We start from the raw sequence: 60,948 nt of genomic DNA on the forward strand, positions 1-60,948 counted from the left end.
AATAATAAGAATAATAATAATAATATATATGTGAGATAACATTAAGTGGTCTTGCTATGCAAGAACACTTAATAATAATAATATATATGTGAGATAACATTAAGTGGTCTTGCTATGCAAGAACACTTAATAACTAGAAAAGCTACAATTTCTGGGGAAATTGTGTGAAGTGTTCTTGCCTCCATCAGTAGTCTACAACTAGAGTGGGCGGAGTAACTGTTAGTATTTATTTATATAGCACATTTAATTGCAATGTTGTTGCCCAAAGTGCTTCACAGTTACATTAAAACATACAGTTATAAAAAATTAGCAGGTGTAAAAGGCTTTGTCTATGACATCACTTGCTGCTGCAGCCTGGCACAGGTCAGAGTATTTTGGCGGTTGCCATCTTCAAACGGTCGTATTTTAAAAACTATAAATCCTACAGTGAAGAGCTTTATATTGTGAGAATCACAAGACCCAGACCTACATTTTGATGTATAGTATGTCTCTGAGATATTAACAATGAAGGCACAGTCGCAGTTTAGAAATTGCCCTTCAAATGTGAGCTTTGCAGAGTGGAGTTTCAATGAATGTCAATGGAAGGCGTGAGTTGCAAACAAATGGTCATATTGCGAAAACAATCAGGACTATGGCTTAGCCGTGGACATTTCTAGTGGCAGCAGGGATAGCTGAACGTTTTGATATTAGATTTGTGTAGGTGGGCCTGAAAATGAGGGAGTGGTGGCAGTTTAGAAATCATGTCCTGATTTTTCAGCTTTTGCCAGCTCCCACTCTAGCTTTGCCATTCATTCCTATGGGACAAATTTCGCCACAAGAACGACGATATTCCGTGAACCATTCGGCGAAACGTTCCACAAAGTAATAGCAATCCGATCGGGAACAATCTGCACGTTTTGGTATATTTTTGTCTATGTAGTGTAAAAACTGTGGGAGGAGTTAGGGTGGCAAATTTGGCTATAATAAGAATAATAAGAATAACTAGAAAAGCTACAATTTCTGGGGAAATTGTGAAGTGTTCTTGCCTCCACCAGTAGTATACAACTGGAGTGGGCGGAGTAACTGTTATTATTTATTTATATAGCACGTTTAATTGCAACGTTGTTGCAGTTACATTAAAACATACAGTTATAAAAACATTAGCAGGTGCAAATGGCCCTGTCTATGACATCACTTGCTGCTGCAGCCTTGCACAGGTCAGAGTATTTTTGCGGTTGCCATCTTCAAACGGTCGTATTTTAAAAACTATAAATCCTACAGTGAAGAGCTTTATATTGTGAGAATCACAAGACCCAGACCTACATTTTGATGTATAGTATGTCTCTGAGATATTAACAATGAAGGCACAGTCGCAGTTTAGAAATTGCCCTTCAAATGTGAGCTTTGCAGAGTGGAGTTTCAATGAATGTCAATGGAAGGCGTGAGTTGCAAACAAATGGTCATATTGTGAAAACTATCAGGACTATGGCTTAGCCGTGGACATTTCTAGTGGCAGCAGGGATAGCTGAACGTTTTGATATAAGATTTGTGTAGGTGGGCCTGAAAATGAGGGAGTGGTGGCAGTTTAGAAATCATGTCCTGATTTTTCAGCTTTTGCCAGCTCCCACTCTAGCTTTGCCATTCATTCCTATGGGACAAATTTCGCCACAAGAACGACGATATTCCGTGAACCATTCGGCGAAACGTTCCACAAAGTAATAGCAATCCGATCGGGAACAATCTGCACGTTTTGGTATATTTTTGTCTATGTAGTGTAAAAACTGTGGGAGGAGTTAGGGTGGCAAATTTGGCTATAATAAGAATAATAAGAACTAGAAAAGCTACAATTTCTGGGGAAATTGTGTGAAGTGTTCTTGCCTCCATCAGTAGTCTACAACTAGAGTGGGCGGAGTAACTGTTAGTATTTATTTATATAGCACATTTAATTGCAATGTTGTTGCCCAAAGTGCTTCACAGTTACATTAAAACATACAGTTATAAAAAATTAGCAGGTGTAAAAGGCTTTGTCTATGACATCACTTGCTGCTGCAGCCTTGCACAGGTCAGAGTATTTTGGCGGTTGCCATCTTCAAACGGTCGTATTTTAAAAACTATAATTCCTACAGTGAAGAGCTTTATATTGTGAGAATCACAAGACCCAGACCTACATTTTGATGTATAGTATGTCTCTGAGATATTAACAATGAAGGCACAGTCGCAGTTTAGAAATTGCCCTTCAAATGTGAGCTTTGCAGAGTGGAGTTTCAATGAATGTCAATGGAAGGCGTGAGTTGCAAACAAATGGTCATATTGTGAAAACTATCAGGACTATGGCTTAGCCGTGGACATTTCTAGTGGCAGCAGGGATAGCTGAACGTTTTGATATAAGATTTGTGTAGGTGGGCCTGAAAATGAGGGAGTGGTGGCAGTTTAGAAATCATGTCCTGATTTTTCAGCTTTTGCCAGCTCCCACTCTAGCTTTGCCATTCATTCCTATGGGACAAATTTCGCCACAAGAACGACGATATTCCGAGAACCATTCGTTGAAACGTTCCACAAAGTAATAGCAATCCGATCGGGAACAATCTGCACGTTTTGGTATATTTTTGTCTATGTAGTGTAAAAACTGTGGGAGGAGTTAGGGTGGCAAATTTGGCTATAATAAGAATAATAAGAATAATAATAATAATATATATGTGAGATAACATTAAGTGGTCTTGCTATGCAAGAACACTTAACTAGAAAAGCTACAATTTCTGGGGAAATTGTGTGAAGTGTTCTTGCCTCCATCAGTAGTCTACAACTAGAGTGGGCGGAGTAACTGTTAGTATTTATTTATATAGCACATTTAATTGCAATGTTGTTGCCCAAAGTGCTTCACAGTTACATTAAAACATACAGTTATAAAAAAATTAGCAGGTGTAAAAGGCTTTGTCTATGACATCACTTGCTGCTGCAGCCTTGCACAGGTCAGAGTATTTTGGCGGTTGCCATCTTCAAACGGTCGTATTTTAAAAACTATAATTCCTACAGTGAAGAGCTTTATATTGTGAGAATCACAAGACCCAGACCTACATTTTGATGTATAGTATGTCTCTGAGATATTAACAATGAAGGCACAGTCGCAGTTTAGAAATTGCCCTTCAAATGTGAGCTTTGCAGAGTGGAGTTTCAATGAATGTCAATGGAAGGCGTGAGTTGCAAACAAATGGTCATATTGTGAAAACTATAAGGACTATGGCTTAGCCGTGGACATTTCTAGTGGCAGCAGGGATAGCTGAACGTTTTGATATAAGATTTGTGTAGGTGGGCCTGAAAATGAGGGAGTGGTGGCAGTTTAGAAATCATGTCCTGATTTTTCAGCTTTTGCCAGCTCCCACTCTAGCTTTGCCATTCATTCCTATGGGACAAATTTCGCCACAAGAACGACGATATTCCGTGAACCATTCGGCGAAACGTTCCACAAAGTAATAGCAATCCGATCGGGAACAATCTGCACGTTTTGGTATACACTGCGTGCAGAATTATTAGGCAAATTAGTATTTTGACCACATCATCCTCTTTATGCATGTTGTCTTACTCCAAGCTGTATAGGCTCGAAAGCCTACTACCAATTAAGCATATTAGGTGATGTGCATCTCTGTAATGAGAAGGGGTGTGGTCTAATGACATCAACACCCTATATCAGGTGTGCATAATTATTAGGCAACCTCCTTTCCTTTGGCAAAATGGGTCAAAAGAAGGACTTGACAGGCTCAGAAAAGTTAAAAATAGTGAGATATCTTGCAGAGGGATGCAGCACTCTTAAAATTGCAAAGCTTCTGAAGCGTGATCATCGAACAATCAAGCGTTTCATTCAAAATAGTCAACAGGGTCGCAAGAAGCGTGTGGAGAAACCAAGGCACAAAATAACTGCCCATGAACTGAGAAAAGTCAAGTGTGCAGCTGCCAAGATGCCACTTGCCACCAGTCTGGCCATATTTCAGAGCTGCAACATCACTGGAGTGCCCGAAAGCACAAGGTGTGCAATACTCAGAGACATGGCCAAGGTAAGAAAGGCTGAAAGACGACCACCACTGAACAAGACACACAAGCTGAAACATCAAGACTGGGCCAAGAAATATCTCAAGACTGATTTTTCTAAGGTTTTATGGACTGATGAAATGAGAGTGAGTCTTGATGGGCCAGATGGATGGATTGGTAAAGGGCAGAGAGCTCCAGTCTGACTCAGACGCCAGCAAGGTGGAGGTGGAGTACTGGTTTGGGCTGGTATCATCAAAGATGAGCTTGTGGGGCCTTTTCGGGTTGAGGATGGAGTCAAGCTCAACTCCCAGTTTCTGGAAGACACCTTCTTCAAGCAGTGGTACAGGAAGAAGTCTGCATCCTTCAAGAAAAACATGGTTTTCATGCAGGACAATGCTCCATCACACGCGTCCAAGTACTCCACAGCGTGGCTGGCAAGAAAGGGTATAAAAGAAGAAAATCTAATGACATGGCCTCCTTGTTCACCTAATCTGAACCCCATTGAGAACCTGTGGTCCATCATCAAATGTGAGATTTACAAGGAGGGAAAACAGTACACCTCTCTGAACAGTGTCTGGGAGGCTGTGGTTGCTGCTGCACGCAATGTTGATGGTGAACAGATCAAAACACTGACAGAATCCATGGATGGCAGGCTTTTGAGTGTCCTTGCAAAGAAAGGTGGCTATATTGGTCACTGATTTGTTTTTGTTATGTTTTTGAATGTCAGAAATGTATATTTGTGAATGTTGAGATGTTATATTAGTTTCACTGGTAAAAATAAATAATTGAAATGGGTATATATTAGTTTTTTGTTAAGTTGCCTAATAATTATGCACAGTAATAGTCACCTGCACACACAGATACCCCCCTAAAATAGCTAAAACTAAAAACAAACTAAAAACTACTTCCAAAAATATTCAGCTTTGATATTAATGAGTTTTTTGGGTTCATTGAGAACATGGTTGTTGTTCAATAATAAAATTAATCCTCAAAAATACAACTTGCCTAATAATTCTGCACTCCCTGTATTTTTGTCTATGTAGTGTAAAAACTGTGGGAGGAGTTAGGGTGGCAAATTTGGCTATAATAAGAATAATAAGAATAATAATAATAATATATATGTGAGATAACATTAAGTGGTCTTGCTATGCAAGAACACTTAATAATAATAACTAGAAAAGCTACAATTTCTGGGGAAATTGTGTGAAGTGTTCTTGCCTCCACCAGTAGTATACAACTGGAGTGGGCGGAGTAACTGTTATTTATTTATATAGCACATTTAATTGCAACGTTGTTGCACAGTTACATTAAAACATACAGTTATAAAAACATTAGCAGGTGCAAATGGCCCTGTCTATGACATCACTTGCTGCTGCAGCCTTGCACAGGTCAGAGTATTTTTGCGGTTGCCATGTTCAAACGGTCGTATTTTAAAAACTATAAATCCTACAGTGAAGAGCTTTATATTGTGAGAATCACAAGACCCAGACCTACATTTTGATGTATAGTATGTCTCTGAGATATTAACAAGGAAGGCACAGTCGCAGTTTAGAAATTGCCCTTCAAATGTGAGCTTTGCAGAGTGGCGTTTCAATGAATGTCAATGGAAGGCGTGAGTTGCAAACAAATGGTCATATTGTGAAAACTATCAGGACTATGGCTTAGCCGTGGACATTTCTAGTGGCAGCAGGGATAGCTGAACGTTTTGATATAAGATTTGTGTAGGTGGGCCTGAAAATGAGGGAGTGGTGGCAGTTTAGAAATCATGTCCTGATTTTTCAGCTTTTGACAGCTCCCACTCTAGCTTTGCCATTCATTCCTATGGGACAAATTTCGCCAGAAGAACGACGATATTCCGTGAACCATTCGGCGAAACGTTCCACAAAGTAATAGCAATCCGATCGGGAACAATCTGCACGTTTTGGTATATTTTTGTCTATGTAGTGTAAAAACTGTGGGAGGAGTTAGGGTGGCAAATTTGGCAATAATAAGAATAATAAGAATAATAATAATAATATATATGTGAGATAACATTAAGTGGTCTTGCTATGCAAGAACACTTAATAATATATATGTGAGATAACATTAAGTGGTCTTGCTATGCAAGAACACTTAATAATAATAATATATATGTGAGATAACATTAAGTGGTCTTGCTATGCAAGAACACTTAATAATAATAATATATATGTGAGATAACATTAAGTGGTCTTGCTATGCAAGAACACTTAATTAAGGGTCAATCCAGGATTATATTATTATAACAAATAACCAACACGGACTGTGAAAACAGGACATGCCTCCAACACTCTCCCAGGACACAGATACTGCATTTCAGTCCTGTAGGAAAAACAAGTTTGTCAAGAGTAATTTTAACAACATGAGATGCTTCACGTGATATAGCTTTAATAGTGAAGCCATTTATCAATGTCACAATGACAAAAGTGCACCAAGTAACACAAACATAATAAAGATTGAGAAAAAATAAATCAGACATCTGGTTGTTTGGTACAAACTACATTCCCAGTTAAATTCCAGGGGAATCATACAGTAATTATTGTAGTGTCATCCTTAGTATATATATTAATATATATATATATATATATATATATATATATATATATATATATGTATGTATGTATATATATGCACATATAGAACTATTTTTTTAAATGGTCTATTCAGTCAAATCTAAATGAACATTTGTGCTATATAGTTAAAATATAGATACAGCATAAGAGCGCACACTATCATACTCTGATATGTAATAAACATTATTATAAAAATACAGAATAAAATATAGATATAGCATAAAAGTGCACAATATCATACCAAGAAATATGATAAACATTCTTATAAAAATACAGAATAAAATGGAGAAGTCAATAAAAGCTTCAGTACTTGAAAAGGTAAGATATTCTATGGGAGAAATTGCAAAGAGATGACCATTTGTCAAGCCAATGACCTGAGGCATACTGTTGAGTTATATTGCCATGATAATAGTGTAAAAAGCTCATTTTTATAGGGTCTTATGTGACAAAAATGAAACTGTCATGTATGAAAGGAATAATTTAGACTGACAAACCATCTGTCTTTATAGTACTGTGACTGCTTTTCCTGTCAGGTGTACTAACCAATGATACATGACTGCTGAGATACATCAAATAATAAAAACAATATAAAAGGTATAGAGGGTTGTGCTGCTGCCATTATTTCAATTCCTATATAAATGACAAGAAATAATATTTGAAACTATACTCTTTAAAATGTATTTTTTAAAAGTAATGCAAAAACAAATACCGCATACTGCTATCTAAAGAGTAATTCTTTATTTTCATAAACTCTATGGTAATATTAAGGAAATGTAGTTCTATCTATATTATTACTGTTGACAGCATTGTTTCTATATTTGGTGTAAACAGTCAACTCTGCTTTCATAGATTATAATGTAACAAATATATTTCATTGTTTGTTGTTACATAATGTGCAGTTATGGAACAAAACTCTAAACATTTAGCAATAACCAGGAACTTCCAATTTATATCACTGGATATTGTTTCACCAAAATTGGTCTTTATTGACAAATCCTGATGACTTTAATTATTACTGTAATTACACTGCTTCAACATCACCATCAAATATTTATCTTCCTTGACCATGTCCCTGCTTGGGTTCATTTTTCCTCTTTATTGATATCCTTGGTGACTTTCTCTTATTTACTCCACTATTGACTTTGCTAGTGAATTAACTCTTCTACATACAGCCAGTAATACCCTTTACTTTATCTTTTCCATGGTGTGATTACCCTATCCAAGCCTGGTAAAGCTTCTTCCCAATGTCAAAACTTCCACCCGATATCACTTTTAAATAAAGATGCCGAAATATTTGCAAAAATGTTTGCTAACCACTTGGGCCTCACACTACACCAAATGATATGTAGCGATCAGGTGGGTTTTGTAAAAGGAAGATAGGGCTCTGACAACACCAGAAAGTTACTAAAATCTGCTGTATACTATGAAACAGAGCCATAGAGGAAGACTTCTTTCTCCAGATGCAGAGATGGCCTTTAATTGCCTCAAATGGGAGTTCCTTGATGCAGTCCTGTGTAAATGTGGATTTCCCACCAGTTTTCTCTCAGGGATAAAAGTGTAATATAACAACCCAACAGTTTGAAATCTAAATGCTGGATTTAGCTCAGATTCTTTTGATATCACAAATGGAACTAGACAGGGATGTCCAATGTCCCCACAACTGAATGTGCTGGCACTAAAGCCACTAGCAGCTTCCATAGGGGCAGATGTCTTGATCCACAAGTTGAGGTAGGTGATAGAGAATATATATTGAACTTATTTGCGGACCCCGGAACAGTTGGATCTCTCATTTAATTGTCATACATGACTCACATTATGTGCCCCACACCTAGAATTGCAATGCAAGATCCCTTACAGATGGTATTTAGTGCCATCCAGATTATCTCATATTTTTCCAAATTGATCCAAAACCTGCTGGAGATGTCACTCGAGTGTAGGTACAATGTATCATATTTGGTGGTCTTGCATGGTCCTTCAACCTTATTGGAATACGATTGCTCATATCCTATCCTCACTACTGCGGATTAATTCTCTGCTCAAGCCGGTAATTTACATTTTATTTATGTTGCCACAAGATATGCCTAAATTAGCTCTTAAATAGATGAACCAAGTACTAATAGCTGCTAATAGACAGACTTCAGAAATCTAGTAGAATCCTCACACCACATCCCCACAGGATCTTTTACATCAAGATACCCTAAACAGGACCTATGAAGGCATGACACATACCCACCTACCCTCAAACACATTGACGAGCAAGGCAAAGGGACCTGTGGGACACATTTCTATATGGGAATCCTGTCTTTGTCTAGAGCTTCTTCCTGTATGCTATACATTAATTGTTGTGAAAACTAATAAAAATTGTTAAATCGAAAAAAATTATTAAAGCAGAAGTCTAGGCACCATAACTACTAGGTGGCAATATTGTGGTTATAATGCCAGTAGGCAGGGGGAGGGGACTTGTAGTCCTTGGCCAAACTATTTTCAAGTGGCTGAGCCCCCACTCACCAGAATTTCTAACATGTTAGCTAACCCACACGGCCAATGAATGTTATTAATAAATTGATGAAATTGCTAATGTAATTGGAACTTACACATTAGCAATTCCACACATCAAGGTGTATTCAAGCAGTATGCCAAACTCAAGAAAATGCAAGAACATGTAAGCATGCTTAATCCTAATTGAAAATAATTAATCCACTATTTCTCCTGTTTTGAAAAACAATTTGCAATTGCTATGACTGGTTTAGTGAATAAACCCTTCCCCTAGAGTTTTGCTGACTTGCAATTCACTTGAAATTCAGCCACCTGATATTCTGATCTTTAGTCTGTTCAGTCCAGTAGGAATACAGTAGCTGGAATTAGTTACAGTAATTCATGGACAAGTAAAACTTTCCCTTATACAGACCCATGACTCACAGTCTATGCAAGCCACTGTTTTATCTGACTCAATGAGTCTATGGCAGGCATAGGCAACCTTCGGCACTGCAGATGTTTTGGACTACACCTCCCATGCTGCTTTGCCAGCATTATGGGTGTAAGAGCATTATGGGGGATGTAGTCCCCAACATCTGGAGTGCCGAAGGTTGCCTACCCCTGGTATGGCCTAATACCTGCTTCCTTAAAATTTTACATGAGTAGTGAGTGTTAAGATTAAAAGAAGAATGTTATATTCACTGGACTGGATCCCAAAAGGCTCTTGGTTATAACATCACATTCAGCTATGGGCAGATTGGGAGAAACATTATCTGGGTCGCTGGACTAACCACTAAAATGAAAACAGGCTGCACCACAATCATGTCTCTAGGAGCTTGAGGGCTTACTGGAAGCTATCTCATCTGCATTTACATCACTTTTCTAAACCTGTTTTGGGCATTACGTGTATATATAGATGTCAATAGTTTACTAAAACTATAAAAGTCAAATATCTTGACTCAAGTATGCAGAAAAGTGTAGATATTGCCAAGAAAAACAGTAAATACAACAACCAGGTTTTGACATTAAAATTCATACATTAAAATTCTCTAAGCCTAAACCTCTCAGTAAGAGGTAATAAATAATTAAGCCAAAAGATTGTCTAGTAAAACTTTATGCAAAAAAAACTATGTCAAGGATTTTATCACAGATCTTGTCTCTCCTATTCTTCTTTAGCTCTCGGTTGCATGCGAGTCTGGCTACTGACCTCATAAAATGTATTCCTCGATTTTTATTACATTCTTTAGCAGATATATATATAAATACAGATGACTTGAAGAGTGAGATTGGTGGTGAATTTAGACTCTCACACTAAATGGAAAGACATCACGACATAACAACTGTGTAGATATTTGCATTATCCTAAAAAATTCTGATATGGCCGTGAACGACCCCATCTGTCCGGAAAATGTCACCATCTGCAATGGCACATCCTGCTTGTTGCCCCCCGACAATTACAACTACATACTGAACTTGGTACTAAGTACTGTGATTACGATCCTATTGGCATTGGTTATGTTTTCGTTGGGTTGTAGTGTGGAATTTAAAAAGTTTTGGGGTCACATAAGACGTCCATGGGGCATAACAGTGGGTTTCCTTTGCCAGTTTGGAATAATGCCGATTGTAGGATTTGTACTGGCACTTATTTTTGATGTATTGCCAATTCAGGCTGTAGTAATCCTTATTATGGGATGCTGTCCAGGAGGAACTGGCTCCAATATCTTGTCATTCTGGGTAGACGGAGACATGGATTTAAGGTAAGAGTTTCTTAATGGCATATTCAATTGAAATACAAAGTTTCCTTTTGTTTTAAAGTTATAATGTTTTTTAATAGACAATGTGTAAGTTAAGAATATTTAACAAATAAATATAAAGAACACTGTGAAGAAATTAGCACCTGTTACTGTTAGTCCCTCGTAATAAATTCCAGAAATTTAATTTTTCCTTCAAGACGCAAAGCGGTATATTATCTGTTGAAGGAATATTTATTTATGGTCTACCCAGTACTGTTTTTCAATATTTTTTTAATTCAACAATATTTTTATTTTTTTTTGGATGTGAATATTACGTAACATAGAAGAACATTCACATTTATAGTCTGTACACTTTAAGGATTTGGCTTAGCTCAATTAATATAAACAATATAGAAATAAGGATTAACTGAAAACCTATTTGTGTCACCATAATAATGAGTATTATACTTTTGATGTTGTTTAACATCCATCCTATATATAAAGGAAATAATTGTTTAAAAGAATTGAGAATTATTCAAAATGTAAGGATTGGGATGGTGTTAAAGTGATCTCAGTTGTGGAGGGAAATGTTTACAACTATTCCCAGAGTTTGCAAGGATAGAACATTGCATCATATATATTTTATTTATTTATATATTCCAAGAAAGGAGATATCAAAATCTCAAATGCTGTTTTGTTGAAGATTACAGCATTGAAGGGTTGCTCTAACCATCATAACCACTACAGTGTTGTAGTGGTTATGACGTAAAGAGTACCCTGGCACCATTTTCCAGAAATGGGACAAACTGTTTCCTGCTGGGTTCCCGATCTCCTTTGTTGGCAGGTTTAGGACATCCAGCTTCTGAAAAACAGAACATTGGAAACTCTTCTAATAGTATTGGAAATAATATACCATTTCAAATGGACAAAAAGGGAAACTTTCAGAAGAAAAAATTCAGAAAATTCAGAAGAAAAACAATGTATCTTATTTACACAGCCATATTTATTGTAGTTTAAAGACACATCACTGTTAGTATTATTGTTGGGGAGCTCTGGTATACACTCCAACAAAATGGAGCAGCTAGGAAAAAGAGGGACATTATGAAAGAAAAGGGGGCAGAGGGCTTTGGCCCTACAAAAGGTACTGTCCCTCCTAAATAGGAACCTTGAAATGTATGGTATTGAATCATTTAGTAGGCTTATTAAAATGGCACCGTCTCCGTCTGGGGACTTTGCATAATTTGACAGTGACATCGTCGCTGGAGGTTTGGTTACTTTCCTGAAACCGTCCCTCGTGGTCACTGCCATTTTTTTCGGGTCGGTCCTCTTATGCTCCTAGTGCTTCAGCCAACGTCACTGCTATGCTCTTACACATGCATGACAGTTCAGCATTGAGGTCTATGGAGGTCCCGCGAGACTGCAGGATCATCCATAGACACAGCTTATGTCTAGCAGTCATCACTGGTGACGGCTGGGAGATCAACACTTCTGCTCCATCCAGTGTCTAGAAGTGTCAGGCATAGGAAATTTACTAAGAAAATGTAGTCCCTTTTCTCTCAGTAAAATTGTTGACTGGGTTGGAATTTCTGTGAAATTCTAACACAGTCAGTATGAGTATTTCTTAAAGATTTTACTTTGATGAAATATTAATTTTGCATGGAGGGGGCGTGGCAGTGCTTGCTTTAACTTGAGGCCCCAGATGAAGACAATACATTTTTTTTTTAAAAAATCACAATTTAGTAAATAAATAAATAACCTTATATTTTTGAAGCTCTGAGGCTGGCTCTTGACATTACCAACAGTGCCAAAGCCTTTAAGTAATCAGAAATTACATCAGAATAATAAATGTGACTATAAACACGACATGATGACAATAAAATAAAATGTATGATGTATCATTTATTGATGTAGTGAAATATTGCCCATCCCAAGATGTGTTTATTTACCATACACAACGGTTGCCAAGAGGTAATACTAAAGTTTAATGGGCAAGAAATATCCTCCTTCTGATTTTATAGAGAGAGATGTTTTATTTACTTATCACGTTGTTACTTTTGTACAGTATAGTGAAATCTATGATAATTGTGGAACGAGAACATTGATGGTAAAAGGTGTTTTTAAATCATAACGGAAAGTTGTTCCAGAGAACTGTGCAGGAACAAGCAATTATTCTTTGCAATGCAGGCTACAAGCACAAGAATAAAAATATAGCAAAGCAGACATACAGAATATATGACAATGGTTTTGTTAGCCAGGAAAACTGAATATTAAGTATTCTCAAGGAGTGTGAATATTCAGTCCCCCTACATAGAAAAGAATATATAAGCATTGTCTTGACCTTTTGTATGCTGCACTTATTAAGCTCTGTCAATGTCACTTCAGTAAGTGGGAACATTTTGAAGTTGTAGGTCCAAATATCATTTATCTACGGAAGGAAAACTTTTCAGTACCAAATTCAGCTAAAACCATTCACTTAAATAATTTTGAGACAATTCAAAGACTTTACTTTAGAGATCACATTTGATCTTATACAAATAAAACACTAATAAACTAGAATTTTCCATCAGTACACCTAAATGATGCACACGTTGGGGCCAAAATAACTCTATGGGCAAAAAAAATATATATCAGAGTCCCAGAACCCTTTATTCAATCACATCATCTCTTCCACCTCATGTGGGCCATCCACATTTCAGCATCAGTTCTATCCAACCTGTATGGTAATGATAGGCTCACTGGCCTAAAAGCATTTTCAAGTGAGATCAAGAGAGGCCACACTTATTGTCAATCTGTTCCCAAACTCGTTAATAAATGCTGGAGGACACTGGTGCTTATACAGTGTTTACAACATAAATAATGCATTACATTTTAATGCTTATGTTGCATGGAGTGCCTCTCTAAAACAACACTTCACTGAGGGAGCGTTGTGGTCTGAGCCAGTATCTGGTACTCACCACTTTAAGAGTTTTCTTGAGGTCCCTCCAATGAACAATGAACGCCACACACAACATTCATCCAGCACACACAGAGACACTCCCTCTCACCACACACAACACTCAGCCTCTGCACTCACATACACAACACACAGGAGGGGGCCCCAATCTGGCTCCCTGCCAGGGACCCTGGGCAACGTTTGTCCAGCTCCACAGCTCTGTGGTGAGGGATATTGTTACACAACCAGGCTACTGTTACAGGATTGGTGAAATTCCAATAAGGCACAGTTGCAAAAAAATTCATCTCAACAGTGGGAAATGAAAAGGAAAAAAAGACGTGTACTGAAAAGTAACACATTTTAAAAAAGAACATTTTGTAAAGAACTTGAGTATATATAAAATAAACATGAACATTTTCAATGCTTTTTGTTTTATTTCTATTGCAGCTTAAGCATGACAACCAGTTCCACATTGTTTGCATTGGGTATGATGCCGCTGTGTCTCTTCATTTACACCAAAAGATGGGTAGATTCTAACTCCATAGTAATTCCTTACAACAGCATAGGTAAGTGCAATTAACTGTAGATTTTTTTAATGGTACCTCAATCTATGATGCTGTTTTGTATACATTGGAGCTAACATTTTAAATTAAAGGATCTTATTATTATATTAATTTTAAAACTTGTTTTCCTGACACTATGTAATCCTTAGGTCCCCCCCTCTCTTCCCCTCCCCCCCCCCCCCTTCCCCAGCCTCAGGACCTCCTGCAGCTGGGCTGAAGGGGTTAAAACCCCAGGAAGACAGCCACTGGAGGCTGGATTAACCCTGCAATGTAAACATAGCAGTTTCTCTGAAAATGCTATGTTTACAGCTGCAGGGTTAAAACTAGGGGGACCTGGCACCCAGACCACTTCATTGAGCTGAAGTGGTTTGGGTGACTATAGTGTTCCTTTAAATATATGCTATGAAGAAAGGTCAGACCATGACGAGAAGAGAATGTTTTGTTCACAGTTAACTTTATTAGTTTAACTTTATTATTTTACATCACTTCTCAAAGATGGAGCTATATAATGAGGAAGATAGTATAGTGCTCTGCCAGGAAACTTAGGGGCAGGAGGTATTTCCCCTTCCCTACCCTCTCCCCCCATGTACCTGTCAATAGGTGGTGCTGAGGAACAGAACTTACTGCACAGCCCTCTGTTAAGGGACACTGTAATCTCTAAAATCATTTCATCTTGTTGAATTGGTTATAGTGCCTGGGGTCCACTGGCACTGTCCCTCTTTTCAATGTGAAACTATTTTAGATCACTTTAACACAAAATAAGGGTCCCTGGCCCACAACAATTCAGCCCCTTTTGGAGGTGTAACTAAGGCAGAGATCCCTGTTGGGGACCAGACCATATTGCAGATGGCATGGGCCCAGGGCTCGAGTCCTGCAGGAACGCATGGGAACGGCGTTCCTGCACTTTTTCCAAAGCAGGAACGCCGTTCCCGTTCCCAGTCCTGCAGGACCTGCCCTGCTACCTGCAAACAGGTCCCATCACACGCTGTGTTTCCTCTCCAGCTCTAACTCTCGCGAGACCCGCAGCTGTGAGAGCGTTGCCACGGGTTACCATGGCAACGCTCCGCACAGGCGAGTCTCGCGAGAGTTAGAGCTGGAGAGGAAACACAGCGTGTGATGGGACCTGTGTGCAGCGGCTGGCTCCCCCACCGGACCACCAGGCGATCTCCCTGACAAGGTAAGAAGCAGGGAGGGGGGAATAAACTAAAAAAATACACACATAAAGTTTAAAAAAAAAAATGCTCCCCTCCCTATCATCCTGCACACACACACACATCATCCAGCACACACACACACACACACACACATCATCCAGCACACACACACACAAACACACACATATCATCCAGCACACACACACACACACACACACACATATCATCCAGCACACACACACACACACACACACATCATCCAGCACACACACACATCATCCAGCACACACACACACACACACACATCATCCAGCACACACACACACACACACATCATCCAGCACACACACACACACACACACACATCATCCAGCACACACACACACACACATCATCCAGCACACACACACACACACACACACACACATCATCCAGCACACACACACACACACATCATCCAGCGCGCACACACACACACACACATCATCCAGCGCGCACACACACACACACACATCATCCAGCGCGCACACACACACACATCATCCAGCGCACACACACACATCATCATCCAGCACACACACACACACATCATCCAGCACACACACACACCCACACATCATCCAGCGCACACACATCATCCAGCGCACACACACACACATCATCCAGCACACACACACACATCATCCAGCACACACACACACACACACACACACATCATCCAGCACACACACACACATCATCCAGCACACACACACACTGCATTCATTATACACAATCTGCACTAATTACAAACACACTACATTCATTATACACACTCTGCACTCATTACAAACACACTAGATTCACTATACACACTCTGCATTCCTTATACACACTCTGCACTCACTACAAACACACTACATTCACTATACACACTGCACTCACTACACACACACACACTACATTCACTATACACACTTTGCACTCACTGCAAACACACTACATTCATTATACACACTGCACTTACTACACACACTACATTCATTATACACATTATGCACTCACTACAAACACACTGCACTCACTACAAATACACTACATTCATTATACACACTCTGCACTCACTACAAACACACTACATTCATTATACACAATCTGCACGCACTACAAACACACTGCACTCACTACAAATACACTACATTCATTATACACACTCTGCACTCACTACAAACACACTACATTTATTATACACAATCTGCACGCACTACAAACACACTGCATTCATTATACACAATCTGCACTCACTACAAACACACTGCATTCATTATACACACTGCACTCACTACAAACACACTGCATTCATTATACACACTGCACTCACAACACAAACACTACATTCATTATACACACTCTGCACTCACTACAAACACACTACATTTATTACACACAGCACTCACTACAAACACACTGCATTTATTATTCATACTCTGCATTCACTATAAACACACTACATTAATTATACACACACTGCACTATATGCATAGGAGTGTAAAAAAAATTTTTTAAGGGGGAGGGGCGGGAATCTTGGGTGAGTTCCCACACTTTTTTCCCCAGGACTTGACCCCTGCATGGGCCCTTACAAGTAGTACAAGTACCAGATCTCAATCATCACGCACTGGGAGGAAGTGATGTCCATTTACTTGCCAGTGCTCAAAGGAGGCCATGGCACAGCTTGGATCTGGCACCAGATCCACAGGGTAACCACCCTCCTGGCAAAAAGGGGAATGGCCAAAACATCTTACAGTTGTGTGTTTTTCTGTCTTATATTTGGGTCTGTGTGTCTGACAGTGTATGTATGCTTGTCTGTGCATGGCTTTAAGCATGTGTGTCTATGTTTGCCAGTGTGTGTGTCCGTCTGATAGTGTATATAGGTATCTGTGTGTCTGACATTAAATATCCCTGTGTGTATGTCTGTCTGTCAGTTTGTATCTGGATATGTGTGTTTATTTGCGAGTGTATCTGGAATGTGTATGTGTGTCTGGAGAGTGTGTGTGTGTATGTGTGTGTGGTGGTATCTATGTGTCAGTGTGCATGTGTGTGTGTGTGAGTATGTGTGTATGTGTAGGTTGGTGGGCACCACCACAGCACTTGGATTTGTAAAGAGCCCCAAGTGCTGATCAACATTTCCAGGATGGGGGCGGAGCCTAGCATCCGAGCTGAGCGGTCGTGCAGAGCCTCGGCTCCCGCTTAATCTGGCAATTATCGGGGTAATCCCACGACAAACACGGCACAACCGCACACCGGAGATAAGCCATCGAGACGGGGACGCCCGGGGGAACCGACAGATACCTGAACCAAGCATGTACTACCCCGGGACCCGACAAAACAACATGAGGCCTACCGGAGATCGAGCAGTGGGGAGGCGGCCGCTCCCCACGCTGTCTGACCTGGACTCGGACCTCACCTCCAACCCCCCCCCTATGGACTGATGGGGGTTATCTCGGTCCACATCAAGCGACAGAAGAGACGACCGCAGGCTGTACACACAGCCCGGCGACCCGCAGCACCGTGACAGCCGAGCACGTGGCCTACTTAACATGGCGGCGGCAAACGCACCAGAGGAGATGACAGAATCCCACATGACAGAGCTGGATTACACAGCCAGGCTCGACGCAATCTTTGCAGCCTTCTGGGCAAAGCTGGAGCATCGGGCATGGCAGCCCACTCCAAGCGCACACATGGCTACTGAGAAGCCCGAGCAACCTAGCCGCAGGCGGATTGCCACTCAAGCACACAGCGCCCCAAGATGGCGCCGCAGCAGCAAATGTCCTCGACCTGTACGCACATGCACAGGGGGGAGAAGACCGCCGGAGCGCAGCCGCAGGGCGCCGCGAACCCTCCACATACATTGTAAACTGCCTCATTCTTCTTCCGAGCTGGGAGCTCATCAGGAGGTTGCTCTCCACCACCACCCATATACCCAGGGAGATAGCCGGGACCCGGTGGAACCCTGGGCCCACGGCCCTGTTGATGGGGCCAATGGACATGTGGTGCGGGCCCCCGCCAAAGCCTCGGGCCGAAGACAAAAGGCATTCATAAGACCTAGACCCAGGAAGGAAATCGCAGCACAGCGGGCCAAGTGTCCGGGGGGCCTGAACAGGCAAACGGGAGCAGCAGGACGTTATCCTCACCCAGCACGAGCACTAGGAAATCTTCCCGCTCATCTTGGGGCTACAGAGGACCTTCCCCCGCAATCTAAGTGTGACTGCTCGAGGTGGGAATGTGTGGTACCCCTAGCGGGCATAGGATAACCTGGGTGCCAGGACTGTGACATGAGATAGGCCCTTGCCACTCACCGTCACTACCAACCTTCATAGCGAGGACTGTGCCTATTAATCCATGCATAGAGATGTTACTTATGCTGAAAACTGAATAATCTCATTATAGGCCATACAACTGTGCCCTTAGAATTGTATGCATACATGTAAGGCACCATATGTAGGATGTACTATGCAATAACCAGGCAGCATTGAACGTACACGGTATTTTAAATTGTGTAGAGTATTTAAAGATAAGTCACACCATAACTACTAATACCGTGAGCCATACTCCAAATCGCAGTTTTATCATGGTTGATGTATGTTTTGCAGCCTTAGCTGTGAGCCACCAGGCATCACGTGGTATACATGCCGATCCGGTGGTCTTCACCATCATTACGCGGGTCTACGCACCTCTTACCCTAGCTTGACTACTGAACCTACGCATTAGGATAACTAAGCCTGTTTCTCTTTCACAATAAGAGCGTATTGACCGCCCGTACACATAGCCTGATTATTTAATTACTCAGAGAAAACTGAGCAACATACTCCCACCGATATTATCAATATGCATGCCATTCCGATATCTCTTATTTTATAACACATTTGGGCCTGGACAGCTCTCCCTAAGATGATTCTAGTTATATTCCTGTTGTTAAGCTTGGCACAAATACCCAGCATGTTTATACCCGTGTTTTACTCTCGCAAAAAATGAGATTGTTGCTACTCAGAGTCTGCTCTATCAAGCTGTGTATATCATATGTTTTTTCATCTGTCTTCCATCTATCTCCTTTACTTTAACTCTGTCGAAGCCTTCATATAGTTCAAAGCTACCTTCATAAATGCTACTTTATACGTGTTACTAACTATTTGGAAAGCTTGTCTAATATAATATAAAATGAGGCTGTCATTTGTAGGAGATGTACTTTTGTGTTAAACTGATCCCACTATGTACAAATACCGTGCATCCCCTCTTATCTATTCTGTACCCCATTTAACTCCTGCCTCAATAAAAGAAAGATTGACAAAAAAAAAACATTTCCAGGATAGTCCCAATTTTTAGCTTATGCTGCTTCCTCCTGGGTTTTCTCTATTGTCCTGTTTTGGGGAATCCATGTTACCAGTAGGTGTTGCACACAAGAGAATCTTTACACACGTGAGTCACTGAGTCACTGACTCACCTCATCCCTCCCTCCTTTCAAATCTCCCAGTTTCAGGAAGGGTGAACAAAGGTCTTTCAAATCATGAAACATGAAATAAAAACACACAGAAGGTTTTACATGATAGGATAAAGCATTAAGCGCTGTGAGAATAGTTAAATACACATAAAAGAATATGCTTAATTATATGAGGGAAGAACGCCAAATACAATTTCTGCTTCTTTAAATAATACATATGACAATACAAAACATTAGCACATCCAATAACCCAGCTAAACCATGAAGAAGCAGGTGCTTTGTAACTTGTTACATATTTACCAGACCTTATTAAGACACTGTATTTTCTTTGCCTCTTTAGAAACTCATTGACTTAAAATATACTATGTAAAGCTGGGCTCTGTTGAAAATATGCAGTGTAATCACATAGCTCAGTGGTATTATTCAGGTAGTGATTTTTCTGAGGGCAGTGTGCAATTGACTTTTTTTAAATGGTCGTAACAAATCAAGTCTTGGTGATAAATAGAATAGATAAAGGCATGTATTATTACAGCTGATTAATGTCATTTGGAGGTTATTGGATGTGGTAAATCAAGTGAAGTAGGAATAAGTAGTTTCCTCAAGCATACTGATTAGTTTGCTTCGAAGAAGCATAAACTATGTGAGTGAAACTTTATGAATACACCATTTTCTCACATTGTAGTTTAACATAGAAACTGAGGATTATTTTGGGGCAAGAAAGGTGACATATATGAAGTGGTGAATATCTAATTATATATCTGTTTCTATTTTCTTCTGGGCAAATCAATTTATGGAGACCTGAGCAACTAGCTCTCCAGCTAATATAGATTATACAATTCCCATGATGCTTTGTCACACTACATGCGAGCCGCCAGTCTACAAGAGTTAGGTCCACACCTAATGTAAACTATTACAGGGGTAGGGTATTTTTGTCATCATGTTACCGTATTATGGTTCATTTATAATATACAAGCTGTATAGAAGCTAAATCAGTAATGATACTAATATTTCATTGTCTGAATAAAATATGCAATACTGAATTTAAAACTAAAATATGGAAAGAGCAGAGACATTGTTGTGAGGCAAAGAGAGGATTAAGTCCAAGAGTAAATGTTGTGGCTTATTCCACCCTCTATTTCTGTGCTATTCAATACTCTGCTTCTTAAATGTTAAATCATTACATGAAAACATAATTTGTTATTACATAACTGAGAGGATCAGTAGACAGAGTTACTGCAAAATCTGCATTTGGAGATGTAATTTCTCCCTCTTCATTTATAACATTAAGAGCAAAATAGAACTTCCAGTTACAGATGTGCGGAGATATTCCTTGGGCTCCATCTTGGGTCAGCCCCGCCCAGCAACATTCATGGGAATGAATCACTTTTATGGTATAGTATGCAAAGATTCTGCAGCAGCAATAATAATACAAGAATTTGTGTTATGTTTATGTTTAATCACATTCTATATTTACTGTAATATATATTATTAACTCCTCCCTCCCATTTCTTTAAGGGATTTCTTTGGCCACACTGGTCGTACCTGTTGGAGTTGGCATGTTCGTTAATTATAAGTGGCCCAGACAGGCAAAGATTATACTTAAGGTATTTCAGCATTCAATATATAATGTCCTCTAACAAAAAATCCAAGGAAATACAAGAAGCAGATGTATGTATTAAAATACTAAATATACATTCATATAGAGCAAACAAAAATGTCAAAGTAGTTATATAATTAAGAATTTCCATTTGTATGAAAATATCTCATACCTCCCACCATTTAAAATAGACAAAGAGGGACAATTTAATTTTAGGAGTGGGAGTGGGAGTGGGGGTGTGAAATTTTAGGTGGCCTACTAATAACAATTTAATCACCTAAACTGTAATTTACAACAATGTATATTATTTACACAGACTGATTTCTAAACACATTTATTGTAGTTTAAAGACCCATTAGTGGGAGTATTATTGCTGTGGAGCTCTGTGATACACTCAGACACGCCAACAATGTGGAGCTCATAGAAAATGAGGGACATTAAGATAGAAAAGAGGTACAAATCTTTTTGGGATCAAAGTAGGGATTGTCCCTCTTAAGTAGGGACACTTGGGAGGTATGATATGTATCAATGGCAGCAGGTGAGGTTTCAAGATGGTGGGGCACCAGACTCCACCCCCAGATTTATACTCATGCCTATACGGTACAGAGATACTCATATAATTCAGAGAGTTGAGTAATGTTCATATAATAAGAGACGCTAGGCACAACCTAAAGATATTTATGAAATACATAGAGCTGAGTACAATACAATGATAAACATACAACAAACAGAGCTGAGAAAAATACAAATATAATACACAGAGCTGGACACAACACAATAATATGTATATAATATACAGAGCTGGGTAGACTGCAGAGATACCAATAGAAAAGGTAGAGCTGAGTAAAATACAGAGAAATAACACACAGAAATGGGCACAATAAGGAGATATTCCCAAACATCCCTCACAGCCAGGATCACTGTGATGGATTACAAAGAGCTGCAATACGGAGATCCCCACACAGTACATTTCTCTGTAAAATGGTTTAGTTTTACCTTTCTATTGAATATTGCTGTTGTTATTAAACATGTCAGCTACTCCATTCACCCTGAGCACACAGCGTGGACATGGTTAAAGCATCAAGATACTGATACACTCTGACCATGTCAGCAAATCCTGACTCACTATTAGCTCTCCGCACACAGTTTACACAGGGTTAAAGCAGCAGAATACGGAGAGATTCCTTAGTACATTGCAGCTGACAATATAATTAATCTGCAGTGGTAATATTGAGCCAAGAAGTAGCTGACATGGTTAATAGAATCAACAATCATTACAGATTTATAGATCAAATAGATTGAAATCAGAATCAGATCAGTCCTCAGAGTCAGAGCCCAAGTCCTGCAGTTTTTTTTTTTTTTTTTGTAAATATAATTTTTATTTCAAAATTATGAGCTTCATTCCGAGACGTGCAAGTCTCCACGTGTAGTTGTTAGCAATATTTAAGACTCAACATGAGTCCAACCATAGAAAAACAATAAAGCACAAATATAAACTCGTGGGCGCGCAGGCCCCATGTATTAGTGGACTCGCAGGTCCTCGTCAGTGATCAAGACTGCTGTGTCGTATTTCACATATCCATATTATCAGTAAACAAAAGAAAACAATAACAGATTCTTGTGGGCGCGCAGGCCCTATGAAGCTCAGAGCTCACAGGTGTATTTCAGAATTCTGCAAGCAATATTCGACTGGCCAGATCCGTAGTTATCATGAGTTAGGTCTGGTGGTATGTAGGATCGTAGTGGGCATTGCGGGTTCGGCCCCCGACCAGGTCTTCAGGTGTGTAGGTCGGTGAGGCCGATGGGCATAGTTGTGTGCATTAGTCGTCAGTGCCCAATGCTCGTGTTTATGCAGCCTAAAGTGTCTGCTTGCTCTTGGTTACATGTTTCCGTCTCTCTAGTCGGTCCGAAGTAGGGGAGTCAGGGAAAAAAGGGGGGGCAGGGTCCGGGTAGGGAAGGGGGGATAGGGTTAGTCCACTATCTCTGCTTTCGTTAGTCTTGGGGTATCGGTCGTGTAGTCCATAAGCATGGTCTGAAATTCCGGTTTCGTGGTCAACAGTATCCACTGCGTCCATATGTCTAGGTAAGTCTGCTGCTGTTTTTGCGGGCCAGCCGCGTACATGATAAGTTCCTCAACTGCTCTGAGGTCCTCCATTTGGGCAAACCACTGGGATAAGGGCGGGGCCGTTTTATTCTTCCAAAACTGTGGGATTAATTGTTTTGCTACATTAAGGATTCGGATCGTGAGTGTCTTTTTATATTTGGACGTGGGGGTGGGCGTATGGTGGAGCAGCATAGCTGCCGGTTCAAGGGGTGGGGGGTTATCTGAGAAGCGGGCTATGACTTGGTGGATAGTGCGCCAGAACGGTTGAATCAGTTCGCAGTTCCACCAAATGTGTAAGAGTGTGCCTATCTCCTTCTCACACCTCCAGCATAGGCGGGAGTCTTGAGAGTTTATGTGGTGCGCAGTAGCTGGTGTGTGGTACCATCTCGTGAGCAGTTTATAAGCAGTCTCCTGACTCTTGCTAAATGTTGAGCAGTGGTGAACATTATTGCAGATCTTTTCCCATTCAGGGGCGCTAAACGTCTTTTTTAGGGATTCCTCCCATTTCCCCATAAAGTTAGGTGTCTCTACTGGGGTTTGCATTTGGAGGAGGGAGTAGAGGTATGAAATTCCATGTGATAATGGGTCAGGGGCTGAGCATAGTCTCTCAAAAGCTGTGAGATCTCTGCCCAAAGCCTGTCCCTGCGGGAGGAGTTTTATGTAATTGCGTACTTGTGCATAGCGAAAACGCGTTAGGAAGGACTGAGGGGTCGCCCCACGTAACTCTGTCAGGTCTTTCAGTCCCCGGTTGGAACAGACATGTCTCAGTCGGGGTAGGGGGTCGTCCACTAAAATTTGCAAGGCCTTCGGGTCTAGGCCTGGTTGGAAGTCCGGGTTATGGGTGAGAGGCAGAAGGGGGGAGGGGTGCGTACTAAGAGCATGACGCCCCATACTCCTTCTCCATGCCGTCAGAGTCGCTTTTGTGTAGGGTGTGTAACGGGCTTCCCTCCCAGAACCTCCCGCTGGGAGCCATGGGAGTAGAGCGGCGGGGACTCCCGCTGTGTGTCCCTCAAGGGATTTCCACAGCTTGTGCACCCCTAGCTTGGACCATTCTACTATTCGTTGTAGGTGACATGTTTTGTAGTATAGCAGAAAGTCTGGGAGGGCTAGTCCTCCTTTGTCTTTGGGCCGTGTAAGCAGTGAGTATTTCAGTCTGGGTCTCCTCCCGTTCCACACGTAGGACCCCAGTGCTCCCCGGAGTGTCGTGAAAAAAGAGGTTGGGATCAGGATAGGCAAGGCCTGGAAGAGGTAGAGTAGACGCGGCAAAAAATTCATCTTCACCACCTGCACCCTACCTAACCAGGATATGTGGGGGAAGGCCCATTCCCTCATTTCTTTCCGAAATTGGGTCAGTAATGGGGTGAAGTTTGTCGCGTACAGGGTGGTTGCGCTCACTGTCAGCCAGGTACCCAGGTAGCGTATCTTGTCCGAGGCCCATTGGAATTTGTAGCTCCTGCGCAGTTGGTCTGCGCGAGGTATGGGTACACTAATGTTTAAGACATAGGATTTCGAGAAATTGATTTTCAATCCCGAGAGGAGTCCGAATGTGTGAAAGGCCTGGACTAGGTTGGGCAGGGAGACCTCTGGATGTGTGAGGAAAAACAGTAGGTCATCCGCGTAGGCGGCAATTTTGTGGTGTGTGTCTCCTGTGTGAATGCCGGTAATGTCGGGATGATGTCTGATGGTGTTCAGGAATGGCTCCAACGCTAGGACAAAAAGTAGCGGGGAGAGGGGACATCCCTGACGCGTACCGTTAAATATAGGGAACGGGTCTGTTAGGGCCCCATTGACCAGTACGTGTGCTGTCGGTTTGGAGTACAGGGCTTTAATCCAGCCCAAAAGGTGTGGTCCCATTCCCAGGTGTGTTAATGTCCGGAACATGTATTCCCAGTTGACCCTATCAAAGGCCTTCTCCGCGTCTGTGGAGAGTAGGAGAAGGCCCGTGTTCGTCTCGGTATTCCTATGCATCAGTGTCAGGGCCCTGATAGTGTTGTCCCTAGCCTCTCGACCCAGCACAAACCCAACCTGGTCTGCGTGGACCAGACCGGGAACATGCGTCTGGAGTCTAGTCGCCAGGACTTTTGCCAGGAGTTTTATGTCCGTGTTAATGAGGGATATGGGTCGGTAGCCGCCGCAGTGCTCTCGATCCTTCCCCTCTTTGGGGATGATAGTGATGTGCGCCATTAGAGCCTGTCCGGGGAGTTCGTGTCCCTCTCTGATCGCATTGAACATGTCTGTCAGTGGGGAGTAAAGTATGTCAGCGTATGTCCTGTAATATTTTAGTGGTAGTCCGTCGGGGCCCGGGCTTCTCCCTGATTTGGAGCTTTTAATCGCTAGCGCAAGTTCCTCCGTGGTAATGGGTTCTTCTAGTCGGTTTGATATGTCAGTCGCTAGGGCGGGGAGTGTGTGGGCCGAGAGGTACTCATCTATAGAGTCACGGAGTCTGAGGGTGTGCGTGTCAGTGTGCGGTCGTGGTAGGGAGTATAAGTCTGCGTAATATGATCGAATGATCTCCTGTATCTTGGTGGGGTGTCTGTGGAGGTTCCCGTCCTTGTCTCGAATGCGGTCTATGTATGTGTCCCGTCGTCTTTTGTTGAGCATGCGTGCTAGGAGCTTCCCACTCTTATTACCGTTTACATGGAAGAATGCCTTGTGTCGTAGAACTGCCCTATGATGTTGGGATTGTATGAGTGTGGTCAGTTCCCTCCTTAGACCTAACAGCGTGGCTTGGTGGGTAGGGAGTTGGAGGCGTTTGTTGAGGGTATCTAGGCTGTGTATGTCTGCTAATAGCGAAGTCATGCGTGCCTCCCTCTGTCGTTTCAGGAGAGCGCCCTTTTGTATGAAATGCCCCCTGATAACACTTTTGTGAGCTTCCCATCGTATGGTGGGGGACGTCTGGTCGCCATTGTGTGTAAAGTAGTCCCAGAGTGTGGTGTCTATGTCCGCAGTCAGTTCTGGCATGGCAAGCAGGGCTTCATTCAGCCTCCACTTAGAGACCCTAGGTCTGAAAAGGGGGGACTTCAGGGTGACCGACACCGGTGCATGGTCCGACCACGTTGCGGTGCCTTGATCAGCCTGGAGGGCCAGTGGGAGGTGATATTGTGAAAGGAAGAGATAGTCAATGCGAGTGTAGGAATTGTGCGGGTGAGAGTAGAAGGTATAGTCCCTTTCGTCAGGGTGTAGTGCTCTCCAGCAGTCCACTAGTCTCTCCCTCGTCAGTAAGGCCCTGATTGCCGCGATGTGTTGGGTAGGGACGGGTGAGCGTCCTGAGGAGGAGTCCCATTTGGGGTCTAGAGCCACGTTTAGGTCTCCCCCTAGGACCAATACCCCTTCAGCGAAGCGCCGCAGTGAGCGGAGTGTCCGGGCCAGGAAACGGTATTGTCTGCGGTTTGGGGCATAAACATTAGCGAAGGTGTAAAGCGTGCCCGCTATCTCCCCCTTTAAGAAGGTATATCGACCCTCTGGGTCGGTTTGTACATCTTTTTCTGTGAACGGGATGCGTCTATGAATGAGAATCGCAGTACCTCTGGACTTTCCCCCCTGAAAGTCGCTAAAGTATCCTATGGGGTAGTGGTGGTTCGTTAGTGTGGGACGTGACCCCTCCCTAAAATGCGTTTCTTGTACGAACACAATCGATGCCTTACGGGAGAGAAATTCCCTCACCGCTCCCGACCGTTTCTCGGGTTGATTAAGGCCTCTGGCGTTCAGGGACAGTATCGTGATGGGGGCCGGGGCAATGGACATGACCGGGGCTTTCCTAGCAGTCGTGTATCAGCGTAGGCTTGTCCGTCCGGCGGACAAGCGGGAGGGTGGGGTAGGGAAAAAGGGGGAGCACAGGAAGGCTTGGGTTAGGCGGGGGGGGAGAAAGTCAGGAGTCAGGAGTCACAGTCGGTAAGTCTGAACAAAATCGCTATAACCAGCGGTATCGGAAAAGAGCGAAGGGGGGCTGGAACCCCCCCGTCCGCTAGAGGGCGGAGGGGGACCGCTCACCTGATTCTGGTCGCTCACTCCTGTAGGGCAGTCGAAGGGGGTCCGGGAATCCCAAGTGAGTAGGGTCCAGGGGGTCAAGTGCGCTCTCAAAAAGGTCGTCACAGACCACTGTGACCTCTCGGGGCACCACCCAGTTAGGATCCATCGTCTCCCCGACTTACGGCACCATCTAAATAAAATTCAGCATGAGTGTCAACCTCACCATATAATGCAGTAAAAAACAGTAGCAATAGTATTAGCCATAACATAAAACACATCAACATTTCAAAATTACCCTCCCTCCCCCCCTCCCCCCTGTGTGGTAGAGCCCAGCAGGTCCACTGGCCTACAATTCCGCCTTCCTCCCCCCTCCCAAGTCCCTATCGCCCACCCCCCTCCCGCTCCCAGAGCTAGACATCCCCTCCTTCCCCAGCCTAATGTACCGATCTCAGTTAATCTAGAAGGCCCTTAAATGTTAGAATAGTAGAGAGTGGGGGGTCTTATAACGGGGCTATGAGGTGCGTTGTTCCTAGTGTTTTCCCTCTCGGGCCTAGGCCCTTCGTGGGTCCCTTTCCTCTCTGCGGCAGTGTGGGTATGGCACCCCTATCACCCCCCAGGGCAATCTTAGCTAGGTCTAATATTCCCCCCCCACACCCAAAGTGGAGGTACAGTTCCCATAATACTTGCTGTGACCAAATGACAGTCAAAGTTCACAATAACGGTGAAGCGCCAAGGGTGGTCTGCGGTGGGTGGTATAGTTCATAGTCTGCTAGTGTAGTCAGCATGGCGGTTCCGGAGGGGGGGGGGGTAACCTCCCAGGAATGGAGCGGGTTTCAGATGGGTGTCCCCACTGGTCTGGTCGTTTGAGTACGGGGAGGACGAATTCTCTGAGGGCGAGGGCCCGTATCCTGTGATCTGGGGGCAAAAGCGTAGAAGTTGAGTGGGTTCGGCCATGTCAGGGTTTCTGGCGAAAGGTGCAGCTCTCTTTGCAGCGCCTGGGCGTCTTCTTCCCCCAGGATCGTGAAGGGGCCGTTGGGCGTAGCAACCTGTAGGCCCGTGGGGAAGCACCAGCGGTACCTCATCTGGGCTGCTTGTAGCTGCCTTGTAAGGGGTTTCAAGGCTCGCCTAAATGATAGCGTGGCTGGGGATAGGTCGGGAAACAGGTGGACTTCCGAGTTTTCCAGTATTATTTTATCTGTGCCCCTTGCTTTGCGGAGGATTTCCTCCTTCAGTGGAAAGCTTTCCAAACAGCAAATAATGTCACGGGGTGGCCCGTCCGGGGGGCCCGGAGGCCTCAGGGCGCGGTGTGCTCGTACAAAGCTAATGGGTGTCTGGAGAGGTCGCACCAGCAATTTATTAAATAAGTCCAGCAAGGTGTCTTGGATCGGGCTTTTCTTGTCCAGCGCCTCTGGCACCCCTCTGATTCTAATATTTTGTCTCCTACCCCTGTTGTCCAGGTCCTCAATGTGGAGCGCCATTTGTTGTAGTATCTTGGTATGGGATTGCAGTCTGTCTGTGGTTGCTGCCTGAACCGCAGACATGTGGTCGCTGTCAGCTTCCAACTGAGTCACCTTTTGGTTAAGGCCTTGTATGTCCTCACGCATGGCGTGTAGCTCAGCGGTAATGGACGCGCGGAGTTCCGCGTTTGCAGTTTTCAGATCCGCTTTAGTGGGTAGTTGCTGCAGCATAGACATTATGTCGGGTAGGGAAGCTTGGGAGGTCGGCAGTGAGTGGTCACCCTGCGGGGAACGCGGGTGGGAAAGGCCGGAGGCCGTGGAGTCGTTCGAGGCCTGGTCCAGATCCGCCGGTGCCACGAGGTATGGCTTCACGGAGGGGGTCACAGTGCGTTTCGGGGTGTCCCCGGGTCTTTGGGTGCTCGATGTGCGGTGTGTTTTCCCCATTTTCGGCTATTATTAGTGCGGTCGGTGAGGTTGAAAGCTAGGCCGGCGGGGAGCTCTCAGTTTATGCTGCCATCTTCGCGGACCTCCAAGCCACGCCCCCCCAAGTCCTGCAGTTTAAAGCTTCAAACCTTTTCAACTAACCACAGCATTAGTGTCTCAGGTCTCCGCTGTAGAGTGACTGAGCACTTTAACCCCTTAAGGACCAAACCTCCGGAATAAAAGGGAATCCTGACATGTCACACATGTCATGTTCCTTAAGGGGTTAAAGAAGAAACTCAGTATGTGCAGTAGTAGTTATTAAAACTATTAGTGACAGGCAGCACAACGCACCATGTCAGAACCTTTCCCCTTTGTCACCCTTGGCTTTATATAAGTTAACAATATATTTGAGTAAATCGCCTTGCATAATCAGCCCTCAGGCAGTCACTAGGGCTATTGTGGGAGAGAAAAATATATTATACATTTACACTTGTCTGTGCTGCTTCCAAGATGACTTCTTGCTTCGCTCTCCTGTAGCCACTGTAACCCTACCTTCTGGTACTATCAGCCAATGATGGTCCCTGAATAGAGAGGCCAAAAGCAAACCTAACAGAATGGGCAGCTGGCTCTGCATGCACAAATGGTAACTCAATAGAAATTCTGGAAATTCCTTCTTAATGGACACTTGGCATGTGCAAAACCTTCTGAAACAGGGCAGATTTCAAACCAGCCCCGTTTTTTACATGCCTTGATGCAGGTGCCAAAAAGATTGTGGTGAGATTAAACACAATAAACTCCCCACAGTGCAGTTGGATAAAATACCTTGTGCATTACCTAAATATCTCAAGTTGGACAATTTAAAGTCCTCCTTAGGTACAGAAACTCAAGAAAACATGTTTCAACAACTATCCAAGAGTTCCTAGCTTGTAATGCAAATGAGCACAGATAGGCATTGATTTTTAGACTTCACATTGCATTTCTGCAGATACCCTTTGCAATGCCAATGTTTAAAACACTGTTTTTTAAAGCATACTATGGGTTGTGGAAACATGTTTTCTCGAGTTTCTTTAAATAAGGAGGACTTTTCAAAGTCCCACTTGAGATACGCAGATGATGCACAACCGTAATGTTCCTAACGTTTTTAAATAGGGTACAAGACACAACTGTTATATAGCTGTCAGATTAAGGTTCTGTCCAGTGCAATTTTAGCTTCAGTCATTTCCTTATCAACACACAAGAATCAAATAGCACAACTATGATCAGATTATCTTGAAAACTTTATTATGTATTATTATGTATGGATTTGGGGTGTAATGTGTACTATATGTTTGCCTTGTAGATTGGTTCTATTACAGGAGGAATTCTTATAGTAGCTGTTGCTGTGATCGGTGGAGTTCTTTACAAAGGATCTTGGGCGATCGAACCAAAGCTATGGATAGTTGGAACTATATTTCCAATTGTGGGTTTTACAAATGGTTTTGTGTTGGCTTGGTTATCCAATCTATCATGGAGCAGGTAAGTTAATATATTGATGTGATGCAGAGTGCATAAATAGTAGTAGAACACATATTTTCCCTATGTTTTGATTCCCTGTTGTAATTCACTTTCTATGCCCTTACTCACAAGGTGTATTGCAGTAGGAGTAAGAGAAAAAAACAGGAACAGCAAGACATATTACCAATCCTTTGTGTGACCAGGCTTAATGGAAGACATTTAAAGAGGTGAAAAGGCAGATTAGCATGGTTACAAAACAAGCCATATTCAGGATACCAGAAAGCTTCAGAATGATGAATGTGTCAGAACAGGGTAATGATACAATCTATGTCCTAACCAGACAGAAACACACTTAAAGGAAAACTCCAGGCACCAAAACAACTCAATCTAAATGAAGGAGAGTGACGCCTAAAGGGTCGCTGCTGAATGGTTGAGATTTAGCTTTCTAAAGTTTTATAAGCTCATGATTTAGTTGGGATATAGCTTTTATTCAGCTGTGTCGGAAGGTGGAATGTGTATACAAGGAAGGGATTCGACATAGCTAAACTCAGGCTGGTAGAAACAGCCATTGGAATTCTCATTGCAGCCTGCTTTTTGTGGATTGCAAATTCAGTATTCCTGAGCCCTTTTATCAGCTCTGCTTTTCTATGGTTTTTTGGTTGTTGTTTTTTTGTCCATCTGTGTGATTTATAAATTGGAAATAATTGTCACACTTAGCTGAAAGCAATGTCCCCACAAACAGCTTGCAATAAAATGCCAGCACGCTTAGGCTGCTAGCCAGGACATATGTGATTTTAGACCGGCTGTGTCTGATTTGTCCTTTTTTCACTATATTACTTGGTATCTATACCTCACAGCTTAGTAAACACTTTCCTCTCCTAATTAAAGAAAACACATTAACCCCTTAAGGACACATGACGTGTGTGACACGTCATGATTCCCTTTTATTCCAGAAGTTTGGTCCTTAAGGGGTTAAATATAGCATGATGTGGTTTGTGAGCAGAGAGTAACACCAAATCTATTATAACAACTGGTTACTTTAAATAAGTACAAAATATAGGATCTAGACTCAATGAAAACCATCAAGTCCTTGTAAAAAAAACGCTATTGGGAACTGTAGAGTAAAGAAATGTAATGCACTGTACAAAGGTCTAATGAGCATAAAGGTAGTCCAAGATTAGATCAAGCCTTGTACCATGCCAGCCGCAGCCAGCAGTACCCTTTCAATGTACAAAAAAACATTTTGTAAGCTCTAAAGTCTATGTACACATGGCAGATTGCCTGTCATTACAATTCAGTGTTGCAACAGACAGTGGCCATGCATATTAAAATGCAACACTGGAAAAAGCCAATGAGAAAACAAGAAACAAATAGCATAACATTGTTTTAGCATTCCATAAGTCTCTCATATTAGCAAGGAAACCTGGAAATCAGTGGGAGTTTGTTCATACGGGCATCTGGGGCACCACCCCTCCAGTTTTTATGTGGGGAAAAAATATTTGCAATAGTTTAGAAATACTAACATTCTTATTCTGGGTGAAGGGGTGGTAATCTAAAAAAACTGGGGGGAAAAGGTAGATTAACATACTCCTGCCATAGCCTTCATGTGTTTCAAAATAAAAAAGAATTGATGGCTGTATAGAAGAGTGAATCTTAGAAATAAGTGCACATGAAAAAAGCAAATTTGAAAATTGCCTACAGAGAAAAGCCCACACAGAATAATAGTAATTTTCAAGTTAAAGGGACACTGTAGTCACCCAGACCACTTCAGCTCAATTAAGTGGTCTGGGTGCCAGGTCCCCCAGGTTTTAACCCTTCACATGCAGTTTCAGAGAAACTGCTATGTTTACATTACAGGGTTAAGACAGCCTCTAGTGGCTGTCTTCCTGACAACCGCTAGAGGCGCTTCTGCGATGCTGGAAATGCGATATTCGCATCCAAATGTTTTGCATTTAAGAGCAGCAAAACATTTAATGATGATTATATCATAAATGAAAGTGTAGTTTTGGGTGAAAAACGCAAAAAAAAATAAGGAACAGTAATTTTGGCCAATTGATTACTAAAAAGACTGAACATGCCCCATTTTGAATAACCTGGGTTGTCTATTTTTTCAAATGGTTTGCCATAATGGGGATAATTTTCATTCTTGGGCTGCCATTTGGTCTCAAAGGCAATTTTTTATTTCTTTTTAAATATTTGTATTTTATTAGCATTAATACATATAGCATATAAGCTGAATATCACATATATAAGTAACTCACTTAACTTAGAACAGTGTTTGACAGCTCATCAGATGCCTTACATATGGCAACAGGTAACTATAGATATGGAATGGCTCTGGTGCCAAAGTCCCTTTAAGGCATGTAAGATAACCTACGGATTGTTCCCTCAGGCAGTCTTTCGTTAGGTCTCGAGCTGCCCTCTCTGGGGTCATTGGCCTCGGGTGATGCCTTCTTTTGGACTGTTGTTTCCGCTCCGGTCAGGGTTTGCATGTCTAAAGCCTTGAAGAATGGTATTGTATCTTTGCTGGATGTAAGGGTAAGAGTCTCCTCCCGCAGGGAACTACCAGGTATCCCCCTGCTCCCCAGCAGTATCTAATGGACAGGTCACAGTGCCTCCTAGCGACTGAAGCAAGCTTTCGTTTCTCCAGGAGAACTGAGAATGGGAGATCACTGTATAGTGTTGCAGTGTACCCCTCGAGGTGTACTGTGCCTATGTCTCTGGAACGGTTTAGAATGGCCGACCTTGCCATAACATCTCTGGCGACTGTAATGATGTCTCTGGCGGCCCTGGCTGGTGCTGTAGCCGACTTGCGAACGCAGAATGCTGAGAGGACATGTCTGAGCTCCCTGTGAGGCCCATTGAAGCGACCAGCCTCTGTACAAATGGGAGCAACTCCCTCTCTCCAAACTCTACGGGTATGCCCCTTATACGTATATGTAGCTGGGCATGTCTCAGGGTTTCCCTCTCCTCCACCACCTGTACCCTCCACTGTACCTTCCCTATCTCTGCTTGAGCCTGCCGGAGATCTGCCTTCCACTCCTGCCACAGGTCTGTTAGGAGCCTCTTGATGTAGCCTTTGGTGGACGGTGAGGAGTCATCATCTGATTCGGAGGATTGGTAAACTCTGCCTGGGTGAGGTGAGTCAGGGAGCTCCTCATCCTCATTTGAGTCCTCAGAGGCCTCCGGGATGCACTGAGCCTCAGGCCCCATCTTGGAGAGTGTTGGCTGTGCAGGTCTCTCAAATGAGAGCCTTATAACAGGCAGTTTGTGCGTTTACAGGCGCTGGTGTCGCTTATTTTTTTGCCCCATAGCAGTGGCTGTTAGATGGGTGCTAAGTAGTCCTCAAAAAGCTGAGTTTATTCGGGTTTATGTCTCTTTTTAGCAGGGCTGTATCGGAGCTATAGAGTATTGCATCAGTGCGGTGTCTCAGCCAGCCATGCTCCCCAATCTGGCAAATTTCAATGTGTAAAAACTGAAATTGGCAAGCTCTTTATTTGATCCTGTAGGTTTCTAAAACACCATGAAACCTGTACATGTGGGGCCAGGGACATATTAGCCACGAGGCAAACAAGGCATTTGCCTTGGGCGACATTTTCCAGGGGGCGGCTAACTGACAAGGCGGGCGGGCAGCACTGGCGAGGGAGCACTTTCCCCTGAGCGCTCTGCTCCCATCCCTCGCGCGCCGCAGAGTGATGCCGGGAGCCGGAATATGACGTCACATTCCGGCTCCCGGCATCACTCTGAAGCGCGTGAGGGAGCTGAGCAGAGCGCTCAGGGGAAAGCGCTCCCTCGCCAGCGCCGCCCTACCACCCGACTGACCGACCGCCCAGCAGCCCCACTAGACCCCAGGGAGAGGGAGAACTCCCCCCCCCAGCATTCCCAAAGGTAAGGAGGCGGGGGGGGGGGTTAAATAAATAAAAAGTGTATGTCTGTGTGTGTGTGTCTGTTAGTGAGTGAGTGTGTGTCTGTCTGTTAGTGTAAGTGTATGCGAATGTCAGTGAATGTGTGTGTGTATTTAGAAGGTCGGCTGAGGGGGGGGGAGGGGGCGCGCGCCTGGGTTTTGCCCAGCACAAAATCAGGATACACCACTGTGTGGGGCATTGTTGTATCTTTAAGACTTTACAGCATACAAATATGTGTGTTTTATTGCAGTAAAGGCTAAGAGTACCATCGCATTTACACGGTTTTATGCATATTAAATTATATTTCATATATAAATATAAGATGTGAAATGAAAGCCCTGTTCCTCCTGAATAAAATTATATATAATAAGTGTGGGTACATTTAATATGAAAGAGGTACATTATAGTTGAAGAGATATATAGCTATAGGTTTTGTTTTGGTCAGAACTTGTACAGTTGCTTCCGCCTTATAGGGTTGTAGCCCCCTTCATACACAGGCCACGTTTGTGTTACAATGAATAAGTATACTTATAACATGGCAAAATTATTATTTCATTATACTTGATAATATATGTATGGTACATTAACTTGTGCATGCATCCTTTACTTGAAAATCACTATATGTTAATATTATTCACTGTGGGCATTTTACTTTTTGGGCTTTATTTCCAATGTGGGTATTTTCCAATATGTGCAACGTTCCGTTTGAGCAATTTTTAATGTGGGAAATTTTCAGTGTGAGCAATTTTCTGTGTGGGCATTTTTCTTGTGTGTATTTATGGCAGTGAGGTTATTTCTGTGGGTAATTTTCATGTGTCCTATTTTCATGAGCGCTTTTTTCTGGTCACCTTTGAGAGCAACTAGTCATGTCACAAAAATAGGACAGATCTAAAATCTGTCCCGTTTCAGCAGGTTTTGCACATGCCTTAGAACAGATGGAGGTTACCATGTTTCGAATGCCTGGGAGGGTGGAAACATCTCACTACCGTGCAAAATAATTACAAATTCCAAAACTCCTAAACCTCCTGTTTTGGAGTTTTGGAATTTGTAATTAATTTGTACTTTGAATGTTATTCTCATTTCCATGAGGGAAGGTATACTTTTTATCCTCTCTATTCTCTATCATTGGCTGGTAGCACCAGGGGTGAGGATTCAGTGCCCACAGGAGAGAGAAGCAAGAAGCCACCTTGAATGTAGCAGTGAGATAGCACAGCAGCTGCATTGGGAATCCTCTGAATTTGTGTCCAGGTGCACGTACATCTGGTCTGAGGTCTGTGTGGTAGGAGGCAGGTACGCTAAAGTACCTCGGGGGAGCTAACGGATTGATTAATAGCCAGGAGGGTGTTCCATCGTTCTTTTATAAAAGTTCAGATTTCTTACAGAAATCAGCATTTTTGTAAGCTGGGGGTTAAACGAGGATACTCCTCATCCTCACCCATAAGGTGGTCCTTTAAATAGACTCAAGCTTTAACCATAGCCCTTGTTCTTAACATTAAAAAGAACTCTAATTCTTTTTTTCATATTTGAATATTTTTTCACTTTTTCCAACCCAAGTTACAAAGAAATATGCACAAAAAAAGAGAATAAATAAATAATATACAAAATGTAGAATAGTATATTGCCACATTATACATACATCCTACGATCTATTCTTCCTTATCACCTTCAGTAGCAATTTAATGTCCTTCTTATATATTCAGATCAGCATTAATCCCTTATATTAAATAAACATTTATTTCTTATACATTCTAATACAACTTCTACATATCCCGAATCTTATTGAGTTGAATTTTAATCATTCCTGCCCTAATTATTATTTATTTTGGTTTTAATCAGAAAATGTGCATAGCAAAAAACAGACAGCTTTGATCTAGTGAGTTTATAAATTAATTAACATAATAGAAAAAAAAGACACAAAAGTTACTGTAGTAATGATTTCTTCTATGTATGTACAGTTCCAATTTAACTTATGGTATTTCCAACCAAATGTCTATATTAATCATCTTCCACTACTAGGATCTCTATCGATTTGAAAGCTTATATAATTTTGTTTTATACCACCCACTTTAGTTTATATTAGCTATCTATCTATATATAGATATATATATAGATATATATCTATATATCTATATCTATCATTGATTTCCCATCACTTCCTTCTAAATTCCCCTCGTTTCCACCTTGCCTAGATTTTATCAAAGATATCTTGTTGGATTTTTATCCTGTATGCCATCTCCTCGTAGGTTTTAGTGATAGAGATATTTTCCCTTATGCATATGCCCAACAAGAGCTCTAATTCTAACAAACAATGCAATATAAACAAATAAAAACAATCATTTATCATGATGTTTCCAGAAACCCATAACCCATAGTTCATGGTTCTACTGGTACTATGGTTCTACTATATATAATATAATGTATATATACACACACACATATATATATATATATATATATATATATATATATATATATATATATATACATTAAAACATGTATTTAGTTTTTCATTATTTTTTCATTTGCACCAATTCTTTTTAATTTTATTCACTTTCTTTTGCACAAACTCACTTAAGAAGTTCATTGCCATATTTATATGTCATGTTTACTTCTATTGGAAGATGTATGTAAAATATAATTAGGAATAAAGAATCATTTTTAAAATTCTACATTTTAGAAATGTCAAGCCATAAATAGAACCAATTTTTCAAAGTCAGTGCATTCCCTTTGACAATGATAAATTCAGACAACAATAGACCTAAATTCTGCCAAGTTCCAGTTGAGACAAATGTACTAAGTGTTATAACAATAGTGAACACAGGAGTTGATATTTAGTACATGGTGTAAGAAAAAGCATATAAAGAATATATTTTTTTCATCTTAATAGATGCCGAACAGTGTGCCTGGAAACAGGTATGCAGAATACACAGCTATGTTCAACAATAGTCCAGCTCTCATTTCCACCTGAGCAACTTGCCAAGGTTTTCACTTTCCCGCTGATCTACAGTATTTTCCAGATCCTGTTAGCCCTACTGTTTATGGCAGGTGAGTCAATTTGTAAAAGTGATTTTTACATTTAACTATATAAATAGTGTTATGCAAATAAGTGAAAAGTATACCCTTTGCCTCTAGAAAAATACACAAATAAAACGTCAATAAAATTACTCATGTAATAAATGCAACAGACTAAATAATAAAGTCCAATAATAGTCTGTGCAAGTCCCTTTGTTCCCGATGTTTTCTTTTATGGTGTTACTCCATGATCAAATAAATATGAAAATGAAAAGAAAAAAAGGGGTGAATTAGTGATATACCATTTCACTACAAAAAGGGAATCCTTTGTACAAATAAGAATATTAATAAATTGACTTTATTGGAATCTTAGCTGGAAGCTAAGTATCAATGTAAAAAACTTCACATAAATTAAAATTGGATTTAAAACAAACTCCAAATATCTTTAAATGAATTAATCCTTTTGCATTAATTGTGGCATAGCTCTATCTATTTTCCATGATCTTTAGTCTTATAAGCTGTTAGATTCCCTATGTGATAGGTGATCTCACTTTATAACTCCATCCCGCATTCCAGTGACATAACACAACTATCCAATATGTATACACCTTTAAATCAGAGAATACAGATTTGTAATTGTATCTAGTAAACTACTTCTCTTTCTCATATTAGCATTATTTTTATGATTATTATTTTATTGTTGAGCATTTTTGTATTTTGTGGAACTATATTGTTGTGAATTAATATTAATAATTGGAAGAGAGTTATACCTACTTGTATAGTATTCACTGCAAAACATCGGATTGTGAATACCATTTTTAATACATTTATTTTTTAAATACAATTATTTTTTTAAATACATTTATTTTTATACATTTCTAGTGCACTGGTACTACTCCCTTGGTTAGAAAGCACCAACAATAAAAAGTGTACCGATACATGACTGTATATTGTAGAAATGCCCTGTGAATTATGTCTATATAATGATAGTTGAAAGAAAGACAGTTACGTTTAAATTTGTATCCAGCGGGAGTAACCATGGCGACACATAGTAACAAAAATGTAACATTGTGAGCATGATCGCAAATAAGAATTTGAAAATATGTGTTAGACTATTCACATTGTACTAGTAATGATTGTTATGGAATTCCAGAAGTTTGAAACACCGTTTATGATTAAGTGTTAAATGAAAATCAGAGTCCGCTATAAAAGCGGCAATTACCTGAAAAGTCCGCATCCATTGATAAAGCCGTTGGAACGGAGAAACGCGTTTGGAGGGACACAACTCACATCACAGAAAGCCAGCGCCTGGGGAGCATTCACCTTCACTGTTACCAGCAAACTAACATCTGAACTGCTGATTTCGGGACGCCGAGAACAGCATAAGGTCTGCACCCAGCACTTTCTGTACTAACTAGTAGGCATACCGTAACAAAGCCTTACTATTATTCATTTAAAGATATTTGGAGTTTGATTTAAATCCAATTTTAATTTATGTGAAGTTTTTTACATTGATACTTAGCTTCCAGCTAAGATTCCAATAAAGTCAATTTATTAATATTCTTATTTGTACAAAGGATTCCCTTTTTGTAGTGAAATGGTATATCACTAATTCACCCCTTTTTTTCTTTTCATTTTCATATTTATTTGATCATGGAGTAACACCATAAAAGAAAACATCGGGAACAAAGGGACTTGCACAGACTATTATTGGACTTTATTATTTAGTCTGTTGCATTTATTACATGAGTAATTTTATTGACGTTTTATTTGTGTATTTTTCTAGAGGCAAAGGGTATACTTTTCACTTATTTGCATATCATTTACTCAATAGGTTGTCAGGTTTCCTATTATATATACCCTCCTCCTTAGGAAATTAAGTAGCGCTCCACTTTTTGCACACTATATAAATAGTGTTGTCGCAAACCCGGAATTTTCGCAAACTTCCGCAAATGTTCGCGAACCGGCGAACCGCGCGAACCGCCATTGACTTCAATGGGCAGGCGAATTTTAAAAACAACAGGGACTCTTTCTGGCCACAATAGTGATGGAAAAGTTGTTTCAAGGGGACTAACACCTGGACTGTGGCATGCCAGAGGGGGATCCATGGCAAAACTCCCATGGAAAATTGCACAGTTGATGCAGAGTCTGCTTTTAATCCATAAAGGGCAGACATCACCTAACATTGACACCTGTCCTCAAAGCCCAGCCCTGATACACACTGACACAGAGCAGAATAGAGACTGTTCCCCCTACATAGGGTCACTTGGCAGATATGGATTGACACCTGTCCTCAAAACCCCTGATACACCCTGACACAGAGCAGAATAGAGACTGTTCCTTGTCCACAGAGACCATGATACACACTGACACAGAGCAGAATAGGGACTGTTCCCCCTACATAGGGTCACTTGGCAGATATGGATTGACACCTATCCTAATGATCCCTGATACACACTGACACAGAGCAGAATAGAGACTGTTCCCCCTACATAGGGTCACTTGGCAGATATGGATTGACACCTATCCTAATGATCCCTGATACACACTGACACAGAGCAGAATAGGGACTGTTCCTCCTACATAGGGTCACTTGGCAGATATGGATTGACACCTATCCTAATGATCCCTGATACACACTGACACAGAGCAGAATAGAGACTGTTCCCCCTACATAGGGTCACTTGGCAGATATGGATTGACACCTATCCTAATGATCCCTGATACACACTGACACAGAGCAGAATAGGGACTGTTCCTCCTACATAGGGTCACTTGGCAGATATGGATTGACACCTGTCCTAATGATCCCTGATACACACTGACACAGAGCAAAATAGGGACTGTTCCTCCTACATAGGGTCACTTGGCAGATATGGATTGACACCTATCCTAATGATCCCTGATACACACTGACACAGAGCAGAATAGAGACTGTTCCTCCTACATAGGGTCACTTGGCAGATATGGATTGACACCTGTCCTAATGATCCCTGATACACACTGACACAGAGCAGAATACAGACTGTTCCCCCTACATAGGGTCACTTGGCAGATATGGATTGACACCTATCCTAATGATCCCTGATACACACTGACACAGAGCAGAATAGGGACTGTTCCTCCTACATAGGGTCACTTGGCAGATATGGATTGACACCTGTCCTAATGATCCCTGATACACACTGACACAGAGCAGAATAGGGACTGTTCCTCCTACATAGGGTCACTTGGCAGATATGGATTGACACCTGTCCTAATGATCCCTGATACACACTGACACAGAGCAGAATAGAGACTGTTCCTCCTACATAGGGTCACTTGGCAGATATGGATTGACACCTGTCCTAATGATCCCTGATACACACTGACACAGAGCAGAATAGAGACTGTTCCTCCTACATAGGGTCACTTGGCAGATATGGATTGACACCTGTCCTAATGATCCCTGATACACACTGACACAGAGCAGAATAGAGACTGTTCCCCCTACATAGGGTCACTTGGCAGATATGGATTGACACCTGTCCTCAAAACCCCTGATACACACTGACACAGAGCAGAATAGAGACTGTTCCTTGTCCACAGAGACCATGATACACACTGACACAGAGCAGAATAGGGACTGTTCCCCCTACATAGGGTCACTTGGCAGATATGGATTGACAAATCCCTGACAAACAGCTACCACATGCAAGGAAGGCAGCAGGGGCGCAAATGACCCACTCCCGACGCGGGAAGGTAGTGACGACAAATAACAATACAGGACTCTTTAGAGGCCCTGTAATTGTAATCAGTCCACTTTCACCAGTGGGCCTAAAAATTAGGCATGTACACATGCCTGAAAAATTCGGTATTGTTGCAGCCGCTGCTGTAGCAGCGTCCAGAAAAATTGATGTTTGTTTCACAGGCAGAAAGTGCCCTAAAACATGGCGGCTTGAACCCTAGTTGGTGGCGGATAAGTCACGCAAGTCAAACGTCATTCAGAGCTAAAATACAGCAGCGTGTGGACAATTTTTAGCCCAAGGCAGCTCATCTCATCAGGCCTTTTTTAATCGAATGTATCGCCCAGTGTCAGTCCCTTCGGGATCCATCCCTCATTCATCTTAATAAAGGTGAGGTAATCTAGACTTTTTTGACCTAGGCGACTTCTCTTCTCAGTGACAATACCTCCTGCTGCACTGAAGGTCCTTTCTGACAGGACACTTGAAGCGGGGCAGGCCAGAAGTTCTATCGCAAATTGGGATAGCTCAGGCCACAGGTCAAGCCTGCACACCCAGTAGTCAAGTGGTTCATCGCTCCTCAGAGTGTCGATATCTGCAGTTAAGGCGAGGTAGTCTGCTACCTGTCGATCGAGTCGCTCTCTGAGGGTGGATCCCGAAGGGCTGTGGCGATGCATAGGACTTAAAAAGGTCTGCATGTCCTCCATCAACAACACGTCTTTAAAGCGTCCTGTCCTTGCCGGCGTGGTCGTGGGAGGAGGAGGAGGAGGATGACTTCCACCTCTCCCCCTGTTAGATTCCCGTTGTGCTGTGACATCACCCTTATACGCTGTGTAAAGCATACTTTTTAATTTATTTTGCAAATGCTGCATCCTTTCTGACTTGTTGTAATTGGGTAACATTTCCGCCACTTTCTGCTTATACCGGGGGTCTAGTAGCGTGGACACCCAGTACAGGTCGTTCTCCTTCAGCCTTTTTATACGAGGGTCCCTCAACAGGCAGGACAGCATGAAAGACCCCATTTGCACAAGGTTGGATGCCGAGCTACTCATTTCCCGTTCCTCCTCCTCACTGATGTCATTGAAGGTATGTTCTTCCCCCCCAGCCACGTACAACACCACGGGTACCAGATAGGTGACAACGAGCACCCTGGGATGCCTGTTGTGTTTGGTCTTGCTCCTCCTCCTCCTCCTCAAAGCTACAATCCTCCTCTGACTCCTCTTCCTCACAATCCTCTTCCAGCGTTGCCGCAGGTCCAGCAAGCGATGCTGATAAGGCTGTTTCTGGTGGTGATGGTGACCACAACTCTTCCTCTTCCTCTTCACGCTCATCTACAGCCTGATCCATCACTCTTCGCAGGGCACGCTCCATGAAGAAAACAAATGGTATGATGTCGCTGATGGTGCCTTCGGTGCGACTGACTAGGTTTGTCACCTCCTCAAAAGGACGCATGAGCCTACAGGCATTGCGCATGAGCATCCAGTAACGTGGCAAAAAAATTCCCAGCTCCCCAGAGGCTGTCCTAGCACCCCGGTCATACAAATATTCATTAACAGCTTTTTCTTGTTGGAGCAGGCGGTCGAACATTAGGAGTGTTGAATTCCAACGTGTAGGGCTGTCGCAAATCAAGCGCCTCACTGGCATGTTGTTTCGCCGCTGGATATAGGCAAAGTGAGCCATGGCCGTGTAGGAACGCCTGAAATGGCCACACACCTTCCTGGCCTGCTTCAGGACGTCCTGTAAGCCTGTGTACTTATGCACAAAGCGTTGTACGATCAGATTACACACATGTGCCATGCACGGCACATGTGTCAACTTGCCCAACTTCAATGCCGCTATCAAATTTTTTCCGTTGTCACACACCACTTTGCCGATATCCAGTTGCTGCGGAGTCAGCCACTTTTCCACCTGTGCGTTCAGGGCGGACAGGAGTGCTTGTCCGGTGTGACTCTCTGCTTTCAAGCAAGTCAAACCCAAGACGGCGTGACACTGCCGTATCCGGGATGTGGAATAGTACCTGGGGAGCTGGGGGGGTGCCGTTGATGTGGAGCAAGAAGCAGCGGCACAAGAGGACTCAGCCGAGGAGGTTATGGAAGAGGATGGAGTAGGAGGAGTAGAGGAGGTGGCAGCAGGACTGCCTGCAATTCGTGGCGGTGTCACCAACTCCTCTGCAATGCCACGCATTCCTTGCTTGTCAACCGTCAGCAGGTTTACCCAATGCGCAGTGTAGGTGATATACCTGCCCTGACCATGCTTTGCGGACCAGGTATCAGTGGTCAGATGGACCCTTGCCCCAACACTGTGTGCCAGACATGCCATGACTTCCTTTTGCACATTCGAGTACAAGTTGGGGATTGCCTTTTGTGAAAAGAAATTCCGGCCGGGTACCTTCCACTGCGGTGTCCCAATAGCTACAAATTTTTTGAACGCCTCAGACTCAACCAGATTGCATGGGAAAAGCTGGCGGGCTAATAGTTCGGACAAGCCAGCTGTCAGACGCTGGGCAAGGGGGTGACTTGGTGACATTGGCTTCTTACGCTCAAACATGTCCTTGACAGACACATGACTGTGGGCAGATGAGCGGGAACTGCTCAAGGCGGGAGACGGAGTGGCGGATGGTTGAGAGGGGGCAAGAAGGACAGCAGTGGTTGACGTGGCTGAAGATGCTGGACCAGGAGGAGGATGGCTGCTTGTACTCATGTGTTGATCCCATAGGCGTTTGTGATGTGAGATCATGTGCCTACGCAAAGCAGTTGTACCTAGGTGGGTGTTGGACCTCCCACGACTCAGTTTCCTTTGGCACAGGTTGCAAATGGCATCGCTGTTGTCAGAGGCAGACACACAAAAAAAATGCCACACTGCTGAGCTCTGCAATGACGGCATTCTGGTGGTGGACACAGCATGCGTTGATTGGCGTGCTGTCGGGCTGACCCCGGGTGCCGATGCATGCTGTCTGACTGTGCCACTAGCTCCTTGCGACGACCCCCCCCTGCTTCCAACTGGTCTCCTCCTCCTCCTCTCTGTCTCCCCATCTGAACTTTCGCCCTGTTCTTCTTCTCTTCTAGCGGGCACCCACGTGACATCCATGGACGCATCGTCATCATCAACCACTTCGCTTGTATCTGACAATTCAGAAAAGGAAGCAGCAGCGGGTACAACATCATCATCATCACACCGTACCTCCATGTGTTTAATGCTGCCTGCCTGAGACATATCCCTGTTATCTACATCCTCTAGCAATAATGGTTGCGCATCACTCATTTCTTCAAACGGGTGTGTGAATAACTCCTCTGACATACCAAGTAAAGCGGCTGTGGTGCTAGTTTTGGTGGTGGCGGCAGGTGGGTGAGTGCTATCTTGAGAGGTGCCTGAAGCTAAGCTGGAGGAGGATGGTGCGTCAAGGTTCCGAGCGGAGGCTGTACAAGATTGGGTGTCCTGTGTTAGCCAGTCAACTATGTCCTCAGAACTTTTCAAGTTCAGGGTACGTGGCTTCTGAAAACTGGGCATTATTCTAGGGCAAAAGGGAATCACAGCACCACGACCACGACGGCCCCTGCGGGGTGGCCTGCCTCTGCCTGTCATTTTTTTGGGGATTAGTGGTACTATGCGTGCAAGCTACTGTGAGACCAGATATGATTGGCAATGTGAACTGTAACAGTTCTGCAGAGCACACACTGTAGGCCTGAGCCACCCGCTTGAAGACAAGTAACTGCTATTCAATCTATAACAGTGAAAAACAAATTTTGGTTGTAAAAGCACGCTATAGAGACACAAGATATGAGTGGCAACTGTCAAAGCACACTGGCACAGGTCTGCAGAGCACACGCTGAAGTAGGCCTGAGACACCCGCTTGAAGACAAGTAACTGCTATTCAATCTATAACAGTGAAAAACTAATTTTGTTTTTAAAAGCACGCTATAGAGACACCAGATATGATTGGCAATGTGCACTGGAACAGTGCTGCAGAGCACACGCTGAAGTAGGCCTGAGACACCCGCTTGAAGACAAGTAACTGCTATTCAATCTATAACAGTGAAAAACAAATTTTGGTTGTAAAAGCACGCTATAGAGACACAAGATATGAGTGGCAACTGTCAAAGCACACTGGCACAGGTCTGCAGAGCACACGCTGAAGTAGGCCTGACACCCAGACGCTTGCAGACAACTAACTGCTCTTCTATTACAGTGAAAAAAATTATTTATTTTAAATCTAAAGCTTAAGCTATTGTAAAAACAGATATGAGTGGTGGCACTGGGCAAGAGGGCACAGTATCCACTGTGAAACTCACACAGAAGCTGGCAGGCAGGCAACTGCTCTTCTATTACAGTGGAAACAAAGTTTTGGTTTTAAAAGCACGCTATAGAGACACCAGATATGAGTGGCAACTGTCAAAGTACGCTGGCAGGGTTGTGCAGGGCACACGCTGAAGGAAGGCCTGACAGAGCCGCTTGAAGGACACTGACTGGCTGCTATTAGCTTACACTGGAAACCTTTTTTCTTTGTAAAAGCACGCTAAAGAGACACCAGATATGATTGGCAACTGTCAAAGTACGCTGGCAGGGTTGTGCAGGGCACACGCTGAAGGAAGGCCTGACAGAGCCGCTTGAAGGACACTGACTGGCTGCTATTAGCTTACACTGGAAACCTTTTTTCTTTGTAAAAGCACGCTAAAGAGACAGCAGATATGATTGGCAACTGTCAAAGCACGCTGGAAGGGTTGTGCAGGGCACACGCTGAAGGAAGGCCTGACAGAGCCGCTTGAAGGACACTGACTGGCTGCTATTAGCTTACACTGGAAACCTTTTTTCTTTGTAAAAGCATGCTAAAGAGACACCAGATATGATTGGCAACTGTCAAAGCACGCTGGCAGGGTTGTGCAGGGCACACGCTGAAGGAAGGCCTGACAGAGCCGCTTGAAGGACACTGACTGGCTGCTATTAGCTTACACTGGAAACCTTTTTTCTTTGTAAAAGCACGCTAAAGAGACACCAGATATGATTGGCAACTGTCAAAGCACGCTGGCAGGGTTGTGCAGGGCACACGCTGAAGGAAGGCCTGACAGAGCCGCTTGAAGGACACTGACTGGCTGCTATTAGCTTACACTGGAAACCTTTTTTCTTTGTAAAAGCAGGCTAAAGAGACACCAGATATGATTGGCAACTGTCAAAGCACGCTGGCAGTGTTGTGCAGGGCACACGCTGAAGGAAGGTCTGACAGAGCCGCTTGAAGGACACTGACTGGCTGCTATTAGCTTACACTGGAAACTTTTTTCTTTGTAAAAGCACGCTAAAGAGACAGCAGATATGATTGGCAACTGTCAAAGCACGCTGGCAGGGTTGTGCAGGGCACGCGCTGATGGAAGGCCTTACAGAGCCGCTTGAAGGACACTGACTGGCTGCTATTAGCTTACACTGGAAACCTTTTTTCTTTGTAAAAGCACGCTAAAGAGACACCAGATATGATTGGCAACTGTCAAAGCACGCTGGCAGTGTTGTGCAGGGCACACGCTGAAGGAAGGCCTGACAGAGCCGCTTGAAGGACACTGACTGGCTGCTATTAGCTTACACTGGAAACCTTTTTTCTTTGTAAAAGCACGCTAAAGAGACACCAGATATGATTGGCAACTGTCAAAGCACGCTGGCAGGGTTGTGCAGGGCACACGCTGATGGAAGGCCTGACAGAGCCGCTTGAAGGACACTGACTGGCTGCTATTAGCTTACACTGGAAACCTTTTTTCTTTGTAAAAGCACGCTAAAGAGACACCAGATATGATTGGCAACTGTCAAAGCACGCTGGCAGGGTTGTGCAGGGCACACGCTGAAGGAAGGCCTGACAGAGCCGCTTGAAGGACACTGACTGGCTGCTATTAGCTTACACTGGAAACCTTTTTTCTTTGTAAAAGCAGGCTAAAGAGACACCAGATATGATTGGCAACTGTCAAAGCACGCTGGCAGTGTTGTGCAGGGCACACGCTGAAGGAAGGTCTGACAGAGCCGCTTGAAGGACACTGACTGGCTGCTATTAGCTTACACTGGAAACCTTTTTTCTTTGTAAAAGCATGCTAAAGAGACACCAGATATGATTGGCAACTGTCAAAGCACGCTGGCAGGGTTGTGCAGGGCACACGCTGAAGGAAGGCCTGACAGAGCCGCTTGAAGGACACTGACTGGCTGCTATTAGCTTACACTGGAAACCTTTTTTCTTTGTAAAAGCACGCTAAAGAGACACCAGATATGATTGGCAACTGTCAAAGCACGCTGGCAGTGTTGTGCAGGGCACACGCTGAAGGAAGGCCTGACAGAGCCACTTGAAGGACACTGACTGGCTGCTATTAGCTTACACTGGAAACCTTTTTTCTTTGTAAAAGCACGCTAAAGAGACACCAGATATGATTGGCAACTGTCAAAGTACGCTGGCAGGGTTGTGCAGGGCACACGCTGATGGAAGGCCTGACAGAGCCGCTTGAAGGACACTGACTGGCTGCTATTAGCTTACACTGGAAACCTTTTTTCTTTGTAAAAGCACGCTAAAGAGACACCAGATATGATTGGCAACTGTCAAAGCACGCTGGCAGGGTTGTGCAGGGCACACGCTGAAGGAAGGCCTGACAGAGCCGCTTGAAGGACACTGACTGGCTGCTATTAGCTTACACTGGAAACCTTTTTTCTTTGTAAAAGCACGCTATAGAGACACCAGATATGATTGGCAACTGTCAAAGCACGCTGGCAGGGTTGTGCAGGGCACACGCTGAAGGAAGGCCTGACAGAGCCGCTTGAAGGACACTGACTGGCTGCTATTAGCTTACACTGGAAACCTTTTTTCTTTGTAAAAGCACGCTAAAGAGACACCAGATATGATTGGCAACTGTCAAAGCACGCTGGCAGGGTTGTGCAGGGCACACGCTGAAGGAAGGCCTGACAGAGCCGCTTGAAGGACACTGACTGGCTGCTATTAGCTTACACTGGAAACCTTTTTTCTTTGTAAAAGCACGCTAAAGAGACACCAGATATGATTGGCAACTGTCAAAGCACGCTGGCAGTGTTGTGCAGGGCACACGCTGAAGGAAGGCCTGACAGAGCCACTTGAAGGACACTGACTGGCTGCTATTAGCTTACACTGGAAACCTTTTTTCTTTGTAAAAGCACGCTATAGAGACACCAGATATGATTGGCAACTGTCAAAGTACGCTGGCAGGGTTGTGCAGGGCACACGCTGAAGGAATGTCAGGATCGGGACAGGGATCCAACACGCAAAGTACAAACAGGACAGGGTACGTATACCGGACCTTAGAATGGCCGGACTAACGTACGGAGAGTAAAGAGAATGGTCAGAAACAAGCCGAGGTCGAGGGAACGAGAGGACAGGTGAGCGAGGAACAAGCCGGGTCAAGGATACCAGAGGGAAACAGAGTAAGTCAAACTAGCCGGGTCGGAACCAAAGGAATAACTGAAATCGCCAGAGCACTGTGTGACTAGACAGGCTAGAACCACGACAGGGCAATGAGTGAATGGGAGAAACAGGTTTAAATACCCTGGTTACAGTGAGTATACCCGCCTCCGACGAGTCCTGAGTGGCTTTCAGTCACTTGAGTGACAGATCGGTCCGGACTGACGTCATGGCGTCGGGCAGCGTGCGTGACGTCATAAAATGAGACGGATCCCTCGCAGCCGGCGTGAGAGTCTCTAGGAGAGCCGCGAGGGATGGAGGAAGCCGACCTGCTGGAGGAGTAAACTACTAAGTCTCTACCTCTTTCGGAGGTAGAGGCTTCAGGTACCCTGACAGTACCCCCCCTCTCAGATACGCCCACCGGGCGGAAGGAACCGGGACGAGACGGAAAGCGTGAGTGAAACGCCCTGCGAAGGCGAGGAGCATGAACATCCTCTTGTGGTACCCAACTTCTCTCCTCAGGACCATATCCCTTCCAGTCAACCAAATATTGTACTCTCCCCCGAGAGATACGAGAATCAATGATGGAGTTAACCTCATACTCCTCCTGACCCTCCACCTGAACAGAGCGAGGAGGGGCGATCGTGGAGGAGAATCTGTTACAAACTAGGGGTTTCAACAATGAAACGTGAAAGGAGTTAGGGATGCGTAAGGCAGCTGGGAGAGCTAGACGATACGCCACTGGGTTAATTCGAGTCAAGATCCTGTAAGGGCCAATATATCGAGGAGCGAATTTCATGGAAGGAACTTTAAGCCGAATATTCCTAGTGCTTAACCATACTCTATCGCCTGGAACGAAAATCGGAGCCGCCCTTCTACGTTTATCGGCGTGTTTCTTAACCAGCATAGAATTGTGTAGAAGAATTTGTCGAGTCTGATCCCACAACTTCCTCAAATTGGCAACATGTACATCAACCGACGGTACACCTTGGGAAGGAGAAACCGAGGGAAGAATAGATGGATGAAAGCCATAGTTCATGAAGAAGGGGCTTGAATGAGTAGAGTCACAAACGAGATTGTTGTGCGCAAACTCCGCCCAAGGAATCAAACCGACCCAATCGTCCTGGTGTTCGGAAACAAAACAACGTAGATATTGCTCAATCTTTTGGTTAGTACGTTCAGCAGCTCCGTTAGACTGGGGATGATAGGCAGAAGAGAAATTTAATTTAATACCTAGTTGAGAACAAAAGGATCTCCAAAAACGGGAAACAAATTGGGACCCTATGTCAGATACGATTTGGGAAGGTATCCCATGTAAGCGAAAAATCTCCCTCGCGAATATCTCTGCCAACTCTTGGGAGGATGGAAGTTTAGGCAAGGGAATGAAGTGGGCCATCTTGGTGAATCTGTCAACCCCGGTGAGGATAACAGTCTGTTTTTTAGAGATAGGTAGATCGACAATAAAGTCCATGGCCAAACATGACCATGGTTTCTCTGGTACCTCTAAGGGATGCAGGAATCCACTTGGGAGCGTATGAGGTTGTTTGGTCTTAGTACACACTTCACACGCAGCGATGAAATCTTTAGTATCTTTACGTAAAGCAGGCCACCAGAAGTCTTTAGAAATCAAAGCATACGTCTTGCGGATACCAGGATGTCCCGCCATCTTGCTGTTATGGAAACATTGCAACAGCTCCAGTTGAAGAGTAGGAGGAATGAAATGTCGACCCTCAGGAGTCTGTTTAGGTGCTAGATGTTGCAGCTTAATGATCTCGGCCAGTAACGGGGAATGAATCCTGAGATTCGTATTAGCAACAATCTTGCATTTAGGAACTATAGAAGAAAGAATCGGTTCAGATACAGTGAAAGGTTCATATTGTCGAGACAAAGCATCGGCCTTAGAGTTCTTAGAGCCAGGTCTGTAAGTAAGTACATAATTGAAATGAGTCAGGAATAAGGACCAACGAGCTTGCCTAGAGGACAAACGCTTAGCCTCCCCAATATAGGACAAGTTCTTGTGGTCCGTCAAAATAGTAACCGGATGTAAGGTGCCCTCCAATAGATGTCTCCACTCTTTCAAGGCTTTAATGACTGCTAACAATTCCCTGTCTCCGATGTCATACCTGCTCTCAGGCCCAGAAAGTTTCTTGGAAAAAAAACCACAAGGATGTAACGGTTTATCCACCCCCAACCTTTGTGAGAGAACGGCACCTACTCCTGTCTCAGAGGCATCGACCTCAAGTAGGAACAGCAAGGATGTATCAGGATGGACTAATATTGGAGCAGAAGCAAAAAGTTCTTTGAGATTTTTGAAAGCAACGAGAGCTTCAGTAGACCAAGTCTTAGTATCAGCCCCTTGTTTGGCCATATTGGTAATAGGTGCAATAATAGAAGAGTAACCCTTAATGAAGCGCCTATAATAATTGGAGAACCCAATAAACCTCTGGATAGCCTTGAGTCCCTTAGGCAATGACCAATCTAGAATAGACTGGAGTTTGTCAGGATCCATCTTAAAGCCTTCCCCAGAAATCACGTATCCAAGAAAATCTATCTGGGTCTGGTCAAAGCTGCATTTCTCCAATTTGCAGTATAAGCCGTGTTGTAGAAGTTTGTGTAATACCTTTCTGACTTGTCTATGGTGGGTCTCAATCTCTCTAGAGTGTATGAGAATGTCATCCAGGTATACAATAACACAATCCTGTTGAAATTCCCTAAGAACTTCGTTAATTAGATCCTGGAATACTGCCGGTGCGTTACAAAGGCCAAAAGGCATGACCGTGTACTCATAATGCCCGTAGCGGGTATTAAACGCCGTCTTCCACTCGTGACCTTGTTGAATTCTCACCAAGTTATATGCCCCTCTGAGGTCCAACTTGGTGAAAATCTTAGAACCTTTTAGCCGATCAAAGAGCTCGGTAATCAAGGGGATCGGATAGGCATTCCTAATGGTTATTTTATTCAAACCTCGGTAATCAATACATGGTCTGAGTGAGCCATCCTTCTTTTTAACAAAAAAAAATCCAGCCCCGGCGGGAGAAGAGGATCTCCTAATGAATCCCTTGTCTAAATTCTCCTGAATATATTCCTCTAAAACAGAATTCTCTTTAATGGATAGAGGATATACATTACCCCTGGGGGGCATGGTGCCGGGCAAAAGATTAATTTTACAATCAAAGGTCCTGTGTGGGGGTAGTGTATCAGCGTTCTTCTTATCGAACACTGCTTTCAAGTCTATGTACAGAGGAGGTATCTGTCTCCCTGTAGACTGGGTAGAACTATCTGGTGTGTTAATCATAGCCAATGGAGACACCCTGCGTAAACAACCTGACAACCCTGGCCCCATGAGAGTATTTCCCCTAATTCCCAATCGATAATAGGGTTATGTCTCTTTAACCATGGGTAGCCCAGGACTATGGGAACAGAAGGAGATGAAATGAGCATAAGTGATAAGTTCTCCTCGTGTAAGATACCAATAGTTAAGTTAATGGGTATAGTCTCACGAGAGATAACAGGCTCAAGTAAAGGTCTACCATCTATGGCCTCAACGGCCAAGGGTGTATCCCTTAACTGGGATGGGATAGTGTGTTTAGTAGCAAAGACTTGGTCGATAAAATTCTCAGCAGCTCCGGAATCTATCAAAGCCATGGTCTTTAGTACTCCCTTCTCCCAAGTTAAAGAAGTTGGTAGCAGAAGCCTGTGATCTTTATAATTATGAGTAGAGGACAAAATAGAAACACCCAAGGCCTGTCCTCTAGAGAAACTTAGGTGCGGGCGTTTCCCGAGCGAGTAGGACAATTCAGACGCAAATGACCTCTGGCTCCACAATACATACATAAACCCTCCCTTCTCCTGTACTGCCTCTCCTCTTCAGAGAGGCGAGTATTGCCTATCTGCATAGGTTCAGGATACAGTGAGGTATTGGACTCAGGACTTTGAAATGTAGGGGCTAATTTAAAGGCAGGTCTGAAGTTCCTCTCTCTAGTATTCTGTCTCTCTCTTAAACGCTCATCAATACGAGAAATGAACGAAATTAAGTCCTCTAAATTCTCAGGAAGCTCCCTAGTAGCAACCTCATCAAGGATAATATCTGATAGCCCGTTCAAAAATACATCTATATAAGCCTGCTCATTCCACTTGACTTCTGCCGCCAGAGACCTGAACTCTAGTGCATAATCCACAAGTGTTCGGTTCTCCTGTCTCAGGCGCAACAGTAATCTGGCTGCATTAACCTTCCTACCAGGAGGGTCAAAAGTTCTTCTAAATGCAGCTACAAAGGCATTATAATTATATACCAATGGGTTATCATTCTCCCATAGTGGGTTGGCCCATCTCAGAGCTTTCTCAATGAGTAGGGTGATAATAAATCCAACTTTCGCCCTATCTGTGGGATAGGAGCGAGGTTGTAGTTCGAAGTGGATACTAATCTGGTTCAAAAAACCACGACACTTCTCCGGTGAACCACCATAACGTACAGGTGGGGTAATACGGGAAGAGGCACCTACAGTGGCTACCTCTAGACCAGAACTTACAGGAGAGATGGAAGTAGTACGGATCTCCTCCGGTGGGTTATTGGCACGAGATAATAGCGCCTGTAGTGCTAGTGCCATCTGGTCCATTCTGTGTTCCATGGCGTCAAACCTGGAATCAGAGGGACCAACCTGACTGTTTGTACCTGCAGGATCCATTGGCCCTGTCGTAATGTCAGGATCGGGACAGGGATCCAACACGCAAAGTACAAACAGGACAGGGTACGTATACCGGACCTTAGAATGGCCGGACTAACGTACGGAGAGTAAAGAGAATGGTCAGAAACAAGCCGAGGTCGAGGGAACGAGAGGACAGGTGAGCGAGGAACAAGCCGGGTCAAGGATACCAGAGGGAAACAGAGTAAGTCAAACTAGCCGGGTCGGAACCAAAGGAATAACTGAAATCGCCAGAGCACTGTGTGACTAGACAGGCTAGAACCACGACAGGGCAATGAGTGAATGGGAGAAACAGGTTTAAATACCCTGGTTACAGTGAGTATACCCGCCTCCGACGAGTCCTGAGTGGCTTCCAGTCACTTGAGTGACAGATCGGTCCGGACTGACGTCATGGCGTCGGGCAGCGTGCGTGACGTCATAAAATGAGACGGATCCCTCGCGGCCGGCGTGAGAGTCTCTAGGAGAGCCGCGAGGGATGGAGGAAGCCGACCTGCTGGAGGAGTAAACTACTAAGTCTCTACCTCTTTCGGAGGTAGAGGCTTCAGGTACCCTGACAAGGAAGGCCTGACAGAGCCGCTTGAAGGACACTGACTGGCTGCTATTAGCTTACACTGGAAACCTTTTTTCTTTGTAAAAGCACGCTAAAGAGACACCAGATATGATTGGCAACTGTCAAAGCACGCTGGCAGGGTTGTGCAGGGCACACGCTGAAGGAAGGCCTGACAGAGCCGCTTGAAGGACACTGACTGGCTGCTATTAGCTTACACTGGAAACCTTTTTTCTTTGTAAAAGCACGCTAAAGAGACACCAGATATGATTGGCAACTGTCAAAGCACGCTGGCAGTGTTGTGCAGGGCACACGCTGAAGGAAGGCCTGACAGAGCCGCTTGAAGGACACTGACTGGCTGCTATTAGCTTACACTGGAAACCTTTTTTCTTTGTAAAAGCACGCTATAGAGACACCAGATATGATTGGCAACTGTCAAAGTACGCTGGCAGGGTTGTGCAGGGCACACGCTGAAGTAGGCCTGACACCCAGATGCTTGCAGACAACTAACTGCTCTTCTATTACAGTGAAAAAAAATTATTTATTTTAAATCTAAAGCTTAACCGATTGTTAAAATAGATATGAGTGGTGGCACTGACTGTGCAAATGGGCAAGGCATCCAACCTCACACAGAAGCTGGCAGGCAGGCACTGGGCAAGTGGGCACAGTATATGCTGTGAGCCTGACACACAGGCTGGCAGGCAGGCACCTGCAATTACATTACACAGGAAAAAAAAAAAAAAAAGCAGCCTGATGTTCTAGCCCTAAAAAGGGCTTTTTGGGGTGCTGTCCTTACAGCCGAGATCAGATGAGTCCTTCAGGATTGTAGTGGACACTGAATACCCTAGCCTAGCTATCAATTTCCCTATGTAATCAGCAGCAGCTAAACTTTCCCTCCTCTCACTAAGCATGCATCTTCCGAATGAATCGAAAATGGATGCTGGGAGGGAGGTTGGAGGGTGTGGAAGGGAGGGAGTTCTGCTGATTGGCTGTAATGTGTCTGCTGACCGAGAGGCACAGGGTCAAAGTTTGCCCAATGATGACGAATAGGGGGCGGATCGAACTGCGCATGTGTCCGCCCGCCGCGGCGAACGCGAACAAGCTAATTTCGCCGGGAACTGTCCGCCGGCGGACAGTTCGGTACATCACTATATATAAATGTAACAAGGATATGCGAGTGTGGCCACTGACTTGCATACACCCCATAAGAAAAGCCAAAAATAAGGTACTCACTACATGCTTTAAGGCAGCATTAAATCTTACAAGGATTCCCCAAAACCTTGTAAAAATAGATAACCGCGCCTTAGAACACAGTAATGTACAAAAGTGAAGTCAAAAATAACTCCTATGTACGTACCTTTGCTAAAAGTCTATGAAGTCTCTGGCTGTTATACAGTGCATGATATCGCAAAGAAAAGGAAAGAGAGATGCAATAATAGTGCAGTACGTCTTTAACACAGTGAAGTAGAGTGCTATAGCAAAAAGTCACTCACACTTTATAGAACTACAAAGCGCTCTGCTGTTTAGTGTGTAGACGGTACAATCCCCGTCACTGGATATATTTTCAGCTACAGTGGTGGTAGACTTTATCTGTGTCTCGAATATGTGAAGACAAAAATTATAATATCCAGTAGTGCAATATGTATATCAAAGTGGTAGTGCATATACGAAAAGGTAGGTATCTTACTCACATGGTAAAATTACTGAGTGTTATACACGACAAAACCCAGTGAAAGGTGGAGCGCTTGGAAAATAACTTACCCCCCTTGGAAATTAAAGTAACCTAAGGGGGAAATAAAACACAATAGTGTAGGGTGTTTTGTTACAATCAGAGTGAAGTAACCCAAAAATGGTTCACTCACGTGGTTCTGAGCCTAAACAGGACAGGCTCAGATCTCTCAGGCGGACGTGTCCTTAAGGAGACACGGACCCTTTAAAAGATGGTTCTCTGGATTCTCTTTCTGTAAAATGTAACAGATACCAATATCTGGTGTAATAAATTCAGGATACCAGTGTGTGCAGATAAATAAATGGAGCTGCTCACCTTATATAGAGCCTAAGACTTGGCTCTAAGTTATCCAGCAAATGTGTCTTTAAGAGGACACATACCCTTCTTTGTTTGAAACAGGAACTTTGGGTGTAGACTGATCAAAATCTCAGATGGACAAATTGTAAAAGTAAGTTTATTGGTAAAAAAAATATATAACTATAAAAACAACAAATAGTATAAATATCAAAAGTCCAAGCTTCTGAGTTGATCCGAGACGCGTTTCGCCTGGTCGGCTTTTTCAGTCGGTTGAAAAAGCCGACCAGGCGAAACGCGTCTCGGATCAACTCAGAAGCTTGGAATTTCTCTGTCGTCCATCAATCGGCAGTCTCGGATCCTAGATATCACGCCCGAAATCTCTGGACCTTCAGGAGAGAGCCAAGCTGTGGCAAGAGTACGTCTAGCCCCAAGGGTTATTTTGTGGACCAGAGTCTGCTCCCTTTTAGTCCATCCGTCAAGGGATCTGTTCAGTAAGTACACCCATGGATCTAGTAGTAGGGGCTTGTTAAAGGTCTGTGTCAATAGATCTTCAACTGCCTTCCAGAAGCTACGTAGTTTCGGGCAATCCCACCACATGTGTAGATACGTACCCCGGTTACCACACCCCCTCCAGCAATCATCCGTATCCAGTTTGTGCATCTTATAGAGTTTGACAGGAGTGGTGTACCAGTGGAACATGGTCTTCCATGTTTGTTCTTGGAGGGTGACGCAGATGGAGGAATGTTTGTTAGCTTCCCATGTCAGACGTATTTTAATACGTCTGACGTGTACAGGGCCTTTTTAGGGCCCTGCGTGATAGGAAGTCCCTCTAGTGGCCGTCTGAGTGACGGCCACTGGAGGTATTCCTATCAATCAATGTAAACACTGTATTTTCTCTGAAAATACAGTGTTTACATTAGATTGCCTGCAGGGAGCTATAGATTATACCTGAACAACTACATTAAGCTGTAGTTGTTCAGGTGACTATAGTGTCCCTTTAAGAGAATTGAACAGTGACACTGCAGGGACATGATCTACATACCAAAACTGCTTCATTAAGCTGAAGTTGTTTTGTGGACTATAGTGTCCCTTTAATACCGTAAATCGTTGGGAATATATGCCATAAAATACAGAGCAGTTATTTGCCTAATTGTAAGCAAAACTTTGTTTATTACCAGTTAGATAAATAATCCGCCTGTCGTGTATATTTGCTCATTATCTTCAACCTCCATCTAACACTCTACAACAGATTTTTCTACATTAATGGTTTTGATTCAGAATATCCCATAAAGACATATTAGATGTGCAATGGAAAAACCCATGGATTTTGCTTTAAATCTGCACTTTAATCCTTATACATATTACAATATAGAAAATGTATTGTTTGTAAGTCATACAGCATAAACATAGCACAGCTATCCCATTTAGTGTTTTGTATACTATGTCCTCACAGCCAGCAAGCCTGTATATAAATAGGCAAGGTCATAACTGCACTTGATAGGGATTTCTGTACTTAATTTAAAAGCTTTCTGGTTTTACAAATGATTAAGTTGAAAATGGAAATTTACTGCAAATATTTTTCATACAGGTTACCGAATAGTCAAGTGTTTTTGTTTTAAACAAGAAGAAAAGGACACTGAGTCGCCATATGCAATATCAAACGAGGGATTTGAATCCAAAGAAAAAGCCAATGAGCTGTCTTTGACCAATGGAAACCTTAAGGCATAAGTAGTTCTGAAGGCTTCTTAAACTAATATATCATTGTTTAGAAGTCGAGGATAGAATTCTTCATTCTACAACATTTTGTAACTGTTTCTGAATCTTGTCAATCAAAGCTCTTATAGTGAAAGGTAAATTTAATTTGTATTGAGATGGTGGACAGCAATTAGCTGCAGGTTTACCAACAAAGCTAATACTCCAAAGTCATTATCGTCATTGACCTGATTACACAATTCGATGGTTAATATTGATAAGAATGTGTCTGCAAACAACCTATATATTGTATATGTAATGTAGCACTTTAAAGCATAGCATTGATGAATATTTGTATGACGATATCTGAAAGAGTACAATGGGTTATTTCTAAGACCTCCAACTTTAAAATTAGCCCAACTATAGTGAAACAAGACAGGGAAAATACTGTAGAGTATGGAAATATACATCAGCTAAGGAATCTGACTAAGGGAGGAAATGAACAATGAACAAAAAGAAGCTTATTTTGCCATACTTTTTGTTTCCCTTCAGTTTATAAGGCAGTCCTTCTTCTAAGGATGTCTGCAAAAAAACAAAACAACCCCCCCCTCCCTCCCACTAGGACACTTCATAATAAGTAATAAGGGACCACATGCATAACCCCTTAAAGGGATACTCCTTTGCCCAGATGCATAAAAATAAAATCTCTTTTTAGTAGATGCACGCATATAAACACATTTTTTAATTTGGGTATATATATAAAATCAGCTGATAAAAGCTGTAGTTCTCTTGTCTGCTGCCTTTGCAAGCCCTCCTCTTTTAACCCAGCCCAGACTCTCGATGGCTATCCAATCACAGATGTCCCAATGCATCTTGGCTCCACTGAACTAACCAAACCAGGAAGTAAAAGAGCCTGTTGTTGCTCGCAAGCCTGTGGGGTGTAACAATGTTTATTTATAAAAGTGAACATTTCTACTGAAATCTTCACTTTTTGTAAAATTAAAAAAGGCACACTCTTCAAACAAACTGAAATATTAACTTTTTGTAAAATTGAAAAAAAAAAAAAGGCACACTCTTCAAACAAAGTATTTCAGCAAACCAAAGTGCTTTAGAGGTCTGGAGTGTTCCTTTAACCCCTTAAGGACCAAACTTCTGGAATAAAAGGGAATCATGACATGTCACACGTCATGTGTCCTTAAGGGGTTAAGGATCACCATCTGGGCTCTAAAAATATCTGTCCTAGTATGGAATGTCCTGAATATTTTGTGTTTAAAGGACCACTCTAGTGCCAGGAAAACATACTCGTTTTCCTGGCACTAGAGTACCCTGAGGGTGCCCCCACCCTCAGGGACCCCCTCCCGCCGGGCTCTGGAGAGAGGAAGGGGTTAAACTTACCTCTTTTTCCAGCGCCGGGCGGGGAGCTTTCCTCCTCCTCTCCATCTTGATCGCGACGTCATCGGCTGAATGCGCATGCGCGGCAGGAGCCGCGCTCGCATTCAGCCGGTCGCATAGGAAAGCATTCATAATGCTTTCCTATGGACGCTTGCGTGCTCTTACTGTGATTTTCACAGTGAGAATCACGCAAGCGCCTCTAGCGGCTGTCAGTGAGACAGCCACTAGAGGATTTGGAGGCTGGATTAACCCTCAGTATAAACATAGCAGTTTCTCTGAAACTGCTATGTTTATAAAAAAAAGGGTTAATCCTAGAGGTACCTGGCACCCAGACCACTTCATTAAGCTGAAGTCGTCTGGGTGCCTAGAGTGGTCCTTTAATGCTCTACGTGGCCCTGCATTTGTTAAATGTGTGAGATTATATTTTGATGTGGGAGTCTTTAAAACCTGGTTTGTTATTACATATTATATCATTGGTCTTCGTGAAGTTTTAGAAATGTCGAAATTTTAGCATGTACTAGCAGAGGATATAACATTAGCACATGTTAACATATAATGCATTGGCATTTATTGTAGAACAGGTCAGCTTTTTTGCCATGATTTACATTCATGCACATATCCAGGAACAATAGGAAAGCTGGGTAACAATGGAAATCCACAGTAAATTAAATTTTCCCTAATGTATATGGCAGTACAATTGTGTGCTATAGTAATGTCGTTTATGTTGGGAGTGATTACATGGTGACTCGGTAATTTAAGTTTAAAATCAGACCCAGTACAAAGGTGTCAGCCTTTCACACATTCCAGTTTCTGCGTGTACCTTCAATAAGGCAAAATGATGAAAAAAAGAACGTATTTACAAATTGCACAGTTTTTATTGTCTATATTAAATCCCATCTGCCATACACCAGCCAGAATTACTGTGCATAAAATGTTAGTTTCCTTAAAAAATAAAAAACAGTCTGGATATTTTAGACGTTTGAAGTTTTCATGAGTTTATATCTTCTGACCCTATGGATGTATGCACCTATACATTATTTAATTGCATCATGACTGTCTTGTGTCAGCCAATCTTGTTATATTTTATTAAGATTAAATGACAAATCTGCATCAAATCCTCACTAGAATATGAAGATATAGAAGCACTATTTATATACACAAATAATCATATACAGATAAAAGTAATGGCTAACACTGTGCCTCATACAAATGATGACTCTTTCTAAAAGAGCTTTCTGCATTCTTTAATTCTGAAGAATAAATCATTTGAAAAGTTGTTTAGTCAATCTGGCAATGGCCCCATTCAATTTACAAATGTGCTACTTCATCATCCTTTAAATCAGGGATGGGGAACCTTCGGCCCTCCAGATTTTTGGACTACATCTCCCATAATGCTCTTACAGCCACAACGCTGGCAAAGCATCAAGGGAGATGTAGTCCACCACCCCTGATTTAAATGATAAAAGCCTTTGAATTTTCTGTATACCTGTAATTCTTTATTGACTTCTTACTTCGGTCTCATCAATTCCTTAAAAATCTTATATACTTGAAAAGCGTTTAATTTCCTTTCCGCGGATGGCAAATTATACTTGAG

The 60,948-nt window shown here is 43.0% G+C and overlaps 1 protein-coding gene across 1 annotated transcript; it reads left to right on the forward strand.

Annotated features, from left to right (window-relative positions):
• The first annotated feature begins 10,256 nt into the window (after window positions 1-10,256).
• SLC10A2 (solute carrier family 10 member 2) lies at window positions 10,257-58,181 on the forward strand. The gene is made up of 6 exons (XM_063444672.1): window positions 10,257-10,825; window positions 14,181-14,299; window positions 21,440-21,528; window positions 30,814-30,989; window positions 37,761-37,918; window positions 57,859-58,181. Exons 1-6 carry the CDS (start codon window positions 10,446-10,448, stop codon window positions 57,996-57,998), a joined length of 1,062 nt encoding a protein of 353 aa, XP_063300742.1. The 5' UTR covers window positions 10,257-10,445; the 3' UTR covers window positions 57,999-58,181.
• Window positions 58,182-60,948: the final 2,767 nt, after the last annotated feature.

Source organism: Pelobates fuscus, chromosome 1 (assembly GCF_036172605.1).
Source record: "Pelobates fuscus isolate aPelFus1 chromosome 1, aPelFus1.pri, whole genome shotgun sequence".
NCBI lineage: Eukaryota > Metazoa > Chordata > Amphibia > Anura > Pelobatidae > Pelobates > Pelobates fuscus.

Bases quoted from the DNA above. Each gene is read 5' to 3' on its own strand.
- SLC10A2 (XM_063444672.1), top strand. From the start codon at position 10,446: ATGGCCGTGAACGACCCCATCTGTCCGGAAAATGTCACCATCTGCAAT. The intron at 14,300-21,439 runs GTAAGTGCAATT...CATTTCTTTAAG, and splicing joins AATTCCTTACAACAGCATAG to GGATTTCTTTGGCCACACTG. The intron at 30,990-37,760 runs GTAAGTTAATAT...TCATCTTAATAG, and splicing joins TCCAATCTATCATGGAGCAG to ATGCCGAACAGTGTGCCTGG.